The 72089-nt window shown below is 30.2% G+C and overlaps 7 protein-coding genes and 1 non-coding gene across 16 annotated transcripts in view; 5 read left to right on the forward strand and 3 right to left on the reverse strand.

Annotated features, from left to right (window-relative positions):
- The window catches only part of LOC114178315 (uncharacterized), a 4250-nt gene extending 4157 nt beyond the window's left edge, over positions 1-93 (reverse strand). Inside the window, exon 1 of the mRNA XM_028064147.2 lies at positions 1-93. This exon is cut by the window's left edge and continues 335 nt beyond it. The gene's annotated coding sequence lies outside the window, so the exon portion shown is untranslated.
- Positions 94-10020: 9927 nt separating this feature from the next.
- LOC114176917 (CCT motif family protein) lies at positions 10021-12141 on the forward strand. Of its 2 annotated transcripts, XM_085670892.1 has the most exons (5): positions 10021-10680; positions 10783-10858; positions 10960-11112; positions 11496-11624; positions 11773-12141. In XM_085670892.1, the coding sequence occupies exons 1-5, from the start codon at positions 10262-10264 to the stop codon at positions 11875-11877; spliced, it is 882 nt and encodes a 293-aa protein (XP_085527018.1). In that variant the 5' UTR covers positions 10021-10261; the 3' UTR covers positions 11878-12141. The 2 variants fall into 2 exon arrangements, with proteins under 2 accessions (XP_085527018.1, XP_027917920.1); XM_028062119.2 differs by having other exon boundaries at positions 10023-10858.
- A 13887-nt stretch (positions 12142-26028) lies between these two features.
- Positions 26029-33256, reverse strand: XPB1 (DNA repair helicase XPB1-like protein). 2 transcript variants are annotated; one of them, XM_028064469.2, is made up of 20 exons: positions 33044-33256; positions 32904-32956; positions 32764-32836; positions 32485-32644; positions 32153-32375; positions 32001-32057; positions 31361-31501; positions 30321-30401; positions 30069-30156; positions 29179-29516; positions 29021-29096; positions 28738-28931; positions 28336-28499; positions 28172-28244; positions 27759-27872; positions 27449-27529; positions 27270-27329; positions 26638-26721; positions 26420-26562; positions 26029-26319 (listed from the first exon to the last, which is right to left on the reverse strand). In XM_028064469.2, the coding sequence occupies exons 1-20, from the start codon at positions 33051-33053 to the stop codon at positions 26223-26225; spliced, it is 2310 nt and encodes a 769-aa protein (XP_027920270.1). In that variant the 5' UTR covers positions 33054-33256; the 3' UTR covers positions 26029-26222. The 2 variants fall into 2 exon arrangements, with proteins under 2 accessions (XP_027920270.1, XP_027920271.1); XM_028064470.2 differs by having other exon boundaries at positions 32764-32833; positions 33044-33255.
- A 13845-nt stretch (positions 33257-47101) lies between these two features.
- LOC114178502 (RING/U-box superfamily protein) lies at positions 47102-50096 on the forward strand. 5 transcript variants are annotated; one of them, XR_003603331.2, is made up of 6 exons: positions 47102-47298; positions 47946-48070; positions 48814-49243; positions 49366-49475; positions 49578-49683; positions 49778-50096. XR_003603331.2 is itself a non-coding variant. In XM_028064441.2 (5 exons), the coding sequence occupies exons 2-5, from the start codon at positions 48002-48004 to the stop codon at positions 49605-49607; spliced, it is 639 nt and encodes a 212-aa protein (XP_027920242.1). In that variant the 5' UTR covers positions 47102-47298; positions 47946-48001; the 3' UTR covers positions 49608-50096. The 5 variants fall into 5 exon arrangements, 3 of the variants coding, with proteins under 3 accessions (XP_027920242.1, XP_027920239.1, XP_027920241.1); XR_014994091.1 differs by having other exon boundaries at positions 49366-49683; XM_028064441.2 differs by having other exon boundaries at positions 49578-50096.
- Positions 50097-58551: 8455 nt separating this feature from the next.
- LOC114179517 (ARID/BRIGHT DNA-binding, ELM2 domain and myb-like DNA-binding domain-containing protein) lies at positions 58552-64594 on the forward strand. Its single transcript, XM_028065884.2, has 3 exons — positions 58552-58832; positions 58962-60046; positions 63253-64594. The coding sequence occupies exons 2-3, from the start codon at positions 59078-59080 to the stop codon at positions 64117-64119; spliced, it is 1836 nt and encodes a 611-aa protein (XP_027921685.1). The 5' UTR covers positions 58552-58832; positions 58962-59077; the 3' UTR covers positions 64120-64594.
- Positions 64595-66197: 1603 nt separating this feature from the next.
- On the forward strand, positions 66198-69044 carry LOC114178222 (ubiquitin-conjugating enzyme E2-23 kDa-like). 3 transcript variants are annotated; one of them, XM_028064008.2, is made up of 6 exons: positions 66198-66487; positions 66611-66690; positions 67056-67170; positions 67292-67344; positions 67493-67561; positions 68681-69044. In XM_028064008.2, the coding sequence occupies exons 1-6, from the start codon at positions 66444-66446 to the stop codon at positions 68809-68811; spliced, it is 492 nt and encodes a 163-aa protein (XP_027919809.1). In that variant the 5' UTR covers positions 66198-66443; the 3' UTR covers positions 68812-69044. The 3 variants fall into 3 exon arrangements, with proteins under 3 accessions (XP_027919809.1, XP_027919807.1, XP_027919808.1); XM_028064006.2 differs by having other exon boundaries at positions 66199-66487; positions 67433-67561; XM_028064007.2 differs by having other exon boundaries at positions 66341-66487; positions 66603-66690; positions 67433-67561.
- Positions 69045-70559: 1515 nt separating this feature from the next.
- TRNAT-UGU (transfer RNA threonine (anticodon UGU)) lies at positions 70560-70631 on the forward strand. Its single transcript has one exon. It is a non-coding gene; the product is annotated as a tRNA-Thr (tRNA).
- A 764-nt stretch (positions 70632-71395) lies between these two features.
- Positions 71396-72089, reverse strand: part of LOC114178221 (uncharacterized) — a 4561-nt gene continuing 3867 nt past the window's right edge. Inside the window, exon 3 of the mRNA XM_028064005.2 lies at positions 71396-72089. This exon is cut by the window's right edge and continues 2521 nt beyond it. Within this exon, the coding sequence (XP_027919806.1) occupies positions 71541-72089 (549 nt within the window). The 3' untranslated portion in view covers positions 71396-71540.

Below are 72089 nucleotides of genomic sequence, written 5' to 3' on the forward strand. Positions count from 1 at the left end.
CATAGCTGTAGATGACCCCGCGTAAGCCAACTCGGACTGTAACTACAAAAGGCCCGTGCTTGCTTACAGGGATTTAGGGATTTACTCTTTAATAAAAACGATTCAACTTGTTTGGTTTTAGGGATGAGAGATAATTTATACAGAATGATTTGAAGAATAATAGAATTTTTTTTCTTACACGTATGAAGAGAAAGTGAGAGAAACACAATTCAACACACAAATGTATTCACTCTTTTAATCTTAAAAGTAATTATAAATAAATTTTAAAATTTTAGTATAAATATTTTTTTATTTATTTTGTAAATAATTATTTTTATTAAATATTTTTATTTTATTTAAAAATAAATAAATAAATAATACTCAAAAAAATTCAGATTATAGATCCAATTCCAAAAACTTATTTTCATATTTTTAGAACTCAATTTGACTCTTCTTGTATGCAAATTACACTAATGTATACCGCAAATAATTCATCAAAGATATGAAGAGTCTTTAAATAAAAAATAAAGTTTTTTAACAACATATAAATCGAATGGAAGTAATTACGTGAAAATATAAAACAATTGTTTTAATTTAAAAAAATAATTATTTATCAAAGGATAAAATTGTCTCGACACCAAAATATTTATTTCTTTACCTGGAGATTTAAAATTTTTAAATTATATGTAGATCGATGGAAATTAAATTAAGTGTTTTTCTATTTCAAACACAATATTTAATTTAATATATAATAAAATATAAAATCAAATATAATAAAAATAAAAATATATTTTTAATTTTTTTTTCTTTCACATTATTTTTTATTTTTTAAATTTTTTACATATTATATTTATCTCTTTTATTTATTTTCTTTCTTTTTATTTTAAAAGAAAAAGAAAAGTTGAATAGCAACACTGTTTTTATTCTTATATTTCATGTTCTCTTTCAAGAATAATTATTATTTTGTCTCAATAATAAAAAATTAATTTAATAATTAACATTATTTTTGTTTGACCTTTTTAATTGATATTTAATTATCACATAGTTTTTTAAGTAATGATTTCTTTAATTTTTTTATTAAATTATGATAAATTTTTTTTAATTTAAATTTAAAAAAATATATTGACAAAGGATAAAAGGATATATTTATTTTTCGATAATAATATAAGGAAAGTTACCGGTGATTACTAAATCAAAACAAATTCTTCTTTTCCTCTATTTATTCTCTTGTTTCTTTTTCTCTTCCTCTTTTTCTTCATTCTCTTTTTTTTTTTCTTCTCCACGCCCATTTCCTCTTTATATACCAGCAAAATATCATTAGATTTGGTGGAAATTTTATGCATCGATAAATTTATTGACGAAAATGTTAATTAGTAATAAAAATCACAAATTACTAATAGGATTTATGGGATTAATCGTGAGGTACATTGTTGACAAAAATCTAATACATAATTTGTAGTGACATGATAAAGGTGAGAGATTCCTTTGTATGTATCATAAATGATCCATTATAAATATATGTAGTTGTTCACGTGTATGAATAATGTTAACTCATTAAATAAAATAATACATTGACTTTCCTAATTATCTTACATAGGTAAAGATATAAGGTTGTGAAAAACTAAATAAAATCATAAAATATTTTGGTCTAATTAAATATTGTAAATATTTTATTATTTTAAAACTCCTAATATAATAAACAGATGAAATAAAATGAAATGACCCTTAATTGATATAAGAGCTAAAAAGATGTTATTAAAAACACAAAAATAAATAAATAATATTATTACAAACATAGGAGGATGAGATAGATCTCCATGCACTAGAACGTTTCTCCCCGTGTGCCTATCTCTTACAAACCATTGGAATCATATTAACATTTCAAGTCAAGATAAAGTTACATAAGTTTAAATCCAACGAAGAGCAATAATGATAAAATTTGACTATAAATAAGTGCATAGCATTTTCAATTCTCAAAAGATCAACATGATAAAAAAAATGAATTTAAGATTCTACTTTTTATTGATTAATTTTTTTTAATATGTTTTCCTTTTCTATTAGATTTAATTGGTTTCCGAATACACCTGTTTTTTGCAGTATAAAGCTTTTTTACAGTATATTATAGATTTTTATATATGATAAATTTATTAATATGATACTTATCTTTAAACTATTCAAAAATTAGAAAATAATTGATATAATTTAATTTCAAAAATGTTTATTTTATATTATTTCTCAATTATATACTCTTATATAATTAAAATTTACCCACTTTATAAAATTAAAATTTTAAGTTTGCACTAATGCGTGGCCTATTTTCGCCTTGATAGTACAAAGTCGCTGCATTATTATTAAAACTAAATCCAAAACAATTAAAAAAAAATACACCACAAAAGAAACTCATAATAAAAGAGAAGTGTTTTCAAATTATAATGGTTTAATTGTCTTTATAATACCATTATTTATTTTCAAATTAATTTCATTATTAATAAGATGTCAATCAAGTCTCAAAATTTCTATAAACATTAATATAAATTTCATGATCTAATTAATATTAAAATTATTAATAAATAAATATTAATTATATATAATAAATTCAGGGTTAAATACGTTTTTGTCCCTTAAGTTTTAGTGAAATTTGGAATTAGTGTTTCTTCAAAACTTTTGACTAATTTACTCTTTCATCTTTCAAAATGTGTGAATTTAGTCTTTTTAACTAAATTTTGTTAAGTTTAGTTGACATTTTAAGCGCATTTCATGATAGTATTTGAATTGTTTACATCATTTGACACATTTTTGCTTCAACATTAACTTAAATATTATCATAAAATGCATTTAAAATGTCAAATAAACTTAACAAAATTTGGTAAGAAGGACTAAATTTACGTATTTATAAAATTGAAAGACTAAATTAGTATAAAATTTCGAAAATGAACTAATTTTAAAATTCACTTTAACTTGAATGACAAAAAACATATTTAATCCATAAATTTATATATAACACATCAAAGAGGTCAATTTCGAATATAAAAATTAATATCGTTTTAATCTTTTAAATTTGAGAAACTGATTTAAATATTTTTAGAAAATTACATCATTATATTTTTTAAAGTAAGAGAACAATTAAATTGAATTAAAGTCAAAACGGTAATAAGGGCACCTTTGAATGAATGAAAGGTTGTCCACTTAACATAACGAACGCCGCCAAAATTGGGAAGACCATTTCTGATTGTCCTTTGCGTTTTCAGATATCTATCTATTTTATTTAATAAATATATTTAATAAACATAGGACAACGCTGTCACTAACAAATCTGTGACAATATATATTTTACGTAACTTTTGCATATTAATATCAAAATCTGTTCTTTCATCTCTCTCCTTTTTTTGTTTTTTACTTCTCACTTATCTTTATGTTTACAGTTAAAAAGTGTTAAAATGCAGGCACAAAATGTGTTTTCTTACATTCATATTAAATAATAACATTGGAAAGGTTTTATGATATTATTTAAGTATAAATTATTTCATAATATATTTATTGATTTTATAATTATTGAGGAGTTTTTAATTTGTCGATAGTGATAAATTATTATACTGAAAATATACTCATATTAAATTAATAAAAATTATTTGTTTTGTTTGCTATTGAAATATTAATTACTTTTTTAATTGAAACTTCATTTCTAAAATATAAAAAAATTTACTATTAACCTACTTGAAATCCTGAATGTTTTTGTCAAATATAAGAAACCTATATTGAAAAGAAACTACTCATAAGTATGTTTCCTTTCACAATTTTCTATTTTTTTTTAAATATTTTTTATGTGTTTTTTTTCTAATCAATAGTTATTATCTCTAAAAGTAACAACACTTAAGACAATATAAATAGATTTTATTTAGATTTGAGTCAAGTTTTATTTTTCCCCGATATTATCTCATAAAAAATAACAACACTTAATACAATATAAATAGACTTGATGTTGCCTTAGATTAAGTTTTATTTTCCTTGTATCTCTAATTTATCCTGGTACTAGCACGTTTGAGTTTAAAATTTGTACATGATGTTTAAAACAATTAGAGAAATTCCTGCTAGTTTAAATTTGTAGTTATATGTTTTATTTGTATATTAAGTTCTCTTAAAATAAGTTAAAACTTTCCTAGTTTTATTTAGTCTTTGTGGTTTTTATTATTATTATTATTATTATTATTATTATTATTATTATTATTATTATTATTATGGATTTGCGTAATAAATGAAAATGTAGTGAATGTCAACTTGTAGTTAAAATGAAAAACATGTTTTGGTGATTGTGGACATATTGGTATTTATTTGATTGATTTGTTTTGGTCCGTGGTCTGGTTATGTTGCTTTGAAAATTTAATGATATATTACATATATTATATGGAGATAACGATTTTAAGATAAATTGTGAAAATACAAAATCTCGTACATTCTAAAAATTTAAAAATATGATTAGTATTTAGAAATTTTAAGATTTTTGGTTACGAGAACTTTGAAAAGTAATTATGTGTACGTCAATTTAACATGTGATGGAAGAAGTTGATGCAAAACATTATCTTGAATGTATATGAAATTTACTTGGGATTGAATCGATTTTATTTGGTCGAATTTTGATTGAAGAATGCGTAGATTTTCGGTTTATGTTAATTTATTTTGATTTTCAGTCTGAGTCATCCCGTTTCAACTTAGAACTTTAGGTGATCCATATTAAATCTTATTTTGGATCGATTTATCTCGACCATCGATTCATATAGGTTTGTCTCGGCCTTTATTTTGGGTTGATCCATCTCAATCTTTATTTTGGACGGACTTGTCTTGACATTCATTTTGGTCAGTCCATCTCGACCTTTAACTTAGGCTGGTATGTCTCGACCATAGGCCCGATTTAGCCTTTCTTAACCTTTGACCTAAGTTAACTTATCTCGATGTTTGGCTCAGATTGATATGTCTCAACGTTTGACTCGGGTCTATCAATCTCAATCTTTAGAATTTGTCAATTTGTTTTAATTTTTTAACTTAGGTTGACATAAAATGTACATGTTTAATAAAATTTTCCTTTTTTTTAAAAAATTTCAGTAAGCATGAAATAAAATTTTATTAAAATTAATGCGTGTAATGTGAACTGCTTAATAGCAATTTAAAAATGATAATAGATAAAGCTGAATTGATTAAATAATTTTAATTTAATACGAGCCTTCTCACAGCATTTTTATTTAGGAAAGAAGCGCATGTATTAAAAATAGTTAATTAAATTTTAATTTCCTTATATAATGTTTTGGGTTTTAATTTTATTATTGTTTTTTTTATCTTCTTAATACTTCATTTACTTTGTTATATTTATTATTATTTTAAAATATAACCATCACAATGTCATGGTCACAAGTAAAATCATTTAACCAATAATTTAAATCATATAAAAAATATTTCATCAGTATATAGTTTTCATAGAAGCTAAAATAATGATATATTCATAGAAAATAAATAATAATAAAATTCAATAAATTAAAATTAAAATAACATATAAACTAAAAATGAAATACATCTGTAAAACTCCTTACTTTTGCTGCCTATGATTTAAATTATTTCGTCGTCCATTTTATTTAATCTTCCATGTTTTTATATGGAATCTTGATTTTAAAAAATAAAAATATTGTGTTTTTTAAATTTTTTTATTTTGAAACACCAATAAAATTAGATTTTATCGTATATGTGATGTGATTTTATTAATATATTATTTTTATGGTTTATTTATGTTTTAAGTATATAATAAATTTGGAAATTTTAATTGAGTATTTAATATATTTATGTGTTTTGATTGAGTAGTCAATATATTTAATGTTTTCAAGTGGGAATTTGTGTTATCTTTTTATCTTTTTATTGTTAACTGAATGATGTAACAGTCAAATAACTGATTATTATTTACTCATGTTATCCTACTTGCGTATTATTTTATTATTTTAAAAATTTATAATTGTATAATTTTATAATTTTATATTTTTATAATTTTTTATATTTTAATTCAAAATTATATAATTATAAAATTATGATTTTATGAAATATAAAATTATGATATATTTTAAATTTTTATTCAAATCATAAAATCATAATTTTATAATTAACACAATTTTGAATTAAAATTATAAAATTATTAAAATATAAAATTATATAATTATAAATTTATAAAATTTATAAATTATAATATTATAAAATTTTAAAACAATAAAATTATAAAATGACAACTGATGACAGTTGAATGATAACATATAATCATATCAATCTTTTAACCATCACGTCATCCATTAATAAAAAGAATTAATTATGAGTATGTGATAACTCAATTAAAAATTATAAATTTATTAACTAATCAATATACTAACAAAATCGATCATAAACTCAATTAAAAATTATAATTTTATCATGAACTTAAAATTTAATTAAGCTTAATTTTATTAATTTAAGATGAGAAGGTATTGATCTATCTTGCCCAAACAGTAAATATATAGATAGAGAAAATATACCAGAATAAATCTAGAAACGGTGAAGAATCATTAGAAGTGCGTACAAACACATGTAGGGTAAAACTGCCATTTCATCATGCCAATGGGGTGCAGGAAGAAAAATTCCAAGATACTATTTATACTTAAATCGGGCCTTTATGGTTTTGTATGACCCTTTATTGCATTGCAAGTTGTTTTTTCTTTCAAAAATGAAATTCACTATATGATGATGGTTATTCGGAATGAACTATTTGGTGCACTCCTTCATTATGAATATATACTTAATAATCTATAGGATTTCTTTTTAATAACATATTATTTTCTCATCACACATCTTCTATTTACAAATCTTGAATACAATACTTTATTTATCAAATATGAATCTCAGATCAAGGACATGCTAATCTTTTAAATTTATTAATTAAAAACTTTAGAATAAAGCGAACAAAATAAGATTATATTTTTATTACGTAAGTTGCCTAAAATAAAAGAATTCAATACACTCTATTCTATTTCAATCTATTTAACATTTGGCCCATCAAAATTAGTGTGATTTCACGAAAATAAATAAAAAAAATAGACAATGTACTTAAATTATTTAAATTATTTAAATTATAAATACAATTTTTTATTTATCGAATATTTTATTATAGAATTGTTAGACACCACTCACATAACTCAACTCAGTGAGCTCTAGTAGTTTTAAATGTTGGGTACAACTTTTTGATTGAACGTTCGCTTACTTTAGAGTGAGTTCCAAAGGTTCAAAGCGTTGAATGGTTATCTGGTTGCACTCGACATTCACTTAGCAGCGAGTATCAAAGAATCTGAATTGTCTCAATCAAATCTTTACTTTTAATTCGTTAACCAGTAAATCAGACTAAGAAATTGTTCTTAAAATATGGTGTTTTTTTTTTCAAATATACTAGTTTATCCAGGTTTATGATTATTTTTCTTTGTGTTATACTGTACATTTATACATGAGCAAATATAACTATTTATAATAAAATATTATTTATAAAATAAATAAGTAATAGTTTATTATTTTTAATTAATTTTCTAGTTATAATTTTATATTTATTATAAAAAAATAAATGCATATGTTTATGCCAGTTTTTAAGAAAATTAATTAAAAAAGTGACTTATTTGCTAAATTGGATCGATTTTTCTTGGTCCATTTAGAACATGGAGTGGACCGGTAATACTTTGTTTTTACTTTATTCACGGAAGTATGTCCGTTTCTTTCTAACCCAAAATTGTTATTTTATAATTGTTAAAAAAAATATTTTTAATATTTTTTTAATAAATAAATATGTGTTTAAAAATTACCCGTTAAGTAATCCAATATAATTTAATTATATTTAATTTTGATTGAATTAAACTACTAATTAAAAAATAATAGTTCCCTAGAAAAACTTATCTTTCGTAATTTTCATTTAGGAAAATATTTGATCCACGTAAAGTTCGTGTATTCCGTGTGCTAATTATTTGGTGGTGAACAGATGAATTTAAAAGGGTTCAACCAAAACCAATAGACTTTGGAGAATATAAAAAGGAAAGAGAACTAAAAAGTTTTCCATAAAAATGTTGTAGGTTAGTTAGTGAAGGAAGGGTAAATACTAAGCCTCAAGCCAAAATAGAAATACTAAAAATTATCAAGACAAAAAGAAGAAGGAAAAAATTAGAATTTTGCAATGATTTGCTTTCCTTGATAAAACTAAGCCTCAAGAGGTCTCTATCACAATTCTTTAAGAGGATGATTCTTGTTGAAAATGGAGTGCGTTAAGCTTCAACTATTGGAGGCAAACTGGTATTTAGCATCACATGCTCATTCATTTTACAGGGACAAAACTATAGGATGTAAGGTTTAGAGACAAAAGTATATTAAATTAATGTAAGAGTATTTAATGACAATATTTCACATGCCGAACCTTCATGAATTCATAATAAAATTTGGTATAGTAAGTATTTGAAAATAATTGAAGATATAAGTACATTTTACCAATTTGGTTTATATGTAGAGATCCTCAGCAGTGCAAAAACAATGTTTTATCACGATTTATTATGCTAGTAATGATTTATCTACTATGATAAATGATGCAATGACAATTTCATAAATATGATAAGATTTTTTATGCAAGTTGTACCTAAAATTGGTATAAAGAATTGATGCAATGACAAATTTGTAGTAAAGTAGAAGACTTTTTATGCGAGTTAAGCAAAAAAGTAAAGCGGTGACACTTTTATTATAAAAAAAAGACTTTTTATGTTGGTTAGTCACTGTAATCAATATAATATCTGAAATCTTCATCTTTCCCTTCTCGTGCTTCACTTCAATTTTCTCAATTTGCTCCTCCTTTGCACTTCTTCTCCCTTTTCAACACAGTGTTGCTCTCCTTTCTCTTGTTGAAGTCTCCTCCCTGCATTCACATTGCTTGCTCCTCTCTCTTGTGGTCCTCCCTCGTCGTCACTCCTTCGTTTTCTCCTCGCAATTTTTATTCTCTTCGCTATCCAATTCATTTGGGTCGAGTGCGATATCCATTACCCACAAAAAATTAAAATTTAATTTATATTTATTAAGTTAAGTTTAATAAAAATTAAAATTTAATTAATATGTTATTAGGTTAAATTTAATTAAAATTAAAATTTAACTTATAATTAATTTAATTTATATTTTATTTAATATATATTTTTTGTAATTTTATTTATATTTTATTATAAAAATTTATAATAAATATTCGTTAGTATCCGTCGATACTGGTAAGTATTTTTTAAATGGGTATCCGGTAGGTAAAAGGAGGTAATATGTGGATTTTTTTGTTGTGGGTTAAGTAGCGAGTAAGTACTATCTATGCTCGACCCGACCCGACCCGTTGTCATCCCTACTACTCGTTGTAATATCGTTGTTCTCCACGCTCCAATAAATGTTTTTGCTCACTCAAAGATGAAAGGTTTGAGATCTTGTGCCATTGTTGAGAGTTTAAAGGTAATGAGGAATGGTGAAATTAGGATTTCATGGAGAATTTAGTAGAAAATTTTTATGTTAGGTTGTTTTAGAACTAACATAAAGAGTGAAAACATTTTATATCGATAATGTCTATGTCAGTTTCAGAACCGACATAGAAAGTCTTTGTTGCTCTAGTGTCTAAGTCGAAAATTAGATGAGTTTTACATTGTATAAGTAGGTGGGTGTAAACTTTACATTACATAATATTGAGTTAGATTTAAAGTTTCCTGCTTCAAATGATACCAATCCTATCCAAATTTACATTTTACTTGACCTATTATTGTCGCTTGCTATTAAAAGATTTATTGTTTTTTAACTTATTGTATTATTCGGTATTAAAAGACTATCAAACTACTATTAATATATAGTCTTAAGCTTCAAACATATATGACTTGTATAAAAAATCTTAAACAAGAGATAAGTTTACTTATATATCTACTAAAATCGAGTTTATGTTACCATTTGCCACTAAAAGTGAAGTAAAACAAATGTACCTCTCCCTCTATAAATATGGATGCACTGCTCTGAAACTCTTAACCTGTGGTGTAGGACAACTTCGTCCAAGAGAGAGAAACTCTGTCGTATTGCTCAGTGCCTTGTATTTCGTCAGTGCACTCCCAAAAACAAATACAGCACAAAAGAAGAAGAAGAAGAAACTAAATTCGTTATTACTATTCTTTAAGTTGTTTCACTAAGCATTTTCTCTGTGTTTCTGGAGTTGATTCATAGGTTGAATTCTTCCAGAAATTTCGCTCCCATGTCTTCTGATCTCTACTCTTATGACACCACTTTCCACACACATTCAAACTCAGACTATCTCTCCTCTGATGGGGTTGGAGACCTTCCTTTTCTCTCAGATTCTTTTCCTTTCTTCCCCAATTCTCCCTCTAACGTAGCGCACGACAATTCCAATTCCAATTCCAATTCTCTCGACCCTTTTTCCCCATCTTTTTTCTCCTTCTCCCCTCCAAGTTCCCACTTGGAAAGCCTCAGCCTTTACCATGGCAACCGCGTGCAGCCGCTGTCAAATGGCCAGAACGTAGCGAACGAGTTTGGAACTTTCTCAGCTTTCGATGGCTCTGAAGTGAAGACCGAGGAAACCCAATTGGGTGTTGACTGTGTCTACGCTCAACAACTCCTTCCTCACAGTTACAGCGGTGCTGAAAATTTTTCCAGGTACATGCAAAGAAGCTTCAGCAGCAACTCATTTGAAGCAAAACCTGGTTTTCTGTCACAACCTCACACTGATACTCTTGTGGACTCTCCCAAATTTCAAAGGCATGACTTGAGTTCCCCTGAAGATACTCTCTTCACCGGACAAATGAGAAGGGTTTGTAGCACCGGAGATTTGCAGGTAAAATCAACAACACCAAGATTTTGTTCTTGGACAAATTCTATTCTTAATGAAACCATGACATAGCTGGTTTGATTCGATTTTTTTTTCTTTTTTTGTAGAACATGAAGGAAAATCGCATGTCTCCAACGGAGGCACCGTTGTTGGAGGAATCGAACTTCAAAGTAGGGCGTTACAGTGCGGAAGAGAGAAAAGAAAGAATCTCGAAATACAGAGCCAAGAGAACCCAGAGGAATTTCAACAAGACAATCAAGGTGGGGAAACAGTAACAGACACCATTTTTTTTTTCTGAACGATGTTTTTGTTATTTTACACAAATAATGTCAACTTGCTTTACTCAAAATCATTGTTCTTTAGTAAAAAGTTTGTGAAATGAAATCTCATAGAATAAGGCATATTGTTGATACCACTGTAGTTCATAAAATGTTTCACATGATACAGAAACAAAATTTGATTTCTGCAAAACGACAAAAGTAAGTTTGTAACGGTGATTCAATAATGCTCCAACGCATGATGAAATGACTGCGTAATACTGTTTTGTTGGCATTAGACATGGTTGATTAAGATAGTAGCAGAAGGAGAAAAAGAAAGGTCTGAATTAATGCATCAGTTTTTTGTTTTTATTTTGTGGTAACAGTATGCATGCCGAAAGACACTAGCAGATAATCGACCACGCATACGTGGCAGATTCGCCCGCAACGACGAAGCCATCGACACTCCCAAGGCTTCATGTTCAACACGAGACGAAGACGATGTTGATTTCTGGGTAAATATTTGTCGTATTTTTGTTGTTTTTTCCACTTTCAACTTTAAATGGCAAGATTCACCTTACCTTCTCTAGAAATTTACGTATATATAAGTTAAATTTCAATTTGTATGAGAGGATGCTGATAATTCATGTTTTTATGGTGTAGATTGAAGAATTACGATTGCATGAAGAACAAGACGATGTAACAGTGGGAGCAGAAGAATATTTGAGAAGCTATGGAGCAACTCAGTTTCAGTATGGTGGCTTTTGAGATGTAGAAGAGTGAAGAGGCATATTTTTATGGAAGAGCCTTTAGGAAAGTTCTGGCTTGTTGTAATATTATTAACTGCAGATGATTTATTTTTTTTTGGTCTTTTTTATATTTAATTAAATAAAATTTATGAATAAGTCAGTGTTCATGGAATCTAAGATGTTCCATAGGACAAACATGAAATTGGGTTGTTGGTTAGTTTAGTTGTAGTTGTACACTTGCACCACTATATATATATTTTTATTCCAAGTTATGATTTACCAATTGATTAGTGTAAGTGTGTACATATAAAACAAGTCTTATTCCATAATCATGACATCATTTTAAACAAAGCAGTAATTATGCTTTTATACATTCAGCCTCCTTTTACTAATCAAACATTTCAGCAATCTTTTATTCTTAATTTAGTATTTGGAAATCAAAATTTATTAATTACTTTGTACATACGTTTGCACAACTTGTCTCCAAATATTTTAAAAGAAAAAATAATGAAAATTTTACTTTTTAAAAAAAAATTAAAATTAGTTTATACGGAATTTGATTTAGATACTCTCTCGCATAATTCATTTCTCAAATCTACGCTTTAAAATTTTATTTACATTAATTTTAATTCCTTAAAATCATTTATAGATAAATTTGTCGAATATAATGACTCCATCAGTGTACACATTAAGCCCCAATACCTCCCGTGTGAGAATTTCTAGCAAAGATTATTTTTTAGCAAAGTTATTACGGTTTGCAATTTTATTTGTAGCTTTTATTTTACGTGTGTAACTATTATTATTACTTTTCTTGTAAATTCTTATTTACACATTCTAAAACACTTATAGAACATTAATACAGTATATCGCAGTTTATTATTTATCATGCAAATACCATTTTTTTTTAATATAGAAGCGCTCTCCTTCACTAGTAGATAAATAAAAAAATATGTCTATTACTCATCCGTTATTATATCGTGAGTATCTTTATATAAAAGGCTATTTAAATTATCAAGTATTATATATATTTTATTTATATTACATTTGAACTACACTAAAAAAATATCAAATCATTTAAATTTTAATACATTTTTCTAAAATATAAATATCATCCATTTTAGTTTAAATGAATGAAATATCAAATAATTTTGAATTAAATTAAAATTTTGAATGTACAATCTATATAAAATGAATTTTCAGTCTAATTATATATATATATATATATATATATATATATATATATATATATATATATAAATATTTACCTACAATAAGTGGTCATATTTTGTTATAATAGTAAAATATGATGAGACTCGATTTTCGATTTATAAGCGATATTTTCTTTTTCTAAAATGTAATGAAAAGTTAAAATTCTAAATGATGTTGATTATATATATAATTTAGAATCTTGGTGCTAAATTATTTACTTTTAAATATTATTATCCTTTTATTTTTTTTTTCTTTTAAATTATCTGTTAAGATTTTTAGGTTTTGTTGTTACTAGTGAAATTACAGTTAGATAGAGAGTAAGTTAGGACTTCTTTCTAACTTATATGACTTGAAATTTTGATTATATTAGAATATATTTAAAATGAGTTATTTTTTTAAAAGAACATTATCTATTTTGTTTTAGATTTAGTATAGATCATTAAGATTTTTTTAGAGTAACTAGTGAAAACATATATGCAAATATCTTTTTTTTTTTAAGATAGACATGTGTGTGTGTGTGTGTGTTTTTTTTTATAATTGTTATTTTTAATTTTTATAATTATGAAATTAAGTATGAATAAATTTTATAATTTAATTGTAAATAGTTTTTATTTATTTTGTAGGTAATTTTTTAATTAATAAATAGTTAAATTTAAAAAATGTAAAATTGGAAAAAAAATTATTTAGAAGATAAAATTAATAAAATAATTATTTTAATGTAAAATTATTTTTATTTAAAGAATAATATTGGATGATAAATGTAGAGTTGTTAAAACCGGCTATCCAGCTCAGCTCGATTTGACCTATCACGGGTTGACCACTTAGTTAGTCAATCCAATCTGTTTCACTTAATAGAGAGTCAACAAAATTTGAACTCGATCCAGCCCACCACGGATGAGTGGGTTAAACATGTTGACTCACTAGTTCACTTAATTAAAAACTACAGTTTTTTTCTTTGGTCACAAAAATTAAATTATAATTCTAACTAAGATCTAAATAAACTACAATACAATCCAAAATTATGTTAAATTGCAAATACAAATCAAAATTACAAAAATACAAATTATTATCTAACAACAAATTATAAATAACCCAAATCAACTCAAATGCGAAGCCCAACATAATAAAAAACACATGTGACTCTTTATCTGCAGGTTGGTGAGTCAACTTGACTCATCACGGGTTCAATTTGGGTGATCTTAGTTTTTAGTGGGTCGGGTCAAAAATTAACACATACTAAAATTTATAAAAAAATTTCAACTCAATCCAGTCTGAACCCATGATGAATTGGATTGGTCCTCATCCATTTTGACAGCTCTAAATAAATGTGATATTAAAAGGAAAATTTCATATATATATATATATATATATATATATATATATATATTATTACGATGTATGGGACAAACTTATAATTATCCTAAACAAAAGAAAAAAATATTTATTAATCATATGCCATTCACTAATAACGTAACATTCTCTTTGAATTTGGTCAAAATATAAACGATAAGTTTGGGCCATACATAGATGACTAAAATTGTAAATTACTTGATCGTCCCTTGATCATTTAAATTTTATTATCATTATATATGGTTGTTTCATTAATTCAATTTACCAATTTTGTAAAGTGGAATTCAGTCTTCCAATTAAACATTAGTCAAACAAATTCCAAATATAAAAGGTTGTAAATTAACATATATTTTATGTTTTGGCACTTTAGTGCTGTCAAATCTTGCTCTAAATGATCATTTAGCACACAACAAACACAAGTGTGGAGTGGAAGACATGTCCTTTAGGTTCTGCTTAAGTCCATAAGCAATCTTTCTTTAACAAAGCGCGATTCTGATATTAATTTTTTTTTTCCATGGGACGTAAGAATAAAAATTACCCTAGCTAGAAGGAGTGGGCTGCTTATGATTGATATTATTTTTTTATGCTTAATTAAGCAGTGAAATTGTTTTATCAATATTAACATAGTATCATCAATTAAGTCCATCGACTGATAACAGATTTTTTTATTTATTTATGATTTGAATATTATATCCAACCATGTAAAATATTTATAAAAATGTCACTCATAATATATACTTACCTTAAGTATAATTGTTTATCATATGAATACTGTATAACGAATAAATATGAACATAATTATTTTCGATGTTAAATTATGATTAATAAACTATATATCGCGATACGTAGTAAACAAGAGTAGGTCATAAACTATTGTTGAAAATCGTAGTCTATAATATTGTTTATGAAAAAATCGAACCTTATTTATAATTATAGACTACCATTCATAAAAAATTATAGTCTATTTATGATTTTAAGTTATGGTTATTAGAGGATCATAGTCTATTTATAATTATAGACTACGGTTATTAAAGGAATTATAACATATAATCATAAATGAACTAGGGTTTTTTTGTCTAATCTGATGTAACTTATTGTGGAATTATTTAAAAAAATATATTTTAATATCTTTCACGCTCTATTAAATACCTGGAAATTAAAACCAAGTTTGAACAACATTGGATAACATTAATTAACTATAAACAATCAAAATAAAAATTCAGTTTTCACAACTACTAGATGATTTTGAAAAAATAGGTAGAAATTGTTTTTTGAGTCAAATTTTTTTATGCTAACTTCTATAATTGTATATTTGTTTGTAGAGTGTATACAATGCACATTAAGTTTTGTTTTGAAAAGATTTGGTGGAGAAAAAACTTAAAATGATCATAACATTTGCTGTATACCTTGCATGAAGATGTGTTGAATTACAAAGTTGTTGTAATGCGTTTTTCAACATTTTCAAAATTTTACCATTTAATGTATTTTTTTAAGTATTTTTTATATTTTAGAGATTTATTTCACTTACCTAAACTATTCAAAAAGTCCTAAAAAAGTTTCTGGTGTTTAACATTAAATAGAGATTTAAGGTTTAGGCTTCATCATCCTCTAATACTATTATGTACTCGTTAATTAACACACTTGAACGAAAAGGAAACAAAACTGAATAGAGAACAAGAAAGAGCACTTTAAACATGACCAAAGGTGAACCTTCAAACGAATGGTGAACTTGAAAACAAAAGAAGAAAACAAAAGAGAAAATGAAAGAAAAACCTATAAACGACGGTCTTCGCAAGGGCAAAGGGTAACAATATGCAGATCAAGTAAAAAATGTTGAAGTTAATTTTATTCAAAAGGTATATAGATTATGATTATTTCTAAAATCATAGCGTTGTCAAAAATTGTAAAAACGTCACTAAATTTTTAGAAATTACGTTCTTCTTAAAATCGTAGTTTATATGACATACTTAAATGCTATATCTGCATTAATGAGTAGTATACTAGTAGTAGTAGTAAGGCAAAGATAACTCTTTCTGGTTTCTTTTGTATATATATTATCTTTAATAAAAGGTAGATTCAGTTTTAGTTTTGGTAAGAAACAGATATTTGTTAATAGTTAATTGAATTGAAAGATATATAATAAAGGGATCCCTTTGTCTCTTTTCTTGTGTAATTTTGAATTTAAAAGAAGCATAAAGAGTTGCATACTTTTGTTGATGAGAGCATAAAGGCACAAATTGATTGGCAACTAAAAAAATGGCTGAATTATTGTGCCAAGATTAATGCATTATACAATCAAAGGCTGGCATAAAGTAGGTAACATGTGTTGAGCTGCCATTTTGGCAGCAATACTCACAAACATGGACAACATATATATGTATGTCAACAATTCAAGATAACTCTTACATGTACCAGATGCCGACACAGTACCACTTTACATTGAAAATTAGAAAAAAAAAAGTGGAACATCATGAACACAGAACAAACAACACAGTGATTAGATGCATGCTTTGCTTTCATATATATATTCTCTTCCTAAAAGAATGGCATTTCATCGTAACAGTGCCAGAGCAAAAGAGATGCTTCTCATTGTAAAGGGTGCCATAACATTAATTACGTGTTTCATTTCATGAACATCGAAACCCTAAAACTGCATCATTGAAAATGAAAAGGTTAAAAACAGGAACCAAAGGAAACCAAAAGCATCAAATGTATAAGACATTGTTAAAGAAAACAAAGACTGAAGAAAGACCGCATATATCTGCACAATCCCTGACAGTTAAATAATGATAAACTATGTAGCTTCCTATTATGATAAGAAAGTGATAGGAGATAGAGGGAGACAATGCCCTTAATGGAGAGAGCAAGATGAGAAATTAAATGGTAATAAAATTTGATGATTCTGAAGACCCACTTTTGACCAGCACCACTTCAACACCCTATCATTGCAGTGCTATAGATTATAAGAAGATGATTAGGTTGTGTTGCTGGTTCCCTTAGGCTAATCCTATTGGAAGTGACCCTAAAAGAATTTTATTCCTGGGGATGCTTGGTAAAGTTGTCCACTGGGTCTTTGTTTAGTCGAAGAAAAGTGTTGTGATTGGTACATGGAAGGTTCTTTTGATTAATTAGCAATGAAACAAAAAAAAAAAAAAACACAGTGGGAGTGCAAACACGAACGAGAGCATAGTGGAGATGAAAAGTTTTATAGTAATATATGTGTGATCTGGCAGACAAGAAAAAAGTGGTGTTATTGACGATGGAACTTTTGTCTGGGGTAAGACTGGAAAAACTGAAAAGTTAAGCAGAGAACAGAACCCTCTGAATTGGAATTGGCTTGGGTGGAGAATCCAGCACTCGTCAATTTGGTCTTCATCATCAAAGTCTGCGTTAATACTATCCTATCTCAAAAGGACATTGCTCACTTCATCTATTCTACCAACATAACTTTAAATAACTTTTTACCCTTTTTATTCTCTCCTTTATTACGATTTAAGTTTTATATTTCATAAATTTTGTTGACCGTGACATCGTAAACAATTCTAAATTACCCATTCTTATTTTAGGACAAATAACTCTTTTTTATATGTATTCTGTACCGTAGGGGTAGATCAGTTTACAAAGAGTCAATTAGTGCCCAAAAAAATTTGTATAGTGTCTGATCAGTTGGAGTCAACAAAATCTTCCAGGATGTACTGATTACTCTGGAAATTATGGAATTATATGTCAATGAACAACCTAATTTTGTTGGACGTGGCAACCACACCGGAGATCATGGAGCTGCGTTAGACATCAATGTCGCGCGAGCCATATGCCGTGTTAGATTTTTAAGGAGGGGTGTTACTGGGGAGATACAATATCAATGAGACCTGAACTCAATCATATAAGACATTAACACCACTCTCAACCCAAAACCTTAAGACAATGAGTTTATGGGTCTTTATTTTTATATAGTGCTCTACTTTTTCAATTCTGATTAATGTAGAACTTAGACTCACTTGAATTCCTAACATGCCGAGCATTAGACCGTTATGTGTCAACGACTAATGGTCGATGACAAGTGAGACACAGTTGAACGATCTGTCCGCCAACCTTTAAAGTTGTGAGTCTGAAAATATGAAAATATGTGCATCAACAACATATCGGTCAATCATTCTAATGGTACCACCCAGATGACAACGTCAGGATGACAAAGATAAGTAAGTACTTATGTAATTAGGATAAACAAGTTAGTAATCATGTTTAAAAAAAACAATTGGGCCTCAATTAAGGCAACCATAATCAAAGGTCTATGTAAGAAACTATAAATAAAACTCAAAGGTAAGTTGGTGAGAACTTTTCTCTCACATTTATTACAACATTAATTATTTGGACCAAACGAACCTTATTGGCCTAAGCATCATTAGAGTCTCTTTAGCAGGTACCCCGATCGGTTAGGAGATCGAATGATCGGGATACCTGCTATGCCCCTACACCCGAAATATATTCTAATCAGATCTCACCGAAAACTTTCTGATATGGTTGATCAGATTATTGATTATGTGATCGATGTTAAAGATGAACACTATATTTCGTATGGAAACATATATTTATGTTTTTTAAGTTTAAAAATAAAAATAAATATTATTAATGAATTTTGTTATTGTAAATATGAATTTTATTTTTTCAAAAATAATATATCTCATATATTATTTTTCTTATTTAATGTCGATCTTGTATTCGGAGATTTTAGCTTTTAACTCTATGTGAGTCAGCTAAAAATATAATAATATTGTAAATGTATACAGGACCGAAAAATATATACAAATAATTTATTCACCTCGTTATTTTTTTCTCATAATTTTATGTTTGACATCATATATTAAAATTAAAAATAAATAGTGTAACTTTAAATAATTTAAGTTATAGAAATAAAAAAGAACAAACATAAAAATTCAACTAAAAAATAAAATCCTTTATTTTACTATTATTATTTTTATATATTGTTTGAAGTAAAATATAATTTAATAATTTAATAATTATTTTATTTGTTATATATGTAAGTTAACTTTGTAAAAAATGTGTGATAGATTACCTATGAGTAAAGTGGAAAAATTATGCTTGTAGTTAGCATGAGTTTTTGGCCAAAAAAAAAAAAGGATTGGAATTGGATCCCTCTCCCCACTTGCAAAACCACAACCCACATCCTATACAAATTTTAAAATTGAGTTTCTTTGAATTGTAAGTCGTTTAATTCAGTTCATTTAATTATGAGGTTAAATGTGTTTTATTTTTTGCAGGTTTTTGCTTCAAATATGTTTTACAATTTAGTATAAGTTAATTAAAAAATGAAAACATCAAAATTAGATATGAAATTTAAGTACTTTTGATTAGATACTTGTTAAATTGTACTATTCTAAAAAATAGTACAAAATATCTTGAAGATATAATAAAATTGGATAGTCAATTATTATAAATATTTTTCATTCGCACCTACTAAAATGAATTTAAATTCAAAAAATGTCAAAATTATTTTTAAAAATGTATCTAATTATATCATATGTTGTTGATTTAAATGAAACACCGTAGTTTTTTACAAAGATGAACTTATATATTTTAAACTTTCTAGTTTTATTTATTACGAACGAAAAAAAAACATTTAAAAGAGAAACTCAACGAAAGCAGTAAATAATGTTTTTAAAAATATTAATCATCACGTAAAGACGTATTAAGTATTAATATGACTAGTGAATACAAAAATGGTATTTAAAGTTTGTCTGTGAAATAATAGTTTAAAGGCAATTGGTGTACATATGTTACAAAACATACAAACATATATTCTCCCTCTTACTTATGATTGGAAAATTGGTATTTGTACCTCAATCATCTTACAATACAATTTTTTTTTTAATGTTATCGAATGTTCTCTTTCTCTTTTGTCCTAATCAAGTTGTTGTTTCAACTTTGAGAGGTAAATAATTTAGGTACAATAATAAATATAGATGTGTAAAATGAATGAATTGGATGTATTTTGTATTTATAATAAATTTTTGGGTTAAATATATTTTTTGTCCCTTAACTTTCCGTGAATTTTAAAATTAGTCCATTTCGAAACTTTAGACCAATTTAGTCTTTCATCTTTCGAAATACGTGAATTTAATCATTTTAATCAAATTTTGTTAAGTTTATTTGACATTTCAAGTGCGTTTCATAATAGTATTGATTTAATATTAAAGCAAAAATGTGTCAAATAATATAAACAACTTAAATACAATCTTGAAATGCATACGAAACATCAAATAAACCTAACAAAATTTGATTAAAAGGACTAAATCCATGTATTTTGAAAGATAAATGACTAAATTGATCCAAAGTTTCGAAATGAACTAATTCTAAAATTCATCGAAAGTTAAGAGATAAAATCATATTTAACCCTAAGTTTTTGTAATGAACCTTTAATTAAATGAGTGTGATTAAGTGTTCAAGTTGTCTTAATAATTTTTTAATACTTAAGCATATGTCATCATTTTCTCCATTTTAGATTATATTAATAGGACCAAATGTTAATATTTCAAGTTTCCAAATCTTCACATAACTATTGGGATTCGTGATAAGATGAATCTAGAAATGGATTTACATTAATTATGATTAATCACTTTTAGTCTTCAAATTTGAATTCATCCCAATACAACAACAAAACCCATTTTTATTTCTAAGAGTCTTACATAATTTTGGATAATTTTTTTATTTTTATTAAGCACCTACCCATTAATCATCTTTTTAATATGTTATTTTAATGTAAGACTTAAAATCATATTTGTATTTTCATATTTTTAATAAAAATTAACAAATTTTGACCTTGCTTACTTTACCCTATTGCATTGGAAAAAAATAAAATTAACAAATGATAATGAAGGAAGGTTGAGCACTAATTGTTTGTGTTGAAGATAGTTGGTTTGTAATGAGTGGTTTTTGTTGTTGTTATGGAATGAGATTCAATTCAACTACAAATTAATTTGCATAAGGCAAAGGTTAAAAGCATAGAGAATGTCCCAAAAAAGTAGTCAAATGCTAAATCTTCCTAACCCTAGCTCTTCACACCAAAACACAAGATTCCTTCACCAACGTCTTAAGTATTCACAAAACGCAACCTTCAACTACGTTCCTTTCAAAACCTATAACCTACGTCTCACTAAATATTTTTTTACACTTAATTTCACTTAGTCCTTGTAAATTTCAGTACATTCAATTTTTTTTTAAATTTCTATCTGATTTTAATGGGATTAAATATGTTTTTGGTCCCTTAATTTTTAATGAATTTTGAAATTAGTCAATTTCGAAACTTTGAACCAATTTAATCATTCATTTTTTCGAAATATGTGGATTTAATCATTTTATAATCAATTTTTGTTAAGTCTATTTGACATTTTAAGCGCGTTTCATAATAGTATTTAACTTAATATTAAAGTAAAAATATGTCAAACAGTATAAACATCTCAAATACAATCCTGAAATGCGTACAAAACATTAAATAAATCTAACAAAATCTGATTAAAAGGAATAAATTCACGTATTTTGAAAGATAAATGACTTAATTGGTCCAAAGTTTCGAAATTGACTAATTCTAAAATTTACCAAAAGTTAAGGGACAAAAACATATTTAACCCTTTTTAAATTACTAAAACTAACTAATTTTTATCTATCATTAATTATCCTTTAGTTATTAACAAAATATTAATACATCTTTTAGAATAACATCTATTAAAGTTTGTTGCGTTGTGAATCTTAACCATTAACAAGCTGATGAATGAATAATTGACCGGTCCAGATCTTTTTTTTGTTTCATTTCGTGCGCTGTCAATATGTCACGTCTTTAAAATATACTCATTTTAGTAGATTAATTTCTTTTAATATATTTTAAAATATTAAAATCGATATTTTAAAGTCACATTAAAGAAATAACACGAAAACACTGAATAGAAAATTCAAATTTATAATTGACAACTATTATCACTTTCGTAGATACCGTTTACTTTTTTGTTATCAATTGAATTAAATGAATGTTATTCATTGATTGAAATTGTTTAATTTTGCATACATCGGAAAACTAGGTCTACAATTAATTCTTTACGATCAAAATTACTCATTAACAAAACTACAAGGATATAAGATGCTATCAATTTCATTCTTATTAAAAAGGAGAGTAATGGGCAAAAAAATGCTAATTAATCCTTGAATACTGTAATTTGGTAACAAAATATTTATTGATTTAACATTAAATCGGTCATTAGAATTACAACTTGATAACAAAATTAGCTACACCAAATTTTTAAAAAAATATATAATTGTCACACATTTTACAATTCATATATGAAATAAGATCTTTTATTTATTTAATAAATTGAAAGTCACACAATGACCTAATTAATCTTACATTTATTTCTTCAAAAAAGGTTTTCTCAAGGCACCAAAATTAAAATAATTTTCACAGTATATATATATATATATATATATATATATATATATATATATATATATATATATAAAGATTTCTTAACAGATATATTTCTGTATGCAGAGTCTCTAACGACTAGTTTAAAAAATAAAATTATTTATCCACCATCTATATTGATTGAACAAACAGTGACACAATTAGTGATGATTAACTGCGGCTGTGGAACAACTCCATCAATTTGAACGCAACACAAAAATCAAAAAGTAAATTATTAATTTTATATATCTTCATGTGCCACTGATAGAGAATTTTCTGCAGTTGTACTAGTTGGTGACCGGGGAATATATTATAGTATAAGATTGTCATTATTCTATTACACTTATGATCCTCCAAGATAACTTAGATAATATAAATATATATATATATATATATATATATATATATATATATATATATATATATATATATATATATATATATATATATATATATATATATATAACTTTAGGTGTGAAAAAGGTAATAAATATGTTACTTAGTTACATATATAAATCATGAATATAATCACAAACTTGTTATTGATTATTTAGTTAATGATTGAAATCAATTCAATGAAATAATGTAGCTTAGGTTGAGTTTAAAATTTTAGAAGCCTTTGTTATAGTAGTTAAGTGATTCTATCCTCCTACTATGCAGTTTCTGATGGGAGTGCATTTAACAAAAATAACTCAAAATATCTTATAGTTTGCTTAAACTAAGTTATGACATGATAAATTAATTTATTGGTCCAAAAATGTTTAGTTTTATATTAGTTTGATTATATATATGAATAAACTTTCTATTTTTGTTAGATAACAAAATGGCATTGTATAATTGTAATTTAATTTAAATTACTGTTACAATAAATTTACTTTTTATAATTTTTATTATGTGAAATTTTCATATCTTTAGTTACTTTAATTTGTAATGTTGACTTTTTTTAATTGAACTACATGAGAAATTAAAAAAGTAATTTAATAAATATTAAAAATAATCAATTATTTCTATAAAACAAAGAGTACATAATAATAATGATAATAATATATATATATATATATATATATATATATATATATATATACATTAAAATAGAAAGAAATAGTAATAAAATAAAATAAGTTACAAACCATAAATTGGTTAAAATATTTTGTAACATAAATTAAAACAAATTAGTTTGAGTACTTCATTATATATTTTTGTGTTGGTTAGAGTAATTTATAAACTGGTTAAATAAATTAGTAATTAGTTTGTTGATTTTACTAAACAAATTTTTAAAATATTTTTAAATTTAACAATGGAATAAATCCAGCTCTTAATATTAGAGGGCATTTATACATTTATACCACTTGGAGTTGAAAAAAAAAATTATGGTCTATTATAATTTTTCATATTTGTTTCTGAAAAAGCATACATGGAAAATAAATATTGACACATTTAATGTAATCTCAAACAAATATGTCTACTTTTCCTTTGTGTTCCTTTCTTTATAGATATGAATGTGGGGTTTTTTTAAATAGGTCCAAAACAGTTAAGTAAAATACTGTAAACAAAATTCTATTACCATAGCTAATAAAAAGATGAAATTTATTATTTACTTTTAAAGTTTATTAAATAAGTAGGTTCTCAATAGACAAAGTTCTATGATCATAGCTTAAAAAATTAAATGTATTATATATGATCCACTTTTAAAAGCGAGAAAATGAGTTATTGTGATTTGATTTTGGTCAATACTACAACACACGCGCAAGAAATAAACAACTAAAAATAAGAATCTGTCCTGTTTAGGCGTAAGTTGACAAGGAAAGTTCTAAGTACCTTTCTCACAAAACTAAAACAATAGCCAACTTTATTTAAAAACCTACTAACAGTTTAGCCTAAATTTCATGTGGAAATAATTTGCTTCAATATTACAAAAACTGAAATTATAAAATAACCTAATAACAAAATATATTGCATTTTTTAATGTTAAAAACCTAAAAAAGACACTGAAAACCTACATAATATGTTTCATTTTTAAAAATATATATAATAGTTCAGAAAGTCAATCATGGATTCTTGATAAATCAATTGGGGGAGTACGCGTCCCTGTTTTAGAAAATATGTCTAGTTATCTTATAAGGTATCTGTAAAACATATTTACGGATTTTTCTATATCTGTAAGTATTTATGGATATCTTGAATATTTTTTATATTTTACTTTTTAATTTTCAATAAAATCATTTAAAACTATTTAAAAATAATAATTTTAAAATATCTCTATTTTTCAAAAAATAAAATAAATTACTTGTATCAAAATATAGATTTTTATTTCTTTTGAAATTCAATATCATGTATTTAAATAAAAAACAAATATATAAAATTAAATTCTAAGTCATTCTTGAATTATTAATATTTCTCAAATTATATAGGATACTTTACCCAGTTTGTGACCTCGCAAAAGTAAGATTGAAATGGAAATCTAATAAAACATAATACATGTATTAAAATTTGCCTTTCCTTCATTGACCATCTCAATTAGGGATGAAAAAAGGGATTTATCCAACTGATTTTGGTTTCCATAATGGGTAGCATGTAAAAAAAAAAGGACAATGTAGATTGATTAATCGAGTATTACTAAAAAAGGACAATGCAAATTGATTCATCAATTGAGCTATATCTGCAGTCACTTTGGTGCTTATGTGACTCAAACAATTGTTTCAGTAATAAAAATTTAGGAAAGTAATGATAATTAGGTTGATATACATATCGCTTCAAATTTAATATTTCGCAAAAGGACGAAACATACTACAGTTATTTTTCATTTTATCAAACAAAAAATCACAGAAAAAATTGAGCTTGCTAATTCTCATGACAAACAAGTAAATATACAAATGCTAAGGGACCTATATGTAGAACAAGCTTAATGCATATAATCTGCATGCTATGACTAGAAGAAGAGTAACAGAATATTATAGATATGTGAGAATCTAAAAAATATAGTAACTGATGATGTTATGATTAATTATATTGATTTTATTTTTACATTATAAGTTAATATATGAATATTTATAATTACATTTTTCTTAATGAAATACTTCTATTATGGTCTAAACAAACGTGATCTCAATTTCTCTCTTCTTAACATACATAGATAAGAGCTTATGGTGAACAGTGGAATATATGCATTATGACTTCTTCAGAGCATCAAATGATTTCTGTGCATATATTTTTGACGAAAAAGGCAATCAATATTGCATATAGGAAGGCTGAAAATCCTGTGTATTTGATTATATTGATATAGTACTTAAAAAGACGACACATTCTTCGTCGTTTATATAGAGCAGGTGTACCATTTAGGTTGCGCCATATCTTCTTTTAAATAAGAAGTGTCTCTTCGCTGGATCTTTTGGCTTGCTCTTGATCTGTCCTTGGCCTTTGTTACGCCCAGTACTGCACGGGGAAGAAAGTTAACATATCAAGGTTTAAGATCTAAAAGACATTCTTGAGCTCGAGATAATTTACACACTCAGGCAAACAATGAGAAACCTACCTGTATTCCATATAAACCATCCCTTTTGCACCGGACATTGCACTCATGGATCCATGCGTGCGGCGAGCATTGTGAAGAGCTATTTCATCTGAATCTTCTTCCAGTTGTTCTAATCCAACTGCATCATCACCAGCACTCAAAACCTGATAATAGATGCAGATTAGTTATTTTCCAATCAACCTCTTGATTCTAAGTAAAAAGGGAATCAAGATAAAAACCTTTCCAAGAAGCGCCAATTGATCCTCAATATGATAATAGCTCAAACTAGGACCTTCATCAGCAGGAGGCAAGCTTGTAATTACCTGTCAAGTATCGTCGAATAAGCATATATAGATTGAAAACTTGACAATGAAGTTATGGAGGCTGACATAAATTACAAATTATCAAGATTGGCATCGGGACTGCTGTTGCAATAGGGGGGATGACAATGTATTATTTATTAGACTGAGATCGAGTCTAAATATATGAGTCAGTTTCTACATAATGTGTTTCTAGAGCACTTTATGTGCACAAAAAAACAAGGTAATTGTAATATAGGAAGGACAACATACACCACACAAAAGCTTAGAATCATCCACAAGTGCTTTAAATACTTGACAACTGCTTTACAGTATATTTTAAGGACACGAGATTTTTGTAGCCAAAGAACATCACAGCAAAGGAGCAACTGGCTGAAATTGTATTAATAGGAAAAACAGAAACATTATCATAAGGAGATTCAGCTCGTTCTAACTTATTCCAAGACAGAAAACCACCCATCCCATCGAACACATAAAATTTAAATACAGAGAACAAACGGTGTCTCAAGGAAAAATAACTAGAAATGCAGCATGGAGTTAACCTAAAATACCTTAAAACTGTAACCCTGATCAATTAAAAATTGTTGCCTCTTAGTTGAGTAATACATCTCCTGCACACAAGCACACCAAAGCACATTACACCATAAATATCCAGTATAATAGTTCAAGTCTTACTTTTCAATGAATGCAGGACTCGATGAATGAATAATGACTAGGCATATATGAATACCTGGGTATCAGTTGAGACAAGGGAATAAAAAAAAGCATTATACTCCTCCTTACCCCCAGCCATCCTATCTTGAAGCTTTCCCTGGCATTCAATTCATTATTTTGAATGTCAGACAACCCCATAAGCATAAGCACTACTGACAGACACTAAAAAATCATGCAGCAGAGAATTTGAATTTCCACAAACAGTCAATCATCATTTGAACTTTAAAATTCAATCCACAGGGCTGGTAAACAGACATCAATGAGATATCATACTTAAAGACGCAACTCAGAAACAATAATAAATGTTGAAACATTTGGAAACTGACCTTTGCCCTAAGAATACGACCCAGACGCTGGGCTTCTTGTCTCCTTGAACCAGCATGTGAAGAGATCTGAATTATCACATTTGCTTCAGGAATATCGATTGAGTTATCACCCACCTGAGAATATAAGAAAGCATGCGAGGATTAGGTTACCAACTATCCCATTCTTTAAGACGTTAACAGGGAATACCATACAATCTTAATAATATCAACAGGAACTAGGGGAAGCAGCATAGCAGACAGCAATATAACATACTAGCTCTGCGTATTGCAAAATGCTAAGTAACCCAACAAAAATCATATACCCATTCAAATGTTTATATTCATGGCTCAAGATGCCAAACCAGTATATTATTTGTCATATTGAATAATAGTAAAACAAATAAGCCACAAAATAAAAAGTAAGGAACACGTACCTTCGAAAGAAATATGGTATTTACATCTTTGCTAGTTTTGAACGCTTGTAAAATTTTTGTCCTCTCTACATGGCTATACACAAGACATAAAATATAAGGTTCAAAAACAGCCTAACCCAAATTACAGCTTCCAATAAAAATAAATAAATGTATGCCCTTAGCACCTTGTAGCACCATAGATCATTGGTTTGCGAAGTTTCATGGCATACTCAGTGAGAGCAAACAGATTATCAGCAAAGACTATAATTTTATCACCACGTGCCCTTTCATGGTAATTTATGAGAAACTCGCACGCTCGGAACTTATTAGGATTCATCACATAAAGTGCCTGTAGATGTAAAGATCATCAATCAAGATGAGTGAATTCAAGCAAGTAAACTACAAATAAATTGAGTAAAAATTATCATGAAAATATTTTTCAGCTCATAAATAATAAAAATTCAAAACCACTTTCATAGAACATGCACTCTAGTGAAGAAATAATCCAATTTTCTGCATAACCTGTATTACATAATCACCCATAAATTTAATAATTCAAAGATCTACAGTGTTTCAAGTGGACTTGCCTGCCTCTTCTTGGAGTTTTCTTTCTTCAAATACTCGGCAAAAAACTCTTTTGTCATTGGACACCATACTTCAGCACACTGTACATTTGCAATGAATCCACCTTTTACTAGATCTAACCAATTTGCCTCGTACAGCTTGGGACCAATCAGGAAGTTTAGATCTGTAATCCTTTCGTCCTCTCTGACAAGTGTAGCTGCAATTTAAACAGTCATGACCTCTCTTTTAGTAGGGAAAGTTATGTTCATGATCAAAGCAACCACAAACCAATGCAAAACAGTATACCTGTGAGCCCAAGTTTACAGTGAGATTTAGTGATACTAATAACTTTTCGAAACATGTGGGCTGGAACCACGTGCACCTGTTACTCATGCCAAGACATAATGCATAAGGAACAATCCCCATCAGGTAAGGAGTATATAACCTTCAAGTTGCGTGACTACCTCATCCATGAGGAGCAATCCCCATTCTCTGTTTCGTATTTCTTCAATGATCTTTTCAGATTCTTCAGACCGTTTACCACCAAAAGCAACCATATTATATGTTGTCACGACAACTCCAGCATTACCACGGAATCTCTCTTTGCTATCAGATGTGAATCGACATATGTTTTCTTCTCGGATAGTTGACCAAAGTTTAAATTGAAAAGCCCACTGATCTACGGAAACAGCATTTGTTGCCAAACAAAGGCAGCTCTTTTTTATACGGCAAGCTGCAGAAACACCAACTAGGGACTTTCCAGCACCACAAGGTAGAACTATTATACCAGACCTTGCTCTGCCTGGAATGGTAGACAATAAATTGAACTCAGAAATAATTTATATTTAAATGTGCAATTACCCACAGCATACATTAATGTTACTGAAATCATGAAGAAGGTTGACACTTAACTATGCAAGAGATAAGTCAGTCTAATCCTTATCTTTAACATGATTTTTTAAATTTAATTTATGCTACCAGCACATCAAATACCCTAGTTATTAAAAGAAAGAAAAAAAACAGTAGCTATCCCATTCCTAATGGCTTCCAAGTGAAAAAAAAAAAAATCATTGACCAAATGTTGCACTCTTCTAAAACATGAACTGAAGTCTGCAAATTTTCTTCGCATAAAACTTCAATTTTCCTTAACAACATACTGGTTTTAAAATGAAGTTGAAAATTATAGTCTAGAACATATGAAAAACTAGAATGGTATGTTTTAGATCTCAATACAAATAATCCAAGTAAATTTGATCAAATTTAAAATAATAGTTAATGGGCACTCTTAAATTTAGCATGGGAAAAGTGAACAGCTCGTGACATGTGTCCTTGCAAATGTTGTCAACCTTCTTACCGTTTCCAAACATTTTACTGAGACTCTTCTCTTGATAAGGCCGTGGTTGTGCTTGAGGCTTTAGTTCCATGTCAAGGTCTGGGTTCACCTGCAACAATGAAAGAGTTATATTATACCCCATGAGTCACAAACAAAGTTTAAACCCCATGATGAAAATTTTAAAAGATTTTAACACGTCAGTAAATATATTGATTATAATTCGAAAAGTTTTTTAGCCACACTGCTACCACATGTACATAAAGCATTACTCACCGTATCATTTCTGAAGTCATACTCCTCCAACATGGGATAATTTAATGCATTTGGCAAGCAACGTTGCTTTACATTTTCAACCTGTATATAAATCAGAGAAAATTTTAATAGAACAGTTTGATGCAAAGCAAATCTAGTTACTCTATTCTTGTGACTTATGATAGCAATCTAGTCTATTCCTGGAAGTAGCCGTCATATCTTTCTACAAAATTTTAATTTTCTTAGAGGCTTCTTGTAGTGAAACTAATGGAATGTTTTGGCACTGCTGTTAAAGTATTGGACACTTCTACAATACAAACCATGCACTACTAACTGCAATAAGAATTAACACTTATCACTGGCAACTAAAAGCACTTCAAACAGTGCCAGAGCTAAATCGTAAAGTAAGAATGTAGCATTAAAAAGTACATACATCTAGTTCTAATTGTAATATATGTATTTATTCATTTTATATTTTCTTAAATATCCATTTTCTTTTTCTGATATGTGAATGACCTCAGCCGGCATCAATCCTCCAAAAATATCGAATCATTGATACAATTTTGAGGTCTGCCTCGGGAATATAATGTAAAATCTAAATACCATGGATATATAAAAAAGACATTTTTTTTAAATTTTGAAACACAAGACACACATATGATACAAGATGAACAAAGAAACATGGAAAATTTCAAAAATCATAGAACATAGCACAGCTATAATACATGCAAAATTAATCTAAACAAAACATAAAATAAAATTCATAATCACAAGAGATTGATTCGTTTAACATATAAAAATGCTTAAGTTTATCTAAATGTTATGGTATTCCAATTCGTATTGATACAGAAGTTTAAAAATAAAAGTAAAAACTATAAAATGCAGCTAGGCAATGTGTCCTTGCAGTGTCTGAAATAAAAATATATCTGACATCAGTCAAACAAAAAGGGTACTATTAAAGGGTTTTGTACTTCTAACATAAAAGAAAAAACAAACAGATACAGAGCAAGAGTGTTAAGAAAAATCCTGCAATCTTGTCTGAAAGCTCACAGCTATATTACCTGAGAAGGATCAATTTCAAATGAATGTGTTTCTTTCTCTTCTGCAGCCGCTGCCACTTCTGCTTCGTTTAGCAATTCATCATGAGTGCCTTCAATTTCACCTGCTGCTTTGCTTATTGTAAATCCATCTCCATTTACATTCTAGTAAAAAAAATAAACAGAAATTTGTGAAAGGTTAGCAATTGGAATGCACAAAGCAAGAAGACAATAATATCGGCAATGTTAGAAAAAGCAATTCGCAAACAAAATTATAATTTTCAGAAAAATCTACAAAAAGATGAAAAGACGTATGAGCAACCAATTCAATATGACAGTGCAGCATTTTAGTAGAATTTCTGAAGTATGCACTAGCATTATCAAAATTAAAACCAGACAGTAAAAAGAAGGTCAATCTAATTGTGCCCCACTAATACATGGAAATAATGAATGTAGTAACAGGCAGGGTAACAAATCAGCCAAGAATATGAGAACATATAAGGATAATGCACCATGAACACACATATTTATGTACCCATCACCAAGGCTAATGTAAGGAACAATCCAACTATATTTATCTGGATATTACACAACAAGGCCAAGCAAAGCCACCCCAAACAAGCTCTAGCTCCACATACAAAGAAAAAAAGAATGTACCACAAACCTCTGAAATAATCCTTGCTCGAGATATAGTGTCATCCCTGAGCAATGTCTTCAATACCTGCCAAATATGGTACGATGGACACATTAAATCTTACCACTTAGAAGAGAAACTCAAGAATATGGCAGAAAAAAATGAAAGCATCATGCTTATACCTCTGGAAATGGAGATTCAATAAAGTAGCGATTCTTCTTGAGCACGAGTTTCACCTTGCCATAATTTGCAGTAGAATCATGTATAAATTTAATCATCTCTTTGGGAAGCTTGGTCTTGGATAACTTGTTCAAAACACTTATAACTGTTTCAGTTTCCAGACCAACAGAAACAGCCGCATACAGCGAGTGTGGAGTAAGGTTGTACTCGTGCATAGACTCCGGCCTATTATCGATCAAAAAAACCCACATATCAAACACGTAAGTAATGCTGTTCCGTCAACTGAATATGACATTAAACTTGAATTTCTCCTTCTCGTACTAAAAACTTTTACCTGCAAACAGGCTCAGCGATTGCGATGAGAAAATCATAAGCTTGTTTGTACAAAGGCGAGAAAGTCTCGAGGAATATGCGGCCATTGCCGCAAGCCCACAGAGGGCGATTGGTGTGATCCTGTTTCAGCTCCAATTTGCTAAAATCCTTGGTTTTCCCTTCTGTTTCAGAGGCAAGCCTCGATTTATTATCAAACACATAACAATCCAAAAAAAAAAAAAAAACGCTCAAGAACTAACCCTACGGATAAGTAACTCTTTTAAACATAAATTAACATTACCGTCATCGTCGTATGCATCATCGCCGCCATATATCTCTTCATCTTCAACAAATCCTTTTCGAGGATCATCCTGCTGCAAGAAGCGTTAGGAACGCGAAATTTAACACATACAGAAAAAAACAAATCGAAGATGAACTAACGAATTTAGAAGAGGCCTTGAACTTTTTGAACGGAGGTCTTCCTCCTTTTTCACCTGTGAATTTCAAATTATAAGAGATTAATATTATTACATACATTTGATCTCAGATGGATTATAGAATTTGTATGAATGGTGAAGTACCGTATCCCATGATTCCGATGGATTGTGTTAGGGTATGAAATTATGGTTTAGTTGTTGATTGTTAAAAGGATTTCTTTCCCTGTGAAATACTGCAATAATCGAGAACAAGAATGAAAGAGGACCGAATCTGCTGATTTAACAACCATTGCTTCGTTACCGCTAATAAAAACAGCGATGGAGAAGACGGTGCAGGTCTCGTGCTCCCCCAACAGTTTGGGCCGGCCCAAAACTTCAGTTAGTTACTTGCCTCACTTGGGAATTCGTTGGAATAGTTTGATTTACAGTATATACTATATTATAATATTTCTATAAATATGTTTAATCACCATTTAATAATTAAAAATTAAAGTAGATTTAATTTACAAAAAAAAATACAAATGTAATTGAAGTAGTTATCGTGGACAATAACATATTCTCATGTGAATATATCATATACTCGTCCTCTTCTAGAGAAAAAAAAAGAGACTAAAATGTAATTTCCTCGGAAATAAAATGTAATTCTTAACTCAATGCAATTTTACATAATTTATATATGATTTAGAGTAAGAATGTTACAAATTTTGCATACTAGGACATAGTTTTCATGGATGTTCCTTCTATTTTTTGTTAGTACATATTAAGCTTGGATATACTTGTATTGCTTCTTCTTCTTCTTTTTGTCAAAAAAGCATAATTCATTGAGGAAAAAAATCTTGAAAAGAAAGCTGAAATCTTAAAAGACACTAAAAAGATGTGAGAAAAAGAGAGAGAAAAAAATGGAACAAAATCAAATAACGCAAGGAAGATTCAAAATGACGTGGTTGCAAGAGGTTTGCTTTCCATCATGAAGAAATGTGTGATGATAACTCAAAAAGGGCATAAATCTGACTCACCTTAATTTCTAGCAATAACCATATGTCAGATCATCACATTCAAATACGTTTTAATTATAATTTGGACCAACATTGTCTTTTAAATAGTGTTTGTTTTTTCTTTGTTAGATTTAAACTTTAACAATTTCAACATATTTTAAATTTTCCTATGACACCGATCAATTATAAGTCATTAGAAATAATATCTAGTATTATTATTAAAAAATTAATAATTTGATTTTTATATTTTGAACTTTTATTTATTTTGATTTCTATATTTGTTTTTAATTTAATTGAGCTGAATTTCTGTTAATTAAAATTAATGTGATGTTTTTTTGGTTAAATTAATGTTCATGGGATTTGAAAGAATAAAATATTTAATTAGTAATTTGGTTTTTATATTTTTGTTTTAACTTAATTGAGTTTTTATATTTTTTTATTAGTGAGGTCTTTTTTTTGTCAAGGTCGTCTTTCACAAATTCTAAAAACGAATGCAAAAGTCACAATTAGGTTCATGACTCAATAGTTTCTCTTTTTTTTTTTTTTTTTTTTGAATGATGACCCAAATTGGTTTATTTGGGTTGATGACCCCAATTGTTTTGAGATTAGTAACCAGGTAGGACTAATTTAATATATAGATTTCTAGCTAAAGTTAACGTGGTCTTTTTTGACATTCTTATGGATTTTTCCAGCAAATATTCATGAGATAATCAGAAAGAGAATTTAAGATGTCTTTGAGATATTCAATTTCAAAATCATAAACACTTAAAATTGTTTGCCATTTGGCAAAAAATTGTTTTGATGATAGAATTTTAACATCTTTTTACAAAATGACTTTTATAGATTTACAATCAACATGAAACAAAAAATTTTGGTTGAGTAAATTATATTGAAATTTTGAAACATAAAGAAAAAATTGATAAATTTTATTTCTTATCAGTTGAATAATTTTGCTATGTAATATTCCAATGTTTAGAAGTAAAAGCAATTACATGTTTCTTTTGATCAAATTTTTGTTTAAGGATAACCTTTGTTTTAACTCATAAGCATTTGTCTCAACAATTTTAAAGGCTTCGAGTATTGGTAAAGAAAGGAAAGGAAGTTCTTTAACCAAAGTTTGACCTATTTGTCCAAGAAGAAGAGGTAGTTGTTTACAGGGCAGGAATACTATCATGAATGTTGTTATGTGAGTTGTATTGACAATAGGGACTCAAATAAGATCATCGTGAATGTACTAGCAATTGAATTCATGTAAATGAAAATAACTAGTTGTGAGAGTCAATAGAAATTCATATTAGAGTATCAACAATAGTCAAATTCATTAAGTATAAATTTATCTTGTCATACTCTATGAATCGGAAAAAACCTGATTATATTATAATTATAGCTCTTAGAAAACATGAGTGATTAAGCATCGGTCAATGCGTGATCTTAGGGTGATAGTTCATATACCAATCCTTTAGGGATTGTGATGTTTGGATGTTTGAATGAGATATGAAAACCTTATAGTTGAATGTTTGATGATATGATGTGAGAAATGCTTGTAGTTAATTTAATAAATTTATAGTAATGTCCTTTTTTTATTTAAAACAAATTTATAAATTTTAAATCACCTTTAACTTATCTACAGATCTGTAACTTATCTACATGTTTTATGTATGCGTGATGTTGTATTTATATGTCATGACCGTATATTTTACGCAAGCATAAGAAAATGTAGGTGCCCAAGAGAATTCATGTTTCTTTTGTGTTCTCAATTTAAGGGTTTTTTTTTTTTTTTAATTATAATAATATTTACATTTTCAGCAAATCATTTTTTCGTATATATCAGCTTAGTTTTACGCGTTCCTTTCATAATCCAAAAGTCTGTTTAAATTTTATATTTATTTTTATTGAAAATAAAGTTTCGATCAACATGAAGGTAAATTATTTTACTATCTGTTAGTTTGATTGAAATATTTGTTTTTTCTATAAGTTTACTCTTGTTATACAATACTTTTATTTTATTCAAATTAAAATTGGTAATCTTAAAGATAGAACCATAACTTATATTGATTTCTTTTCAATTTAATATTAATTTCGATTTTAATCAAAAACACTTTGATAATAACTTTAATTTAAAAAGTATTAGTATCCCATAAAAGTTAATTAATAACTCCGTGAAATGATTCCTCGTACAGGTTCGATATAATTATTGGTATATTAATATAATTATAAAAAGAAAAAACAAGGAAAACAAGTAATCTAGTACGGGACCAGGCTAAGAAAATAACCAATTCGCAAGTTAATACATGAAAATACCTAATAGTACTGAAAATATATATTGGCCCACAGTTACCAGGTGCAAAATATTAAATTAATGAGCTGTATTTCAAAAGGGGAAATAGGCAATTTATTTTCAATTATTTTTTTATGTAACTTGTTTGGGTATTTTTTTTTTAAAGTACTTTTAAGTGAAAATATAAACAAAATTTTCTAAAATCTAAAATCAATTTACATGACACTTGACAGTAAACCATTTTTATGAAGTAAATATTAAAGGTATTTAAAACATAATTAACTGAAAAAACTGCATAGTAATTAGAAAATTGGAAATAAGAGAATAAAATTAAAATTTACAGTCTATTTTTTCCTTGCTGCTTTGCATTTTGGATTTGAAACTAAAATAAAATCAAATACATGTTATAATTACAAATAATTAGCAAGTAACAAACATATGGATGTATATCTTAAAATTTGTTTATAATTTGATTATATACTACTTATAATATATTTACATTTATAAAAGATAGTAAATTTGTATTATAATTTTTAAATATAAGATTGTATACTTTATTTATGAATACAGACTAAAACTTATGAATATAATGGAAATTATAAAAAATTTACTAAAAAATGTTTAATATTGTGTAATCTATCTGATGTTTGATTTTGAAAACTTTTTTATAATGAAAAACCAAATAAACTGAAATGCAGGACAAGAATCTTTTTAAAGCATATTCATAAATAAAAGGAGACATGAAAACTTACAGTAGATTTAATTAGTTCTAGACGGATATTTAATAAAAAATATTATTATTTAATATGTACTTTTTTGTTTTTTTTTACATTTATTTTTTGAGTAAAAATTACAAATTTTCTCTCATAACTTCTATCAAAAATTGTAATTCACCTTATGACACGTAACCATCCAAATTCTTAATACATTTACAGATAATTGAACAGGAAAGTAAAAGTTAATCCAATTTCGGTATCTCAAATTTAAAAAGTATATTTTTAGTTACTATACATTAAATCCGAGAGATTATAATAATTCTAAACCAAGTTGTAAAAGTTAGTAAACATTTATATTCCTTTAGCATAACATATGATGACAGAGGGTTTGATTGTGCCGTCTGTGCTAAATTGGATTCAACTTGAAACAACATATATACTTACTTTTGTGTTTGAGTTTTTTTTATTTTTTTTATTGTGAATCAGATAAAAATAATGTTTGTAAACGCTAATCCAATTATGTTATTAGTCTTAGCTTTCCAACTAGGTCATGTTTTCCTAAGAAAAAAATGATTTCTTTAAATTCGTTTTAAATTTCTAAACAAAAATTTTGAGATTAAAATCATATTTTTTTAAGTTAAAGAACTTTCATTTTCTTAAAACGTAACAAAAAAAAGGAACGTTTTAACTTACAATTCTTAATACTTAAATAATATTTAATGCACAATAAATATATATATATATATATATATATATATATATATATATTAGACTTTTAATGAAAAAAGTGAAATAATGTTAATAAACTAAACTAATTTGACCTAATAATGAAAATCTCACCATATAAATTTTCAAGACACATTTATAATATACAAACTATAAATAATTTATCTCATCTATGATGAAAATTTTTTTAAGTTAATTCAACCTTAAAAAATATTCATCTCAACAAATAAATTTTGTTAGTACTTTCATAATTGAACATCTCGAGTGCAGAAAAAAAATAGCAAATAACATAATAGGTGTCACAATATATATTTTGAAATCATCTTAGAAAATGAATATTCAAATTTAACTCAAATTTAAAAATAAGATTTACACTCATTATATCATTTTTGTGTACCTACTAATATATATATATATATATATATATATATATATATATATATATATATATATATATATATATATTGATTTTCATCATATATTTAGTCCATGTTAAATATCAATCAATTTTTCCCAAGAGTTTGATTGTGACATTTTTTTAACAATAGTTGGCTTAAAGAAATGTTGTTATTTGATATAATCAATTATTAATATTTTATCGTTATGCTTTATTTGATTTGGATTACTTTCATGTTAGAATGAAAATAATAATTAGGCAGATTGGGTTCGGTTCAAAAGAAAACGCAATTTGATCATATAATATCATAAAAGTGAGCCTAAATATATGTACCATTTATAAAGTTGTTTCCATGGGAGAATGATAATGATTCCAAAAAGAAATTGGTATTCGACACAATTACATATTAATATTTGATAATTAATGTTATGTTGGTTAATTAGTACCACATGATTGTTAATAATATCAGTTTAATAAATGTTGTTGCTTTAAGTAAATTACATCCATACTTAATATTCATGCTCAATGAGACAAAATTTAATATTCAAACAAAAGTTATAAATAGTGTTAGACTAGAAAAAGAAAACAAAATGAAATAGAATAACTGTTACAGTAAATTCATTTACATAAAATATAAGTGTTTGAAGATATAACATATGATATTATTACATTATAGTCTATAAATTACATCCATGCATGATCTTTATGCTCAATGAGATAAATTTATTATTCAAATAAAAATTATAAACGGTGATATATATATATATATATATATATATATATATATATATATATATATATATATATATATATATATATATATATATATATATATATATATATATAAAAGCAAAGTTGACTAACTATTGTGTAAATTCATCTCCATAAAATATAAGTGTTTGAAGATATAACGGATAAAGATATTACCAAATTATAGTATATAAGCATATGTAAGTTTCATATTATAAAATTATTTATAAGATTTATTATGATATCATAGCAATATTTATTAGATTTATTGAATCACTCTATAATAGAGATGACAAATAAATTTATTTTTTATCAAATTAGTCCAAATTTTGAGACTAACAAAAAAAATTCAATATTGATTGAGTACATATAAAAGTATGAGTAATATCAAATTTTTTTATGTTGAACATGAAGAAAAAATTTATGAATTATATATATATATATATATATATATATATATATATATATATATATATATATATATATATATATTCCTCGTACACATCCTAATATTGTTTTATTTACTTTAACTTATATATAAAAAACAACTAAAATTCATTTTTTTTCTGTCTTTGATTTGGTAACATACTTTCAAGACAAACATTTGACTATTCTTATTTATTAAAATTCATATTTTTATTAAATATTTGTTTGTTCAAGGATAAAAATAATTTAAAATTATGTCAAAGTGAATTAGGTATAGTCCATGTTAGATTGAGTTGGCCTCAATTCATATTGGGCTAATCCAAGTCTAAATAGATACCATCCATGTTAATTTGAGTTGGGGAAGGCTAATGTACAACAAAGTTGGACAAAAACAAAGTCGAGTCATGTTAGGTGGGTTATGGGGTGGGATAAGTTGGGACGAGTTGTGTTTGGTTGGACCAAGTTGGATTAGGTCCATGTCGGGTTGGATAAGTCAGGTTGGATCCATGTTAAGTCGAACTAGTTAAAGTTCATATTAAGCCTAGTTGGTCAGGCTGAGTCCTGTTAAAAATAGATATGTCTAATTATCTTAACCACAAAGGGATCTGAATTGATTAACAAGCTTTTATATGGTTTAAGATGAATCTTGAATAAATCTTTAGGTTTTAAAGCTCAATTAATCAATTTCGCAGTTCTGGGTTAATGGACTGTTTAAATCAATCCAGAAAGATTATGAGAGAGAAGAAAGAAGCAAGACACACAATTTATACTGGTTCGATTCAAAAAGAATCTACATCCAGTCTTCTCCTAAGTAACACACTTAGGAGGATTCCACTAAACAGAAAGGTTCCAAGAATTACAAGCACACCTATGTAATTCTAACCCCCAAAACCCAAGAACTTGATTCAACAATCAAGAACTCCTCCTAGGAGCAATGCATCCACACAATTGCACCTAGGTCCACACTTCAAACCCTGAAGCTACTGTAATCAGAAATACAGAAAACAAAACAAGAAACGAAAACACCTAAGTTGTGCAGATTTGACTTGATGCTCCTTGAATCAAGCAAGATCCATCATGGTAGAATCAACCATCAACTCTTCTTGGATCTGTACTTGAGTTATTTGTAGAATCTTCTGAAGCTTTTGTGTCTCTCAGATGGCTCTATCTCAGATGAAGACTGCGTGATCTTTCTAAAATTCTCCAAGCCAAAACAGATTCCAAAACAACTTTTATACAAAGGTTTTTGCTGTCACTAATTTGATTAGCAAATTACCTAATCGATTATCGTGAGTACATTTTTACTCACTTTGTGCCAGACTTCACAGCTAATCCATTAGTTCAAAAACTAATCATGTGCAGGATTACACAGCAGGCCTGAAATACATTTGATAAAGAGAAACTATTTGCCTAATGCATATCCTAACTGGACCAAGCTATGTTTTATCCCAGATCAGTAGACATCATCAAAATTGTTCTTCATTTATGGATGAAAGGCTCCCCCTTTCAACAATCTCCCCCTTTTTGATGATGTCCAAAACATGGACTATGATAAGCCTGCCTGCAACACATTAAGCAAACACAACAACAGTACAAGCACACAAGGCAAACAACAACATAGGCATATAACAGATATCACTTTCATTTTATGCTCCCCCTATCAGTATAGCCTATCAATGCAGTGGCAAAATAATTCTCCCCCTTTTTGGACAGTAGCAAAAAGACATATTCAAGATGGGACAGGAAAAAAAAACAACTAAATAGCGCAGCAAAGTAAAAGATGCAGCAGTAGATAATGCATAACAACCAGGATAACAACCAGAATGCATAACAATTTCGCATAATGGATTAGCGGGCTCCTTTTGAGAAATTAAGTAGCAACTATGTGATGCAGAACTTAACACAGACTAAGCTTTAGACAGAACACGATAATGGATTAAGGCCAAGGTTAGGCAAGCAGCTACACAGTTTGAACACAGTAGGCATACAATGTATGACAATACTAACAACGCAGCAGGTGAAATCAGTAGCGCAGGTTAACATCAGAGTGCAGACAGCCATAAATCAAATCAGCAATTAAGTATTGCAATATCAGTTTAAATCAGTTGCAATATCACAATAGAAGAGGAACTTTTCACCTTGGCAATGCCTAAAATTTGACCTTTGTTATTAACACCTCTTGTAACATGAACAATAATTGGCTTTGTAAGATATCCTGCAAAACTTCTTCACATCTCCTTTCATGTGTCTTGAGCATCCATTATATAAAAGCTACATTGTTTTCCTTGCATCAAGACACACCTGAAACAAAGATTAAAGAGAAGATGCAGATACCCAATTGAACTTGGGTCCTTTCATGTTAGTGGTTTGAGGTGTTCCTTTAGGTACCCATTTGTACTCTCCTTTAGGAACCCCACAATTTTTAAAGTAGCAGGAATTAGAAAAATGGCCAGGTTCAGAACAGTAAGTGCAGATAATAGAGGATGGTTTGCTGATGTTGAGGAAATTTCTACACGATAATCGATTAGAGTTGCCACTGTAACCAATTCCCTCTTTATTCAGCACACTCCTTTGAGATCCTAGTACAACATCTAGGTTGGATCTTCCTAGGGTAAATTTTGAGAGAGTTTTCATCAAATACTCTATCTTTTCTAGCTGTCCTGGGCAATGCTCACATCTGGACCTAGGATGCTTTTCAGATTTTTCTAATTTCTCCAAGCAAGTTATTAAATTCTCATTTTCCTCTTCTAACTGTTTTATACTACCCTCAAGCCATTTAATCTCTCCTTTACGCTTGCTATTTGACTTTTGCAGTTTTGTAGCTTCCTTATGCAGTTCATTAAATGCATCAAGCAGTTCATAGTAATTATTTTCCTCATGTTCAGATGTGAAACTACTCACACTGCTTTTGGATGATTCTGCTTTAGCCATCAGACACAGATTATTTTCCTCTTCAGTGCTGTCATCAGATTCACTGGATGTGCTGGAATCATTTTCTTCCCAAGCAATGTAGGCTTTCTTTTTCTTCAGGTGCTTCTCTGCCTTATTTTTCTCTTCTAGTTTCTGCTTCATCTTCAGCACAGGGCAATCTGCCTTGATGTGTCCTGTCTTGCCACACTCATAGCAGGTTTGAGTTCCAGATCTGGACTGCTTCTTGTTTCCTACATGACTGTTATTAGTTTTATTCTTATACTTCAGAAATTTTGAGAACTTTTTCACCATTAGTCTCAAGGCTTCACTGTCAGAGTTGTGATCATCATTAGAGTCATCTACAGTTTCTGCTTTCTTCAGTTTTACTGCAGATTTCACTGCACTCTTCAAGGCTATAGTGTGCCTCTTTTCTCCATCCTCTTCTTCCTTGAGTCTTCCAAGCTCTAATTCATGTTCCCTCAATTTTCCAAAGAGAGTGGCTATGCTCATGCTAGTGAGATCTCTAGATTCAGAAATTGCTGTCACTTTGGGCTGCCATGTCCTATTTAAGCTCTTCAAAATTTTGATATTGAGTTCCTCTTTGTCAAAGGTCTTGCCAAGAGCTAGGAGGTGATTTACTATATGTGTAAATCTTTTTTGCACATCACAAATGCTTTCTCCAGCCTTCATTGTGAACATCTCATACTCTTGAATGAGAGTATTCTTCCTTGCCCTTTTGACTTCATTCGTGCCCTCATGGGTGACCTCCAAAACATCCCACATCTCTTTGGCGGATTCACACACAGATACCCTGTAAAATTCATCCAAAGTTAGTGCAGAGGATATAATATTTTTGGCTATAACATCATAGTGTTCCCTTTTATTTTCATCAAGAGTCCATTGTGAGAATTCTTTAAGAACAGTTTTGCCTTCCACAACTTTAATGGGTTGAAAAGGTCCATTAACTACAGCATCCCAGACCCCTTTGTCCACTGATTCAAGAAAAATTTTCATTCTAATTTTCCAAAAAGGGTAGTTTTCACCAGCAAACAGAGGTGGCCTGTTGATGGATGCCCCTTCAGCAAAGATTTGAGATGTATTAAACATATCAGGATCTTTCTAATCGATTATCGTGCGATTAGCCAACTCTGGTGCCAATTGTTAAAAACAGATATGTCTAATTATCTTAACCACAAAGGGATCTGAATTGATTAACAAGCTTTTATATGGTTTAAGATGAATCTTGAATAAATCTTTAGGTTTTAAAGCTCAATTAATCAATTTCGCAGTTCTGGGTTAATGGACTGTTTAAATCAATCAAGAAAGATTATGAGAGAGAAGAAAGAAGCAAGACACACAATTTATACTGGTTCGATTCAAAAAGAATCTACATCCAGTCTTCTCCTAAGTAACACACTTAGGAGGATTCCACTAAACAGAAAGGTTCCAAGAATTACAAGCACACCTATGTAATTCTAACCCCCAAAACCCAAGAACTTGATTCAACAATCAAGAACTCCCCCTAGGAGCAATGCATCCACACAATTGCACCTAGGTCCACACTTCAAACCCTGAAGCTACTGTAATCAGAAATACAGAAAACAAAACAAGAAACGAAAACACCTAAGTTGTGCAGATTTGACTTGATGCTCCTTGAATCAAGCAAGATCCATCATGGTAGAATCAACCATCAACTCTTCTTGGATCTGTACTTGAGTTATTTGTAGAATCTTCTGAAGCTTTTGTGTCTCTCAGATGGCTCTATCTCAGATGAAGACTGCGTGATCTTTCTAAAATTCTCAAAGCCAAAACAGATTCCAAAACAGCTTTTATACAAAGGTTTTTGCTGTCACTAATTTGATTAGCAAATTACCTAATCGATTATCGTGAGTACATTTTTACTCACTTTGTGCCAGACTTCATAGCTAATCCATTAGTTCAAAAACTAATCATGTGCAGGATTACACAACAGGCCTGAAATACATTTGATAAAGAGAAACTATTTGCCTAATGCATATCCTAACTGGACCAAGCTATGTTTTATCCCAGATCAGTAGACATCATCAAAATTGTTCTTCATTTATGGATGAAAGGCTCCCCCTTTCAACAAGTCCATATTAGGGATGTCAAAAAAATCCGTACCCGCAGGTATCCGCGGATAAAACCCGCAACGGGTAGGAAATGAATATTAAAAATGGATACCTGCTACCCGCGGGTATGGGTATTTTTGATACCCGTATGTTAACGGGGCGGGTACGGGTATCATAGTATCTATACCCGTGGATACTCATACCCGCTAAACTTTACCTTATATATATATATATATATATATATATATATATATATATATATATATTAGTAAACAACATTATGAGTCTCCATCCAATAATGGTGGTCAGATTCTTACCCCACAAATGAGTAAATTACTTCCATATATTGTGGAGGTATTGATGTGTCTATAAGATTGATTATGGACCAATATGGAAGGTAATGAAATTAACACTTTTACTTAGATATTTTAATTAAGTGATTGTTAGAAATTTTTACTTAACTTCTTATGTTTTAAGGCTCTTCTAGATTAAAAATGGACAACATGAAACTTTATACAATGTTGCAAGAGGTGGACATTGATGAAGTTAGTAATTTCTTTAATATTTTATTCAAAAATAAACTACAATATAAATTGGTAGTGATTTTTTATTTGTTTGTTTTTCAAGAATCAATCGGAGAAAGGGGACTTGTTGATCTAAGAACTAATTATGGTTAAATATTTATTTTTTAAAATATTTTTGTAAATACCCGCGGATACCCGTGGATACTCGCGGATATGAAAAAAATAGACGGGTACCCGCATAACGGATACCCGATGAATATGGGTATGAGTACGGGGCAAATATTTATCCAGCGGGTAGGGTACGGGGGAGCTACTACCCGTACCCTACCCGCCCCGTTGACATCCCTAGTCCATATCAACATGAGCAGATCAAGGTCAACATTAACTTAAGTTGGCCCGAGTCTAGACAAGGAAATGTTGGGTGGGATGAAATTATGAAGGTTGGTTTGGACTCGACTAAGCCCAAGTCATACTTTAGTTGGATCCACGAAGGTTAGATTAGGTAGTGTGCAAATCAAATTTGGTTGGTTCAAGTTTATGACAAGTTGAGATTGACTGAAGTAAAGTCTAAATCAATATATGTAAGGTATTGACATTGTCTTAAACTCAGTTAGTCCTACCTTAAGTTAGGATAAATCAAACTCGATTTAACTATAATAAGGTATAGTTGGACAAAGTGAAACTCCAAATAAAATAAGGTTGAATTGAGGAGAAATCAAATTAACTTTGACATAATTAAGGATGACAAAATTATTTGTATCCGTATGTATCTGCAGGATACAAATAAAATCCAGAAAGAATAGTTGGTACATGTGAATATTTATTACCTCCGAATAACAAATATTTTAATATCTATTCATAAATTATAAACTGGTCGGATACGAATATCATATTATTTGTATCTATAAGTATATGTTATTCAAAAAAAATAAAATTAAAATTGATTTATGTTTTATTAAGTTAAATTTAATATATATTTATTACATTAAATTTAATTAAAATTAAAATTTAATCTGATATATATATTTTTATAATTTTGTTTAAAAAATATAAAATATTTTTTCTATAATATGCATAGATATCCGTGTATTTAGAAAAAACCCATTAATATATTTTAAACGGATATTCAAAATAAATAACTGAGCAAATAACGATAATTTTTTTTATTACAAATTAAATTACGAATACACACTGTCCATATCCAACTCATTTATCTTGACATAGTATCACACTTCAGAATCTGATGTTCATGTATCAAAACTATGGACGATACCTTTTTATTCCTCAGACTAAATGTTCTAGATATTTTATCCACTTATTTTGTTCGTGCTTTAATAGTGATTTAACGTATTTTTCGGTCTCTGAACTTTTTTAGGATTGTTTTATTTTAATTTAACTAAATGAGCATTAAAATATTTTACATCAAAGAAGAAAACTGTGTGAATCAGTACAGAATGAAAAAAAAAATACAGAAAAGGATATAACATCAAAGTATTTATGGATACGTACGAAAAACAAGTTTTATGACTTTTCTTAATTAAATATGGAACTTTTTTTTTCCTTCTTTTACTTTCCTTTTCTTTTTAGACAGAGAAAGAAAAAAATAATTTGTCTTTTATTTTTGTATAGTACGTCATATTTAAATGGATTTTGTTTTAGGTGGAATTAGTAAAATTAAATTACATTAATTAACTTCTTCCATCAACATAAACGTTATTTTAGTTTTGTGAATAGTTGAGCTCTCGGACGAATCTCATATTAATACGGAAATTAAAATGATTGGACAACTTTTTGTATTATTATTAATTACAAATTAAATTTAAAACATACAATCAAACGTAAACTAATTATATCAGCGCAATTTGTGTCTTGAATAATTTGTATAATATAATGGTTAAAAGATGGAAATTAATTATAGAAGAATAATAATCCTTTATTTGACTATTGCGTATCCAATAATTATACGCGTTGATTTAGATATTCAGATAACTAAGTTTATGAATATTATTTGCTTAGAAGGGAGGTTAATATTAGTCACTTCCAAAATACAGTTAACTTCTATTGTTTTTTAATAATCCCTTAACATATCCAATAATTACGTAGAATCAGGTTTGATGGATTCATAATCGCTGTGAAGATTAAAATAATCATATTTATTAAGTTTGTATTATCAGGAATAGAAACATACAATATCGGGTGGATGATCCTCATTTTCCATGATGGAGCCACATATTCTTTATTTATTTCATCTTTATCGATAAAGAACCACGGGTCATAAAACGAAAGAAAATCAAATCTACGCGTTTGATTAACTGAAAGGAAGAGGAAATGAACGGTTGAGATGCGAGGAGAAATGACGAAAGCTAACGAAGGGGGTAAGTGGGGGGAATTTTCAATTTTTCCGTGCAATTCTTTTCTCGTACACGTAAACCTGCTCTGCACTTGCGCACACACACCAACACATCATCGTGTCAAATACCAAGGAAAGCAATCACTCGCGCAGTTTCTTCTTCTTCTTCTTCTTCGTCTTCTTTTTTCTTCTCGTCTTCTGTTGCTGAATTTCGATTTCTCAATTCTCAATCTCAAGGTTCCATTCTCCATCGCCACTCCTATCTTTCTGCTGATTTCGGACTCATTACTTGCTCATATCCCTCCTTTTCCTTGCTTTTCAGCTCAGCTATTGGATACTGTGTCGTTTTTTATTTTTTTTTGTTGCAACTAATTTATCGCGTTTTCCCCTTTTTTTATATCCTGTTGATACTTGATGACTGCTTCAAAATGAATTCGTTGAACTTTCTCCTGAGATTTATCTATTTATTTGAAGCGCTTTTCTATCAATCTCTGTTTTCAAGTTTCAAATTAATCGCGGCCTGTTCTGATCGTTTTGCTTAGTATTTACTTTCTATTTAAAATTGGTAATAGGTCTTGATGAATTGGATTGCGTTTCGGAGAGTTAGGTATAATTACTCTCTTTCGGTGAGGTAGAGTGATTTCCACGCGCGATCGTGAATTTGCGATAACTGAATGGGTTGCTGACTCTCGTGGTTTCGTGCTTGTGTGGATTAGTGTGAAGTCGTGTTCTTAGTATAATTAACTATGTGAAAGAATTGTACATGCATATGGTGATGAAGTTGAATTATCCACCCAGTGTGTGTGTGTGGTTTTAAATGTAGAATCATGGTCTTTATATTAATTAATTATCTGAAGGGGTTTTGCATGTATGTGCTGATGAAGGTGAAATGATGCACTCAGTAGCTATAATTACTTTTGGATGCCGGAGATAAGGCGTGATGGGCGGTTGCTGCTGCTGTTGCTCTTCTAAGGAGACTGTGTTGAGCGCTCCACCTGCCTACTATTATGTCAGTGTGCTTTTCATAATTGAATTTTGTGCTTTTACTTTATTTTATTTTTTGCTTTTGCCTAACTTTGCTTTTCTGAGGAGGATTTGATTTATTGTTGCGGGACATGCATCGATTTCACTGTTTTTGGGTTAGAAAACTTTCCACTTATATTCAGTGCTTTCTTTCTCTTCAACAAAACCGAAAAGGAGGGAAAGACATAGATTGTGTGATAGACAGATTTGGCACGGAAGATGCTTGTAACTTGGTTTGCCACCTACTGAGGGAAGGTTTAAGAGGGTTCTCAATTAAGTCTATTCGTGTAAGAAAGGAAACTGATAATAAGTGAAGTTGATCAACATACAGTCTTCCGTTTATTAGAAAGAAACATATAATTGATCCTCCAGCGATAGGTGAATGCCATCAGTTTCGTCTTTTGAAGAACTAACTGATATGATGTCACTTTGAGGACCAATTTAGTATCATAATAACATTTATAGACTACTATGATGCGATCATAAAGGAAGGATGAATCATTCAACCTATTAACGCAACACCTAATTCTTAGAGGACCGAAATGAATATTTTGCTCTTGATAAAAGATATCAGATCATATAAGGTGGAGATTTTTAATGCTTTGTTCAATGAGGTTTTGAAGGCTGTTTCAAGTAACTGAGTTTATGATTGCTTTCCGTTGTTTATTATCTATGATTGTTATCTCAAAATGTTATAACATTGCTTCATTTGCTGCATTCTCTTAGCAGTATCCAAGAGCACCAGAGGAACATGTTCCTCTATCATCTCACCAGGGTGCCGCTTCTGCTTTCTCTGGGCGACTCTTGGTTGATACTAATCTAGATACGTCATCTCCTGATACTTATAGACCTCCTCCTGCTCCTATCCCTTTCAATGTTACGTTTGGTACCACGCAAACTCCACCTGCAGCTCAAGAAATTCATAGTGATAAGAATAATGCACCCTTGCTTTCTACAGATTCTAGTGCTATTCAAGAACCAGTATCTGAAGACAATCATGGGACCCCAGTTAAGATGGAAGAGCTGAAGGAATCAGAATGCAAAGTTCAGACTGATCTAGAGATAGATTCTGCTATGGGTTCTGAAATTGAACTTGCAAAGTCTGGAAAACCTGTAACTTTAGTAGAAGAGGAGGATACATGCCCAATTTGTTTAGAAGGTGATGTTCTCTTGGCTCCTTTTTTTTAAAATATTTATAGCTGATGGTATTAATTAGGTAATTTATTATGTGACAGTTATTATGTTTACTGATGACGGATGTATATCCTTTTATCCTAGCAGAATATGATGCGGAGAATCCAAAACTCGTAACGAATTGTGACCATCATTTTCACCTTGCATGCATTCTGGAATGGATGGAAAGAAGTGAAAGTTGCCCTGTGTGCGATCAGGTTTCTCCCAAAAATTCTCAATTTCTCATCTATCTTTACATAATTTTGGATATGCCCTTATGAATATGATACTTTGAACAATTCTGTCTTTTTCTAATGCAGGATTTGGTTTTCAACCCTCCCATTGAATAATACATGTCAACTTAGGAGTTCAAATATAGTGTGTAGTGTTTGAGAAGCGAGATTACAAAGTCATGACTTTAATATGGTAGCAACCTGAATTGATGGCTGTATTTGGATTGTTTCGTTTTCTTTGTTTTCTGGATTATTCCATTTTTTACTCACTGTCCTCTGCGATGCAGCATACAGGAAATTGAAGGAAATATTCTCCTTTTATAGTTTTATCAATTAGCATGTTTCAAAGTGATATCTGGATATTACATCCGAAAACAGCAGCCAATATGATTTCTCTTGTGGATTGTAAAACTTTTGTTACATTGCCAAAGAATGGTAGGATGTTCTCTCTCTTTCATCTTTTATAAGGTGGGAATACTAGTTCTTGTTTGAGATGTTACTTCACATTGTATATTTTAGGCTTAAATAAGTTTTTGGTCTTTTTGGATTGTCTTTTACTCAATTTTTTGAAGTTTTATATATTGCTTGAGTCATTTCTACTCTTAACTTCTATGTTAAGTTATTCCATGTATTAGTGTTGAATAACTCTATTACCCCCATTAACATGATATGTGATCCATGATCATATGATGCAAAAAAAATAATATATATATATATATATATATATATATATATATATATATATATATATATATATATATATTATGATAAAAAATATTGAGGGATACAAATTTTTAATTTTTTTTAAGAATTTATATTAAAATAATTATAAGATTTAAATAAGTTTTTAGTCATTAATAAATTTGAGTTTTTTCAAATTTCCAATACAAATTTTCACTCTTATGTAATATTTTAATTTTCACACAAAGTATCCGGTATAATTTTTGCTTTTGTCGAAGGTCTATGAATTTTCTTTAGTGTGTTGACTTGGTTATCAATGTGCTGACATGATATTACATGTGTCTGCAGCATTGACACGGAAAGAAAAAATGATAAGAGTTTTGAACAACAATGAAAAAGATATTGAATGCTGAAAAATATAAAATGTTGTAGAGTATTTAATTGAAAAGACTTGATTTTATTTAAGTTTAACGACAAATAAATATTTAATTTAAGGATTTAAATAAAAAGCTTATAGGATATTCAACAAAAGTCAATTATACATTAGGCGTATGAAACTTCTTTTAAGCACTATTTAATATTGAGATATATTATTATGAGAACGTATTCATAGGATTATAAATATATAATAGATTGAAAGGGCAAAAGAAATCATATTCTTATGATTGATTTCATTATTTAATAGAATAATAAGAGGAAAACTAGTTTTCTCATTAAACCGAATAGTTAAAAGTAATATACTCAAATATAATTGGAGGTGATTATGGATTAAATTTTTAATGACCTAATCCATATTTATTTTGGATCTAAATAATTGGATTAAATTTCCGATCCAAATTTATTTTTTTAAAAAAAGTAGATTGAATTTTTTTAAAATCCATATCCAAATATTTAGATCAAGTTTAAATCTAGATCTAAATATTTGGATCAAATTCAAAATTCAAAATCAATTTTTTATAAAATAATTTCAAATTAAATTTTTTAAAACTTGTGTCCATAGGGCTGACACCATAGAATTTGACAGATTTTTTGTCGAAGCCAACAAGGTCAAATTTTAGCAAGGGATGAACTTGGATGACTTTCGAATGAATTTCGGTCGGAGACGACGTGACCAAATTTGGGCCAAGGTCGACTTGACAAAGTTTCAGTCGAGATCGACCTGACTGGATTCGACTGAATTTCGGCTAGGATCGATTTTGTCTAATACGACCAAATTTTAGCCAGAGCCGACTTGGCCAAATATGGCCACATTTGGGCCAGGGCCTGATCAGTCAAATTTCGGTCAGAGTTGACTCCACTAAATTCATCGACCGGGACCGACTTGACTGAACATGACCAATTTTCGATCACAGCCGACTAAGTTGAATATAGTCAAATTTCGTTCAGGACTTACTCGACCGAATACAGCTAAATTTAGGCTAGTGCCGACTCGACCAAATTTTGGTCATGACCAACTCGACTGAATTTGGCCAAATTTAGGTCAGGACCGACTCGCCTAAATATGACCAAATTTCGGTTGCGATCGACTCTGCCGAATATGACCAAATTCAGACCAGGACCAACTCAGTCAAATTTTGATTGAGGCCAACACGACCTAATTTTGACCAGAGCCGACTCGACTGAATTCGGCCGAATTTCAGTCGTGGCTCACTCAGTTGAATACGACCAAATTTCGATCGTGATTGACTCATTTGAATACGGTCAAATTTCATCCTAGGCCGTCTCAGCCGAATACAACCAAATTTGGGCCAATGCCAACTCGGCCAAATCTCAATCGGGGCCAACTTGACTGAATTCGACCGAATTGTGCCTGGAGCCAACTAGGCTAAATACAGCCAAATTTTGGTCGCGGTTGTCTCAGTCGAATATGATCAAATTTTCTAGGTCGACTTAGCCCAATGTAGTCAAATTTCGGTCGGGGTGAACTCAACCGAATACTTCTAAATTTTGTCCAGGACCAATTGAGCCAAATTTTTTATAGGGTCACGCCAACTTAATCAAATACGACTAAATTTGAACTAGTCGGTCTCAACTTTTAGCCCAACCTAACCAGAAATATAAACTGAAAATTTGAATTGGATATTTTGGATTATCCATTTTGAAAATCTAGATTTAGAGTATGGATATACAATTCATAAAATATATAAAATGTAGATCAGATTGATGTCCAAATCCAATAAAATGAATTGGATTTTTAATAAAATGAATATTAAATAGATTGGATCATAGCAAAAATTGTTTGGATCATGAAAATTAGATTTTTTGCCCATCATTAGTTTAACTTTTCAGATCATCCTCTGCTTCCTTCCGCTCATTTAATAGTTTAATAAATATAAATTATTGTTGTTATCCTCATAATTTTTATTTTTATGTGTTAAATAAACATTAATTATTACTTTTACCCTCATATTTTTATTCTTTTAATTTTATATGTATTTAATCTTTTTTTATTAATACATTTTGTTACAAGAGTATAATTTAAATTTGTTAGTACAAATTTATGGATACATTAACAATTCTATTTATTAAACTTCTAAAATTTTCAATTAAAATGTAAGCTTTAAAGTTTATGAATATAAATTTCAAGGTTTAATGTTTACGGACGTATTACATCTCACGTCGAACGTCGCACATCGCACATAGCACGTCGCACGTCGCACGTTGCACGTCGTACGTCGAACGTCGCACGTCTCACGTTTCACGTCTCACGTGGCACGTCACACGTTTCACGTCTCACGTGGCACGTCACACGTTTCACGTCTCACGTGGCACGTCACACGTTTCACGTCTCACGTGGCACGTCACACGTCTTACATCTCTCACATACCACGTCCCACGTGACATGTCTGACATCCCACGTCTCACACGTCCCACGTCCCACGTCCCACGTCCCACGTGTCACGTCTCACGTCCTACGTCTCATGTCTCTCGTTCCATGTCCCATGTCCCATGTCTCACGTCTTATGTCTCACGTCTCACATCCCACGTCTCACGTCTCACGTCTCACGTCTCACATCCCACGTCTCACGTCGCACGTCTCACGTCCCATGTTCCACGTCTCACGTCTCGCGTCTCACGACTCACGTCTCACGTCCCACGTCTCACATCGCATGTTCCATGTCGCACGTCTCACGTACCATGTCCCAAGTCCCACACATTACGTCTCACGTCTCACGTCTCGCGACTCACGTTTCACATCGCACGTTCCATGTCGCACGTCTCACGTACCATGTCCCAAGTCCCACACATTATGTCTCACGTCTCACATCTTACATCTCACATTTCACCTTTCACGTACTACGTCATTCCACGTCTCATGTCTCACGCCCCACGTCCGACATCTCACGTCTTTCGTTCCACGTCGCACGTATCCCATGTCTCTCGTCCCATGTCTCACGTCTCACGTCTCACGTCTCACGTCCCACATCTCACGTCTCACGTTCCACATTCCACGTCTCACGTCGCACGTCCCACGTCACACGTCCCACGTCTCATGTCCCATGTCCCACGTCTCACGCCTGGCAACTCACGTCTCACGTCTCACGTCTCACGTCTCACATCGCACGTTCCATGTTGCACGTCTCACGTACCATGTCCCAAGTCCCACACATTCTGTCTTATGTCTCACGTGTCACGTGTCACGTCTCACGTTTTACATCTCACGTTTCACCTTTCACGTCCTACGTCGTCCCATGTCTCACGTCCTACATCTCACATCTCACGTCTCACGTCTCACGTCGCACGTCGCACATCTCTCACGTCTCACGTCCCACGTCTCACGTCCCACGTCTCACGTTTCACGTCTCATGTCTCACGTCTCACGTCTCACGTCTCACGTGTCATGTCCCACGTCCCACGTCTCACGTCTCTCGTCTCACATCCCATGACCCACATCCCACGTCTCACGTCTCACGTCCTACATCCCACGTCCCACGTCCCATATTTCACGTTTCGCGTTTCATGTCGCACCTTTCACGTCTCATGTCTCTCGTCTCACGTCTCACGTGACACGTTCCATGTCGCACATCTCATGTCCCATGTCTCACGTCTCACGTTTCACGTCTCACGTTTCACGTCTCATGTTTCACGTTCCACGTCGTCTCGCGTCCCACGTCCCACGTCGTCTCACCTCTCAAGTCGCACGTCCTACGTCTCACATCTCACGTCGCACGTTCCACGTTCAACATATCACGTCCACGTCAAACGTCCCACGTCTCACATCCCACGTCCCACGTCCCACGTCCCACGTCTCATGTCCCATGTCTCACGTCCCACGTCCCACGTCCCACGTCCCACATTCCACGTCTCACGTCTCACGTCTCATGTCCCACATCTCACATTCCACGTCTCACGTGACACGTTCCATGTTCCACATCTCAAGTCCCTCGTCCCTCGTCCTACGTCTTATGTCCCACCTCCCACGTCTCACGTCTCACGTCTCACGTCTTACGATTCAGGTTTCACGTTTCACGTTTCTTTCACGTCTCACGTCGCACGTCGCACGTCCCACATCTCATGTCCCATGTCCCACGACTCACATATTATGTCTCATGTCTCACGTCCTACGTCCCACGTCTCACCTTCCTCGTTCCACGTAGCACGTAGCACATCCCACGTCGCACGTATCACATTATTGCACTGAAATACTTGATTCTTTCATAAAATAATGGTGTTTTGGTTTATTGGTTGCAATATAACTAAGATTCTTCTTTGCTTTTTATCCTTCTTCAGATAATAGCTTCTTATTGATCGAAAGAAGGAAGAGAAAAGACATTATTTTACCGGAAATAGAAAAGTTAAACTTATGCAACAACAATAATTTGAAGCTTTTACAGATGTCTGCTATCATTACATGGATGATTTTAGAAAAATGTTTAGATGTTGGCAGACAATATTTTTTTATTGGTTTTCTGTTCTGACATTCAATATGCGAACAAATGTGTCACAAAATTCTAATCAAGGATAGGCAAAAAATCCATTTTTTATAATCCAATCTATTTTTTCTATTATCTAATCCATTTAATATCTATTTTATTAAAAATTCAATTCATTTAAAATCCATTTTATTGGATATGGATATCAATCTGATATATATTTTATATATTTTATGAATTGGATATCCATTTTCTAAATCTAGATTTTCAAAATGGATAATCCAAAATATCCAATCCAAATTTTCAGTTTATATTTATGGTTAGGTTAGGCTAAAAGTTGAGACCGACTAGTTCAAATTTAGTCGTATTTGATTAAGTTGGCGTGACCCTATAAAAAATTTGACCGAATTCTGTCAAGTCGGTCTCGATCAAAATTTGGCCCAGCTGGTCGTGGACAAAATTTGGAAGTATTCAGTTGAGTTCACCCCAACCCAAATTTGATTGCATTAGGCTGAGTCGACTTAGACAAATTTTGACCGTATTCGGCCGAGACAACTGCGACCAAAATTTGGTTGTATTCAGCCTAGTTGGCTCCAGTCAAAATTTGGTTGAATTCAATCGAGTTGGCCCCGATTGAGATTTGGCCGAGTCGGTCTGACCCAAATTTGGTCGTATTTGGCTGAGACGGCCTAGGGTGAAGAACATGATTATATGCACCAATGCAATTTAATATAGCATTTCACACCTCCTATGCAATAATTTAATTTATATTGATACACATGCATTCACCAATAAACTAATTTTCAACATGTGACTAACCCAAAGGAACATTCAAATTCATAGAGACTTACAACATAGCCCAATCATGCTTCCAACTCATGCCACATTACTAGTTACTTGAAATTATCAAGAGTTTATTCATGCATTTTAAAGACTTCCAAGCCAACAATCATGAGTAACATATATCTCTATCTACTGGCCTCCAAATCAAATCTCCATTGTTCAAAGTGAAGAACAACATATTATGGACCAATTGTCAAAATTTCATCTAAATCAAATGATTAATGAACCGGGAAAATGTAGTTTTACGAAAATTGCACAAACTAAAAAAACGATGGTGTTTAGCGCCTAGAAGTCAGGAACCTGATGCCTAGCATAAAAACCAACACCCGACGATACCTGCTCCACGAAAACACGAAAAACATTGTTTTTCATGACAATACACCAAAACGCATCGCCTGGCGGCAGATCTTCACCGCCATACGGTTCTTAACAGAAACACAGAAACTGGGTTGTTTTAACATGGGTCGCTTGGCGGCGCATACTTGCCGCCAGGTGGATTATCATATTCTGGGTAGAACCCAGATTTTTCCCGCACCCATGAAGAACCTTAAATTCCCAAATCTCATTCCATTCAATTACACACATAAAATTATAGCCATTCGATTTCTTTCCCTGCATATTCATCTAGTACAATCATATAATTGTAATTCCATCATGGTTAAAATCCCCAAATTCATATTAATAATTTCGGCCCCAAACTCTAACATGAACCTTCATGATTTGGAACCCATTCAGTCATTCAAGTATCATAAAACACAATAATGATCAACGATTATCCAAGATCACTCATTCAACATGCATATGATACTTTCGCAACAATCCCGAATATCATAAAGTCCATAAAAAATCATAGAAACCACACTACTATTCGTGTTGCCTGGCGGGAGCACCCGTGTCGTCCGACGGTTCATCTAAAAAAAACATAAATAGGTGTCACGCTCATGCATCGCCTGGCGGGCCTTCAAAGCTGCTAGGCGATTTTTGGGAATTTCCATAAACTCAAAACTAGTGGAATTTTAATTCAGAAAAGTCACCCAATCATACAACATACCACGTAAAATCATACAATTTAATATAACAAATAAAGCAGCTCCCCTAACCTGGATTCCTAACTCAACCTTGATTACTTTGGAGTTCCTTCCTTGATCACTAGTGACCTTCGTTGCTCTTCCTCAATTTAGCTCTCCCTTTCACTCACTAAAACCAACGTTGCACTGAGATTTCTCTCCTCACAACACTCTACAATGGCAACCTCCAAAAACTCACTATCCCTTCCTTAATTTGCCTCTTAACTATACCTATACCTTAATTATGTTTAATGGCTAAGAAAAAACCCACAACCATACAAATGTCACAAATGTCAAGTCAAAGTACAATCCTACTCTCAATCATTTGAACTAATACTTTTTCATGTCATAAAAGCTAACATTAATTGTCATAAAGGCTTCCACTACCCGCATTTATTAATTAATTAATTATTTAATTAATTAAATTTCTCGAATCTTACATTATTAATCATAAAAATTAAGTTCATGCACATATCTGAATGCTTAATTAATAATCTTTATAATTATACATACTTAATGATTATAAATCACTCATCACCATGGAATATCTGTTTTTCCATTTAATATTAAAAAAATATTTTTTTGAGTAATTTAAATATATGTAGGAAAGTGCGCTCAAAAACTCATCTCGTCCTGCATTGTCATCTTTATCTAATTTTATTTCTTTGACTTATTGGATATTTCCAAATTTGATGATTGCGTGGATCAGTTCTAAAGAATAAATATGAAATTCATTATCTATTACTCTTTGAATCTTCAAAAGGTACTTCTCTCTAGTTGAACAATTTTTTGAATTCTAAAAGGGTCTTCTATCTAATTCAACATATCATTAGTATCATGCTTCATAATACGTTAATAAGTTGAATATGTTGTTTACATCTTCACATATAGCTTCCATTTATTACTTTTAAAAAATGAATTTATTATTTTATTCTTTGTCAATATACCTATTGAAAAAACAAATAGTGAAATGAAAGTAATATTTCACCATTACGCAAGACAAGAGACAATTACCATTGTTTTATAAGAATGGATTGTAACATATGAGAAATGAAAGCAAAATAATGAATTTGTGTTTAACTTTCTTTTTTCATAAAGAAAAGAGTGGGGATAAACTCAAACAATAAGTAACCCAATAGGCAAGAAGAAAGAAAGAAAATATAATTATATTATAAAATACATAAGTTGAGATTAAAATTTAATACAAAAATTTAATACTCAACTGAATAAATAATGAATCTAGCTCAGCATAGTAATTACTCAGTCTGACTCTATGAATCAGTCTGAAACTCTAGGTATATTATTGAATTAGTCTGGAATCAGTCTGCTCTGGCACCAACCTATTTAAATATTCAACTTAATATACGTTTAAATATATAAATATTGAACCAGACCTAATAAATAATGAATCTGACTTATCTAACCGAATATAATAAATAATTAGTCAGACTCAACTGCACAAATAAAAATCTATTCAACTCCCGTATAATTTTAGTGGGCCGGACTCGGATAAGCCCGACCCACTAAAAATTCACAAACCCTAGGTATATTAATGTTAGCATTTGTGATAAATGTGTTGTGTTATTTTAAATACAAGTAAGTTCCTCCAATGTTTCAAAGAGGAGGAAGGTAAGGCAAACACAGCCCTGAGATAAGAGGGGGCTTTGATTTCTCTAATTTGCCCCTTGGTCATTGTCTTCAGCTTCTCAAGCTCTGTCCTTCTATGGTGGGTTTCTTCTGCAGCTTCTCCAGATTTTACCACTGATCAATGCTCCATATTCTCAGGTTTCAGGTTTCATCTTTGATCTTGTCTCTCGCCTTTGCCTTTCATATGATTATGGGATGCCTTAACAGCCAGCCAAAGACTTGATCACCAGGTAAATCCGTCAACCAGAAATGGTTACACCCATTCTCATACTTTTCCCGATTTTGTGCATCCAGATCAACTTATAACCAGTTTCTGTAATTGCTCTCTCTTAACAAGCTTATACTTATGTTAATTGTAGCCTGGTTGTGTGATCAAAGCTTAGAAGATGGCAACCTAGGATCGTTTTTGTGTATTTTCCATACCTTTGATTGTTAGCCTTGAGATATCAAGCATTGAAGTAGGGAATTGAAGTTCATGGAAGAATGGTCAACATTCTCAAATGGGCCTTCTTTAGATTCCCTTGGAGTTAAAACAGCTGGTGAATTTCTTGGAAATGGTTGTCGTCTTGGAGATGGTCATGTTGATAATGGTGCTCCTCATGGTAAACTTTCGCAAAAATATCTGTTCTATCAACTTTACCCTCTTTATCTGAAGGATAATTGTTCCCAAGCTGGTGCTCGGCCTTTACTGGTTTTGGTTGATGGACAACAGCTCGATTTGTATAAACTCTTCTCCCTTGTGAAGGAAAGGGGTGGATATGCTGAGGTGTCGAAAAATGGATTGTGGGGTTCTGTGACCAAAGAATTGGGTTTGAACCTTGAAGTTTACTCGCCAGTGAAATTAGTGTACGATAAGTATCTGAATGATTTTGAAAGGTGGCTGAAGAAAATTTTTGAAGAGAAGATTTTAAAAAATGGGAATCATGGGTGTGATTGGGGTTTGGAGTGGTTGCCATTGGATATAGAGAAAGAGTTCAGAGGCCTGTTATGTCTAAATACAAAGAACAAAGCCGATGATGAACTTTTCAAGTCAAAATCAAATAAAAAAAAGAAAAACACTGATTTGGTTAACCACAGTAATGGTAATAATCCATTGGACACCAAAGATCAAAATAATAAACCTGAGGATGTCCAACACATTGAAGGTGACAATAATGAAAAATCCAGTAATGGAATTAAGGACAATCCTGCAACCTTGGGTGCAGAATGTGCTGACAAGGAGTGTAACCCTCTCAAACGCAAACGGGATGCATTCTCAGGCATGCTAAACTGGATGAAGAATATTGCAAAACATCCTCTTTATCCTTTAACTCAACCGATACCAAAACCATCAAAGTGGAAGGAGTATAAAGGCCGGGACTTTTTTGGACAATTTCTGAAGGCAAGAAAGCTTCTGTCACTGAGAAAGCATGAAGAACCAAACAGTGGATTGTCTTCTTTGCAGGTATAAACTTCAATGCCCAATATTAGTTTTATCTGTCATTTCATATCCTGAAGCATATCAGCATCCTATGCTTGAATGTGTGATTATCATTTTATTTTATCTGTTAGGCATTACAGCATGCTTAATTCATCCTAGGTAATAATTATTTGATCTCATTGCATTAGTTTGTTTCCTATATTAACTGTGCATACCTACCAAATCTTAGCTTGCAAGTCAAGTTGCATAGACTCCTATTGCCTTTACAAACTCGACTCACAACCTCATTAGAGTTGATCCAGTCATATTGATAATTTTAGAAAACCTATAAATGATGTGTATGCATGAACTTAATACTTCTGATCATTGTTATCAGAATCTTGTGATTCGCTAATCAAATTTCACAATTAGATACATTTTGGCTATCTATCTATTTGTATCTCAAGATAGATCTTAATTGACTTTGTATCTTGCGATACATTAACGAATCTATGTAATTTCGTATCACCAATGTGATTCACACAATTCAACTATTTTTATGCTTTTACTTTTTCATCAATTCTTATTCTTATGAAAAGAAAAATAAACAGGCATGTGGGCTGAAATTTTTAAATGATTAAATTTTTTTTCGTTTTAATGAAGCAGTTAGAAAAAGATTGTGTTATGAAGTTTCCTTAAAGAACTTTGAATGCATTATTGAGTTTTTTCCAAAGAGAGTAAGCTTTAGCATTATGGTTAGCATGCTGTCATGTGATCTAGTGATCATGGTTGCAGATCATGACATAGGTCTTTTTTCTCATATGGTTGCATACACCAGCCACTTTTCAATCCTTACAATGCTATGAACCATGTGCTATAAGAACTTGCGATTAATGATGTGGAAGTCTATTTCACACATTACCTATATCCACAACTTTGAATCAAATCTGTATTACAAGCTTAGTTTTCCATATGCAAGCTTCCTTAATCAAGTATAAATGGGTAAACATATATTATTTGTTAACCCATTTAACTTTACAGACACTAATGTTAAATTGTGGCACCATGACAAGCATGGAGGAATGGCATGCTTGATATTTTCCAACTGCCACAGGTGGTTTTTTGCATAGAGTTCACATTACAATTTACAATAAAAGGGATATTTTCTTAATAAATTACAAATAATGAAGAAAGAAGTCTGGGTTGATAATTTACATTCGATATAATGATATTTTTAATTTCTTGATTAAAGTTTGTTTTTTCTTATGACTATTTTACTTTTGTGAACCTCTTGCTCTGAATGTGACTATTGTGTTATGCGTAAATACTTGCTATGTTTTATCTACTGGTACCCTTCTTTGGGTTAATGGATGTTAGGTTGAAGGCTTCGAATCTGTTTATTTCTTTGATAATGCTGATTTAGTTTGTTGATGGGTTATTTTGTTTAAACGTTTAATATCTTACAGACAGGTTGTAAGCTATTGATACTTTGATGGTTTGGTTAAATTACTAGTTACGGCTCACTGTTAAGTGTCATACCAATATCTCATATACAATCATTCCATATTTTGTCCTTTTTTATGTGGCTTGTGGTCTCATCTCATGTTCATCAAAATAAACTCAGTTCGGTTTCTTTCAATTTTTTTTCTCTTGTTATCCCTTTAAAGTGTGACATTCAGTATCATAGAATGTAGCTTGTCATATAGTAGCACAATTATTCCTTTTTGAGCTTGCTAGGTACTTTGCAGTCAAAAGTAAGTTCCAACGCCTTTTTCCATTTGAACCAACCACCCAATTTGTACCCTATGTGTGACAACTTTTATTAATTTTTTCATCATCATTTTATAATATTGATTCTAGATAATCTAACCTGAAAGAAGAAACATTTAGATTCCAATGTCTATCTCCAAAGCTCGTGTTTAGAGTTAACCTCTTCCCTTGATTCCTTAACCAAAACTTCATTTTCAAAAACCATGCATTTATATTTGTGCATCACAAGAAAGCACATTCAATATTAGATTAAACATATAAGAACTCAAGGTTGAATCATGATATGAATCTATCCTCATCAGGAAGTCCTTAGTGGCTTTAAAGAGTGTACCATTAGAAGTTACCCTATCACATGTATGTCTTGAATAACTCATAGTTAGTAAACACCTTTCTTTCCTAAAACCTTCTCCGGTACGTCTCTTGACACCTTGTTGTATACCTTTTCCAAGTCAATAAAAATTGTATGTAATGTATCTTTATTTGCTTCGGTATATTTCCATCCACCTTGTAGAAGATGAATAGCTTCTGTAGTAGGTCTTCATAGCATAAGCACAAATTGATTCTTTGCAATCTAGTCTCTTATGTTAATCTATTGGTCAATTGCCTTTTCCAATATCAATGATTCTTTAAGTTTTATCCCTTTATGGTAAACACAATTCTGAATATCTCCCTTGTTCTTCTATATAGGAAAAAAAGTCCTCCTCCTCCACTCATCTAACATTTTCTTTGATCTCAAAATCTTGCTCAATACCGTAATGAGTCAAATGATATTATGTTCTCCTTGTTAAATATTTTTCTGCTCCATTTTATTATTATTAATTTTCTTTCTTTAATTATTATTTTTAGTATTTATACTTCTTTTTAGTTATTATTTTTTAGTGTTATACTGCCACCCTTTTCAATTACGTTTCCTAGATTATACTTAATTATTTTATTTCTGTTTCTATTTTTAATTATTCTTTATTCTGTTTATTTCTGGTTTTGAACTCTGTTTTCTTTGATTATCCTTTATTCTGTTGATTCTGTATTCCTTTTTTACTTTTTTTTGTTTAATATTTAATTATCCTTTTTAATATTTTGTACTGCTTTTCTCTCCCCGTTTGAATAGACTTTTCTACAGTGGTGGACGTATGTACTTATTTATCATCTTTATTTTGTCTGCCATGGCTTTTGCTATAGGTTGGGCCACAACACCATCTGTTCATCTATATACTCGATTTATGATACGACATAATGGCATTTGATCCATGTGACTGACATTTCCTAGTGAGACCCATATGCACAAGATCAAACTATATCTAGTTCTTATAATTTCTGATAACATCGATCACAAACTCTTCCAGCAATCACTCTAATTTATATTACTTAGGTGTTAAATTAGTAACACATGCTTCTTCTAGAAGACAAGATCGTAGTGAGAAATTCCTTTTCATGCTATGTGGAAATAGTATGTTCAATTTATGGAATTATATGTTTTGCAGAAGCAGAAGATGCATCCTGCCATGTTCGAGGATCCTGTTGCTCTCGATCGCCTTGCTACAGGAAAATCAAGATGCAGGGAAAGGCTGCCTTCCTCTGTTAAATCTCGGTCATGCTCTTGCTGCAATCCATGTTCTCACAATGGAAATACATTGGCAGAAAATTGTCCTCACGAGAAAACAACTGAAACTATAGATGTATTGACTGAAAAAGAAAACGGTGAATCATCTGGGGACGAGTCTCATGAAAAGCAAGTATCTGTAGGCCCTCGTTTTCAAGCTGAAATCCCTGAATGGACTGGTGTAGCTTCCGATAGTGACTCTAAATGGCTGGGAACACGAGTATGGTCTTGGAAACATGGCACAGAACCTGCTACTACTGAAACAGATGTTGGAAGGGGAAGACAAGAGAAGTGTAGCTGCGAACATCAAGGTTCTGTTGCGTGTGTTAGATTACATATCGCTGAAAATAGGATGAAAGTGAAGCTTGAATTGGGTTCTGAATTTTACCATTGGGGATTTGATCGAATGGGTGAGGAAGTTTCACTTCAATGGACAACTGTAGAAGAAAAGAGATTTAAGGATATCATGAGATCAAATGTTCCCTCTAAAATTAAATATTTTTGGAACAATGTATGCAAATACTTTCCAAACAGGACAAGAAGACAGTTGGTGAGCTATTATTTCAATGTCTTTCTCATTCAACTAAGAACCTATCAGAATCGGGCGACCCCAAAGAATATTGATAGCGATGATGAAGTAGAGTTCGGCTGTTTGAGCAAAGGTTTTGGAATGGAAGCTGTCGAGGGTCCTGGTGATGATGATTTCCTGGAGTGTGCTCTGAGCGAGCAGTACATTGATTTTGATTAGACAAGATTAGTGTAAATTTGATAATTGGATCTGAGCTACTTTGTGCTCGAGAAAGTTTTTTCCTGAGTCAGACTTGTATAAGACAAACTTGTATAAAACTCTTCCTCCATGATCACTGGTGAATGCTTTTCTCATACTAGCAATTTTTTTGTACACTATAGGGAGGTAGATAGAGAGAAAAGAACCAGGTTGTGGAGTTTTTAGTTTTGGAACTTGGAAGCAAATATGGACATGTGCTCCTGTCATTTCTACTCATAATGAAGAACTTGCTGAGACTGATATTAATCTTGTTGGTTGAAATGGCAGTTTAACATGATGCTTCCTGGAGGCTGCACTGTTAGTGCTGTAAACTCAGTTTTGTTTAGCCAGAGGTAGTGTTTTCAATGTTATATTACTTGTCATATTATTTTGTAAATTGAAATTATAAAATTTTATTTGAGACAATTTTTTCGAATGGAACAACCTTTTGTTTGAAGGGTGAATGAGAATTTCTTTTTCTCTAATCTCACTTATAATTCACACAAATTGTGAGAGAACGGAAAGGACTGTTTCTTCCCTTTTTTTCCCTCAGGACTAGGAACAGGTGGGAACATGATTTTGTGTTTGATTTCTTTTGGTTATTGATTATGCATTTTTGTTTTGTATGTCGGTTTCTTATTTCCTTGTTTTGTTGTCTGGTTAGAACAAGGAAGTCTTTCTTTTCAAAAAGAAATAGAACATCATCCATAATGTCTTTCTACTTTCATGGATTGGGCAAAATCATGTTTTTGGCCTTTTGTTAAATAATATTATTCTTATGAACTATAATTTATATTTTTAATATGAAACGAAATTTTTCTCAATTCGTACTATTATTAGTCCTAGCAAATATTGAATTGATGTTTTCTCCGATTGTAATAAAAGAAAAGCAAATATTAAAAGTGTAAATTAAATACATATAAATTGACAGGTATAAAATTATTTAAATTATACAAATACATATAATTAGGTTTTTATTTAAAAGGAAAATTAAAAAATAATTACAACTGATGTTCTTCAAAATTACAAAGACATTGTTGGATAGGGGTGGAGGAATTATGTGAGAAAAAATTCAATACTTCTAACACATTTCTCTTCAGATATAAGGAATAAACAAAAAGAATAAAGCCTACAAGATAATTTCCAGAGAAAAATATACTCTCTCCTTGAGTGATCTCACTAATATTTATCTTTTTAAGAAATTTGATTTCAGTATACATCCTTTTAATATTTCATTCAAATGTATTCATTATTATTTTTTCATATATATCAAATAATTGAAAAAGGAAAAAGAAATTTAGACTTATATGTTAAGAAAATAAGAGAGAGAGAAAAAAACTTTTAAACTTTACTAGTTCACACTAAAAACTATCTGAAAATATACCATTATAAAGAATCTAGTTAAACTGATGTTATAATCCATTCTAAACTAAAGATCGACAAAATGTGAAATTAACTTAATTAGTTAAGAAAAATAAATAAATATTAAAAGAATACCACTATCAAAAATTGTAAGAAACTTATAAAACTAGAATTAATTTTTTTTATGAATTATATGTTTTTTCTAAAAAAATATTATTGAATACCATAGCTAACTAATAATCCTTTCTCACTTTCATATTTACTGGTGTAGGTACTTTTTCTTTTCCTTTCACTAGTTTTAATTTGTACTAAAATGAATATGTGGTCAACAAAATTGTGAGGAAAGTTCCAATAAAGCTCAAAAGTGTCATGAATGTTGTCATTCATGCACATAACAAAGTGCTGTTAATTGAATGGTCAAATTGAAAGACCTAACTCATAAGGATATCTCCACAATGTTGTCATTGATTTATATTTTAATAAGGTTTAATTATTCATCTTTATAGCTGTGCAAGTTATATATTTTGATTTGATCTTTATGCTTAAGAATGTACATTCAGGTCATACACATATCATGTTAATCATTCTTTTTCAACCATATTGTTTTAAATTTTAGGTCATGTATAAAAGATTTAAAAATATATTTTTAACAATGGAGATTTGAAAAAATAAAGTTGATTGAATTATACAGTTTAAACCAGTAATTTATCAAAATCATAACATCAATAAAGATTTTTTTTGTTTCTTCACATTACTTTCAAATAACTCCAACTTTCATTTTTTTTTTTGTGTGTTGGGTTTGAGCCTTTTTTTTTTTTTATTTGTGGAAAATGAGGTAAACAGTTTCACACTTTTTTCTTGTACGTGTACCTTTGATTCCACAGAGCTTCGCAGCAGCAGCAGCAGGTCGCACAAACAACAAGAGTCAAGCACAGAGAGAAACAATGTCTTCCCCTAGCAAACGGAGAGACATGGACCTGATGAAACTGTCTGTTATCTTTTCAAAAAAAATTATTTTTATTCTTTTAACTTCAGAAACTCTTATTTTTTCATAAATTTGTTGTCTTTTTCCATTTGGGGTGTGTTTGATTGACATGGATCAGGTCATCAGGATGATGAGTGACTACAAGGTGGAGATGATCAACGATGACATGCAAGAATTCTTTGTGGAATTCCACGGACCTAAAGAGAGTAAATTTTTGCATCCCTTTGCTTGCGTAATTATTTTACATTTTACTTTTTATTCTGTTGTTCAGTTCCTCATCAGATTACTGAGATTATCTTTTTCTCTTTGGCCCAACTTTTTCTTCATTGAAATTGAAATTGAAATTGAAATTTCTTCCTTCACCGACTGTCTTTGAATTCAATGTGAACTGTTTGGATCAGCAGTCAATAGCTTAGATTAATGTCGTTGATTCATCGTTTGGCTATTTTATTCAATGTGAATGAATTGCACTAGGATCTATGTTAACTTCAAAGGTGGAAGTGAATGGTTGTGTTATTTTTCTCTTAGTATTTTTGTTTTTTTTTTGTACTCTGATGGAAATCATGTGCAGGTCTGTACGAGGTCGGTGTTTGGAAGGTAAAGGTTGAACTACCTGATGCTTATCCTTACAAGTCTCCTTCTATTGGCTTTGTCAACAAAATTTTTCATCCTAATGTTGATGAATTGTAAGTTGTTCCACTGCAACCATAACTTCATTGAATCATAGGTTATATCTTATTTAAGCAGCACCACTGAACTCAATGGAAAACACATTAGCTCATTTATACAGTTTCCTGTAATGCTTAGGTCTGGTTCTGTATGCTTAGATGTTATTAACCAGACTTGGAGTCCCATGTTTGGTAAGCAATACTTGCTATGCATTTCATTCTGCCTTACTCTGTTACTGCCACTGCTTTAAAATTGGTGATTTTCCTTATTTTCTTTCAGACCTTGTTAATGTGTTTGAGGTGTTTCTTCCTCAACTTCTTCTGTATCCCAATGCATCAGATCCATTAAATGGTGATGCTGCTGCCTTGATGATCCGAGATCATGCTACATATGAACAGAGAGTTAAAGGTGGTAATCCTTTCTCTTGTATAAAGCTTCAATGCTTCTTTCATGCTCAATTCATGTTAATAGTAAGAGTTTTTCTGCATTATTGTTAACAATAGCTACAGCCATCTTTATTTTCATCGCATTTCAATTGGACTGAAATTAACTGGTTAATAGTTAATAAAAAGCTTTGAAGATTGAAGATTGTCATTTTGCACAAACTGATATTGAACACATCCCTTACCACAACAATTTCAAATGTTTAGTAATATCATTATTAGGTATAACAATTGAAATCTCCGATTCTTGCCAAGAATTTGTTCGATTTAAAGCACAACAACTGTCAATGCTCCCCAACAGATTTAGAATATGAACATCTATCTTTCTTGCTTTGTTTTTTGTTTTTGGATAAACAGCAATTGCATTACCTTCTTGCATCCTATTCTGATATTTGCTTTGGCATTGATCAACCGTACTCTGTAATGATAATAATAAGTGTATATTGAGTGTGTAAAAGAAGAGTTTTTGAATTCCAATACTCAAATGGTAATATAGACCTCATGTTGAATAGTTTGCTGGTAACTGAGCCAATATAAAGTATTTAACATACTCAACCATTTTCAAGTTGTGAGTTTCTGATCAAACCAAGTACTTTCCAATTTACTGTCATAAAACTTCTATTATTGCTTGTATCAATTGAATCTTAGATCCTAGATCTCCGGCCAGGTTTGGTATAGCGAGAAATAATTGCTTATTATAATATGTATTCTGAGAGAAATAACAAAAATGGTGATCATTTCCTTATAAAATGCAGAACCACTGTTTTTGTTTTGTCATTCTTTTAAACTTTTACTTTCTAATTTGGTATGTCAAATTGGTATATATTATTTATTTATCATTGGCATGTGAGTATTTTTTTATCATTGAAGAAAATCACACATATGTGAGTATCTAGATATTGTATCATGGTCACAGAAATCTAGATATTCCAGTGTATTTAATTCTAGGATTTCATGTGAGACAGTAGTTTAAAGACTGACAAGGGAAACATCAGTTTAATATATCTACCATATGTGAACATGTTGTTATATTCTAAGTTTTTTGCTTTTGTTTATAATTTTCATTTTTTGAGCCAATGAACAGAATATTGTGAGAAATATGCGAAGCCAGAAGACATTGGAGCTGTAGAGGAGAAAGATTCTAGCGAAGATGAGCTGAGTGAAGATGGTTATGCCTCTAGTGATGATGCCATTGTTGGCCAACCAGATCCTTAGATTTTTACATATAATGCCTGTCTTATTTGATTGTACATGATATCATATGATTTTATATTGAGTCCAAGAATAGGTTAAAGAGACAAGTTCTTAAGGTTGAAGGAAAACTTCACACCTTTCTATCTGTTCCATGGTGGTTGTGTAAATTGGTTTATGATTTAGGTGTTTAAGGTATTCAGTTATGTGACTGGAAAATTCAATTTCTGAAGGTTGCTGGTTCTGCTATGAATTCATTTATTGCTTCTGATAGATGAAATTGTGCGAAGACGACTTTCCCATTTGTGGCTTCTATGAGATTTTGAACTTTGTTTCTTAATATTTAAGGATGTTATGAGATTGGAAATTGAGGGTCAGTGTTAAAATTTTTATAAAAGAAATTCGGGATAAATATGGTTTTAGTATCTGAATTTTGATTGAATTTTGATGCAAAATTAGAATTCTTTCATGTATGAAACTTTGGTATATTTTGGCCTTTAAATTTTAGAAGATGAATAGATATAATTTTTTAAACTTAATTATATATATTTTTTGTCGTGCTAAACATATTTCATATTAATATTTGAATTATTTAAACAATTTAACATGTTTTACATATAAAAAAATATATAATTAAATTAAAATGGTTATATTTTTTCTTTTCTTTTTTCTGTTTGGGAACTAAAAGTTTTTAAAACAAATTCTAATTTCACTTAAAAGTTCATAATTAAAATATATTTAACCCAAATAAATATATATATATATATATATATATATATATTATCTAAACTGAGATGTAAATTACCAAAAATTTGTCTCAAAGTAATTGATATTTATATTTTATATACACGTAGCATTGAAGCAATAATTTCAGACAATTTTTGTGTTACAAAGAATAATAATTAACAATTAACGTTGCAATCCTACCGATGAATGTCTGGTATTTGAAATTGGAATTTGAAGAATCTCAATTTAGACTTTGATTTCAAATAAATGCTTGGAATAATTGCATGAATCCTGCATTCAATTATGTATGCAATGCATTTAATTCTGCTTCAGTCCATATTAATATTAAAATATACACCAACGGCTATCTACATTCTTACGCTAGTTAAAATTGATTTAAATTTTTGCCATTTCTTGATGTTTAAGTCACCCTTGATAACTGTTCCTACTTTAAGGAGATACCAAATTAACTATATGAAAAATAAATTATTTAGGTAACAAATAAAAAGTAATATAATGTGATAAAGTTCAATTATGCAATTTAATTTCTTTCAATTTAATCTACTCCTCGTTTTTCATTTGGAAAATTTGTTATTATACATTTTTTTAGTTGGTATTCGAAACTGGCCAAGCGAATTTTGTGTATTCACTACGCAATTTTTAAAAATTTGGTGAGTTAGATACGTTCTTGAGCAAATTTTACCGTGCCCATCAATTGCTTTAGATATTTTAGAATTTATTTAATTGCTCGTGTGAAAATTCATTGAGCAAATTATACAAATATCCATAAAACAATACAATTTATAATTCACAATTCAAACAATTTAAGTATTTCGCATGGACTTATACTCAAGATACAAACAAAACTTAAAAAATAAAAAATAAAACTCATGTATAAACTATTGCAAATTAAATATAAAAACATATAGCAAGGACTCTAATTTAATCACTCTAATTACTATTATGTCAGCTACTTTCCTTTTATTTCATGTTAGTATTCATTTTCATAAGGCAAAATAATAACATTAAGTATATAATAGCAAATGGCCCTTATAGCTCAGTGGTAGAGCGTCAGTCTTGTAAACTGAAGGTCCGTAGTTCGATCCTGCGTGAGGGCAAAATTTAATTTTTTTCACTTTTTTTTTTCAATTATCTTTTGAATCCTCAAATATATATATATATATAAATTATAATTGTTGCAACAAAAAAAAAATACAATGCTAAAAGTAAATTATTGGTTGAAACAATAAAAATAAAATATAGCTATCTATTAATTTCAAATAAGACATGTATATATTAAGTTACGTATCTAAAAAACTTAACTATCTTAATTTGAATAACTATTTATTATCTTAATAAATTAATTAATATTTTACATTTTTTTGCATTAAATTAATCCAAGTTAAGTAGAGTTAAGAACTGAAACACAATGATTACAAAATGTAATAGATTAAAAATTAACAAATATTTCTACATAACTAAAAACAGATAGATTTATATTTGAGGCACTAAAAATATATTTGAACCTAATAACAGTGACTAATCAAAGACCACAATGTTAAAAATAACCAAGATATCATACGTAGCAAACACAGCATCAGAACTGTTGAAAAAAAGACAAACTATAGAGTAAATTACACCATACAATGTGAAATTTGTTAAAGATTGCATGTGTCATTCTAATGTATAGGTGATAAAAAAGTGAAATGCTGAGAAACTCCTTGAACTGGCAGAAGGTGCTTATTGATGGCTCAAGCCAAGACTTTTACAACACAAACACAATTAAGTGTGGCATTAGTGCAACGCAACAGTGAGAAATGGCAAATTAGTTAGCAAAAATATCTACAGAAGGGTAATTAACCAAGTGAAGAAGAAGGAATAGTTCTTAAATCAAATTGTATCTCGTATTAGACTTTTAAAATATGCTGTAGAAAGTTCCATGAAAGAGTATACAGAACTAGTTTTATTCTAAAAATCTAGTGTATGATGATGATTCTAGAGTTTGCTTACAAGATGCAGAATAAAGTTTATGCCGAAGCTCGAATTTGGACATTTGCAATTAGTCTAGTGAGTTTGCTTAATGTTTCACGAGCAGATACTGTATCTGGATGATCTTCACCACAAATTGAAGTTCTGATGAAAACAGCTTTTCTGATTAGATCATCACCTATGTCAAATTGTGCACCTCTTAGCATTAGCTTGCCTCTGGTCTCAAGCACAGTGGCTCTACACAGAGCCAACTCTTGCCAAAGACAAGGATTCAACTGAGCATTAGTCTGTATGGACCTCCAGCACAGTGATTTATCGAACCACTTGTCAACTGGGGTAACCAATGCTTGGTCTGCAGCCTCCAAAGCATTGGTGCAAAGGTGCAGAAGCTCTAGAGCAGCACTGCATCTGGAGTAGGTAATGAATGTGTGAATTGCAAGAGGCAGAACCACCTTTTTAACAAGATATAACAGCTCTGAAACCTCGAGTTCAACAGCCGCAGGATTGTGACCGAATGCAAATAGCAGAAAACATGCAGCCCATAAATGCTCTATGCTTTCAGATATTGACCCTTGATTCATAACAGC

Source organism: Vigna unguiculata, chromosome 3, assembly GCF_037176805.1.
Source record: "Vigna unguiculata cultivar grain cowpea cultivar isolate G323 ecotype 2 chromosome 3, ASM3717680v1, whole genome shotgun sequence".
Taxonomy (NCBI): Eukaryota; Viridiplantae; Streptophyta; class Magnoliopsida; order Fabales; family Fabaceae; genus Vigna; species Vigna unguiculata.

Bases quoted from the DNA above. Each gene is read 5' to 3' on its own strand.
- LOC114176917 (XM_028062119.2), top strand. From the start codon at position 10,262: ATGTCTTCTGATCTCTACTCTTATGACACCACTTTCCACACACATTCA. The intron at 10,859-10,959 runs GTAAAATCAACA...CTTTTTTTGTAG, and splicing joins GTAGCACCGGAGATTTGCAG to AACATGAAGGAAAATCGCAT. The intron at 11,625-11,772 runs GTAAATATTTGT...TTTATGGTGTAG, and splicing joins AAGACGATGTTGATTTCTGG to ATTGAAGAATTACGATTGCA.
- XPB1 (XM_028064469.2), bottom strand. The intron at 30,402-31,360 runs GTAATATAGCTG...ATTTATATACAG, and splicing joins TTGAAATTGATCCTTCTCAG to GTTGAAAATGTAAAGCAACG. The intron at 27,330-27,448 runs GTATTCATATAT...GCTTGTGTGCAG, and splicing joins TTGTCTCAACTGATACCCAG to GAGATGTATTACTCAACTAA.
- LOC114178502 (XM_028064438.2), top strand. From the start codon at position 48,002: ATGGGCGGTTGCTGCTGCTGTTGCTCTTCTAAGGAGACTGTGTTGAGC. The intron at 48,071-48,813 runs GTCAGTGTGCTT...TTCTCTTAGCAG, and splicing joins CTCCACCTGCCTACTATTAT to TATCCAAGAGCACCAGAGGA. The intron at 49,244-49,365 runs GTGATGTTCTCT...TTATCCTAGCAG, and splicing joins ATGCCCAATTTGTTTAGAAG to AATATGATGCGGAGAATCCA.
- LOC114179517 (XM_028065884.2), top strand. From the start codon at position 59,078: ATGGAAGAATGGTCAACATTCTCAAATGGGCCTTCTTTAGATTCCCTT. The intron at 60,047-63,252 runs GTATAAACTTCA...TATGTTTTGCAG, and splicing joins GTGGATTGTCTTCTTTGCAG to AAGCAGAAGATGCATCCTGC.
- LOC114178222 (XM_028064006.2), top strand. From the start codon at position 66,444: ATGTCTTCCCCTAGCAAACGGAGAGACATGGACCTGATGAAACT. The intron at 66,488-66,610 runs GTCTGTTATCTT...TCAGGTCATCAG, and splicing joins GACATGGACCTGATGAAACT to GATGATGAGTGACTACAAGG. The intron at 67,171-67,291 runs GTAAGTTGTTCC...TGTAATGCTTAG, and splicing joins CATCCTAATGTTGATGAATT to GTCTGGTTCTGTATGCTTAG.